Below are 64434 nucleotides of genomic sequence, written 5' to 3' on the forward strand. Positions count from 1 at the left end.
CATTGTGGAGGCAAGTTTACACAATCGGAGCTAATGCCGTTACAACAAAATTTCCGTACTCACGTTTCTCGCAAGTCTCTCCTTGAAAGCCCGGTGGACAGATGCACGCCCCTGTGATGTCATGGCACACTCCGCCATTTTGGCAAACTGGGCAGGAGATGTTGCAACTTGGGCCATATATGCCGTGAGGACAGGCTGAAACACAAGAACGCTACATGCTTTGCTTGTTTTTTTATATATTCAGAGTAGCTAAAGCTCTTGTTAACAAAATATACGTGCGTGGTCCGGAGTAGTTAGACACGAAATAAAAGTATTTTGCTACATTTTTCTCCGGGGTACAGAGAAACTATATAGTAGGGCTTTTAAGGTCGAGAACTGGGCCAGTTGGTATACATTCATTCTGAGGGAGCAGCGCAAACTAGACAGGACAAAGGGTAGGACAAAGCGCTCGTGTTGTGTCCTACCCTTTGTCCTGTCTAGTTTGCGCTGCTCCCTCAGAATGAGTAGGGCTTTTGTCTTAGTTGAACTATTAAACTGTCCTGCTTCAGGTCAAGGGGAAGCGGAAGATGGGGGGTCATGACGATGAATAATCTTTTTTGGTTGGATTTGTGGAGGAAATACGGAAAAAGCAACAAAAATTGCGCCCACCTCCCCGCGAGGGGAACCCTGTGTAGATGCGACGCATCGTGGGATTCACTTGGTGTTTCCGTTGGATTGATTCTGAAATCGCGTGAAATGTGTCGTGAACGCGAGTGATTATTATGTTTAATGATTATTTTAGATGCGACTGCATCTCATTCACTCGCCTTGTCCATGCAGCGTCGGCGTTGTCGTCGTCCACCCATCCTCCATTGTCTTCGACGCGCGAGCTGCGCTCTCCGCCGCTCACCCCCTCTCCTCTCCTATTCCCCTCTCTCGTCCACACCCCTCCCCCTACACTGTAAAAAATTAATAGTTAGCGGCGCCCGGTTTCGATCCCACGACCCTGTGGGCAGAACGCGAGGTACATGGTGCTCTTCCCACTGCGCCACAAAAGCGAGACTGAATCAAATGCAACGAACGCGCCTTATATCCTTGACTCATTCAAGCTACGTCAAGAAGCTACTGATACAACGCATGATGGGGCAATGATTAACACTTGCAATAAAAGAAAAGAAACTCCCACTTACAGCAACAATAATGGAGTAAAGGTCGTTGCGACAGCGAAGCCCCAAGCATACCACTTAGAGAGATTGACCAAGATTGGCCATTAAAACATAATAATAATCATAAAACATAGTAATCATACGCGTTCCCGACACGTTTCACTCGATTTCAGAATCAATCCAACGGAAACACCCAGTGAACCCCATGATGCGTAGCACCTACAAAGGGTTCCCCTCGCGGGGAGGTGGGTGCAATTTTATGTTTTAATGGCCAATCTTGGTAAATCTCTCTAACAAGTATGCTTGGGGCTTCACTGTCGCAACGACCCTTACTCCATCATTGTTGCTGTAAGTGAGAGCTGTTTTCTTTTATTGCAAGTGATAATCATTGCCCCATCATGCGTTGTATCAGTAGGGTCAAGGATATCAGGCGCGTTCGTAGCATTTGATTCTGTCTCGGTTTTGTGGCGCAGTGGAAAGAGCACCATGTACCTCGCGTTCCGTCCAAAGGGTCGTGGGATCGAAAACGAGCGCCGCTAACTATTATTTTTTTTATAGTGTAGGGGGAGGGGTGTGGACGGACAACGCCGTGTGAAGGAACAAGGCGAGTGAATGAGATGCAGTCGCATCTAATATCAGTGCCATTCCTCTTTGTGAAGGTTGGTTACCAGCAGCACTGTTTGTGGGTTACCGGGAAAGCATTAGCCGGGGCTTCAGCAACCCGAAGTCTTCCGTTTCCGCCTCGCGGTGTCCGAAGACCTGGCTTGTACGGCACTTACGCTGGTGTTACGGTGCCCGATCGTCGTCGGTAGTTTCATTCTGCCGCCCCTGTTTCCATTGCCGCTAGGCTCACGCAGACGTTCTTGAAGCACGCTGTGTTTCCTCGTTGCGTGCAACACGCGTCCTACCCATATCTCTGCCGTAAAGCAACTGCAATAACGTCGCTGGCGATCTATGACGCTAAAGTAAAAAGACAGACGCATTGGTTTCGTACACAATGACATTTATTTTCTACATCTCTACGCACTGTCCCACAAAGGCACACAATGTGCCTTTGTTTAGTTTGCTAGTTTGTACACTGTATCAAGCCCCAAGTCCAGGTTGCAACACGCAAGCGTTCCGCAAGCCCACATGAAACGCTTCGCTGACTGGTACCGTATTCGGAAAATTTGAGGCCAATTGAAGGCGGGAGAAGAGTCGGCGAAGTTAACATGGGCACAAAGGAAATAAAATCAACAGAAACGTTTTACATACAACGTAAAACTTCGGTGTAGGAAGCACTGGGTGAACACACAGCAGTCAGAAGCACGACCACACATCTGCGAAGGTTTTTGCGTCTAAGAAATGCAATTGCTAGACGTGAGATATTATGGAAATTTGGGGGACGCTTCCTGCAAGAGCGCTACACAACAAATAGTCACCTAAGCGGTTCGAAATGCTAAAATACTAAAAGTGCAAACTGGTTATTCGTTATATACCTCATATTTCCTTCGCCGGCAGCGGTGGTCCGTGGCCAAGTGCTCTGGAGCGCTATTTTTGTTATTTTGCAAGTTGCAAGTTCGAACCGTCTAGAATACACTCTTTTTTATACGTTGCTTTTTTCGTTTTCGGGAAATGTTTTCTATACTGAGTTCACCATTTTCGGGCAGTAACGTTCACTGCTCCACGAACGAGGAAGCAGAACACGCGCAGACTGACACTGACGTGCTAGCGAGTTCTCGTTAGCGTGCTGTTGTCATAAGCACCGACTGCTTTTGGGCAGTGGATGCAGGCCAGAATCGGTGGACCCTTGGCCTGGTGTGAACACGCTTTTTACGATACAGGCATGAGTGAGGCAAGCTCCAAATATGGTGGTAAAGTGCATGACATTTGAGCGTCAGCGGTGACGCAGAGGGCGTTCATCCACTGCGTAGGCCTTGTCTAGTGATTGCTACTATTCCAAGCCGTCCTGGGAGGCTTATCTGAGGCGTATTACAACCCCCAACACTACAGAAGCGCGGTATGGCGATTATTGAGATATCGAGGATGCCCATTCAAAGATAACTTCGGATGCAAGTACGGTGTTTCACACAACCGCAACCAAAACGTTTTTGAATGCTATTCTTCGACATCGTCCATTCACGAAGCACCTTTCCTTGACGTCACTATGGTTAGTTGGTGAGGCCGCCGCAAACCGCGCATGGTAGTTTTTCTTCTTTCAGGTCTTATAAAATAAATACACCTTATCACCTGTAAAAACGATGAAAAGTGTGTTTATTTGAGCCAGTCTGCGCAATGCAAGCAGAAACGGGAGCATGACAAATTCTTTTCACTGTCCGTTTAATTTTGATGTGTATGTCCTCGGTCGGTGTGTGTGAGCTGAAGCCGTACATGGTACTTGGAAAATTATCATAATCTTCAAGTCATGGTGGGAGGCAATTTTGTATAATATTTTCAGATACTTTTTCCACACAGGGCGTTATGGAAATACATCTTAGGTTCGCTGCTGCAAATGGCTTCTTGCAGGCTTTGGAATGAGTGTTATATCGGCATGCTTGCACTGAGAGGGTATTTTTCTCTTCATCCAATGATTATTAATGTAATTTATTAGAGCTTTTGAAGCTTCACTTTCTAGATTTGGGACGAGCTTATTTGTGATTTTGTCTTTTCCCGGTGTTGTGTTCCGTGTGAGGTTTCAGACTGCGGCTTCAATTTCGGCTTCGATGAAGGGCGCGTCCAATTCGGGGCTGGCGTCACCCGTATACGATCGTAAAGGCTGCACAATTTGGGTACAATTTTTTTTTATGGTTTCTGAAGATCGTACAGAAATTTCGCCTCTGTTCCAGGATAGTTATGAATAAGTTGCCCTAACTGTTGGGCTGTGGCGGATTTTGACTCTGTGGCTGATTTGGAAAAAAAACGTTCCTGCGTTTTTGAAGCCGCCCCTTTCCATAGGGGCGATTTCCGGTGGAAGCCGGGTGAACTTCCCGAGCGTTGTAGTCCCGCTCAAGGGTCGAGCGCCAGGAAGGGGAGTCGCTTGTACCTCTTTTACCAGTAGGTGCCTGGCGCCACCAACGCACACGAATGCACATGGTGCCTTCCACAGCCACGGTAGACCTTCAACTCACAACCACCTGTGGCAGGACATGCCGCCAGACTCTTTCATCCCCGGCAATGGCGCGGCGTGGCATGAGGTCCGGGGTCCCCATCATATGGACAAGGGTCAGCGGCCCCTCGAAAGGGTAAAGGCAGCTTTCCAGGCGTGGATTCTCCTTTCAAAGTTCCGCATTCTACCAGGGACGCCTGTACCCGTTAAAGAAACCGGTGGGCGCCCGGCGGTTGCAGGATTCGAACCCAGTACGTCCCGCATACGAGGCGAGTGCTCTACCTCTGAGCCATTGCTGCGGTTATTGTGTACAAAACTGGGCCCAGTTTTGATGTCTTAGAGTTCTAGCATAATCGGCGGCTTCCTGCTTCAATTTGGCTATTCTGAAACGAAATGTTTGGTTTGATTTACGTTTTTTTTTTCGTTTGGTAAACCCTCTTTGGGCCTCCCACATGTGCAAAAGATCCCAATCTACAGCAGGGCAATATTTCATGAGAAGCAATTGGTGTGTTTGTTGCAGAACAATTTCTACCATTCTTTGTGTGCCATCTTCATTTGATTGAATGGAACTCGTTGGGAGAATTCACGGAATTTCTGCCAATCTTTTGTGATTGGGTGTGATGACGCGTAATTTGTAACTGAATGACGTAAAGGTGACTGGGCAACGTTTCTGAGAGGCATTCTCATAGAGTGTCTTTCATGCCATGCGTTAAAGTGATATCCGGGGTTGTATCTCAAGAAACACTATTCACTAGCCTGATCGGAGTGTCCGGAGCATTGCACAAATGTACGCTATTACTTCATATTGCATCGTAAAGTTTCTGTCCTTTTTGTTGTCCTTTTGATAGCCCCAAGTTGTATGTTGAGCATTGCAGTCTTCAATTATGATCCAAGCGTGCCCTCATGTGCGCTGTTTGACGGTTTTAAAAAGGCGGGTATCTCACCTAGGAAAGCCATCGGAGGGCCATATATATTTACTAGGAACATGCTATTGGGATTTTGCTTCGGCGGGGGTAGCTCAAAAAAGGTGAGGGGATGATTGCGGGCAGAGTGTGCACTTGCGGAGCTTTACTTGCCTGGACAAGTGTCGCTGTCCTTTATTATTAATTTGTGGTGTATGTTGGCTAGCCTTGGAGGCGATCTTTGTCCATCTCTGTTTCTTGTAACGAAATACGATGAACGAATGTTGGGACGCGTAGAAAGACAGCAATGCGTGCTTCCGGCGATATCAACGACAGTTCCATTTCTAAATCTTCTTTCCCCTTTCTTTGTTCTCCTTTCTTCGTTGAGCTACTAGGGGGCACGGGCGCAGCACCAACGGCGACGCACTCAACCATGTTTTTTTCAACATGTAAGCATTGCTTGCATTTGTCGTTTCATGGCTGCCATTGGTATCCTCATGTTCTGCCTGCTCGTGCTCACTACCGGGAAATGGGATTGGAAACAACCACTACGCTTGCATGCAGTTCCTGGATATCGTGACAACACACGTTTCGTCGACCCCGGAACGCGGATGCAACTCGACCACCGGTTTTCTGCCCAAATTTTAACGACACAATTTTCTCCGGCTACATAAACGAGGCGCATCCATCGGCAGGCTTTAGTGGGAACGGCAGCAGGGCCAGGGGCGGCACACTCTAAGTTTTTCTTCAACATCCAGGTTTGTAACAAGTATTCATTAAACGCCAGAAAAAATGATAACCTTTTTTTGCTGCTGTTCACTTGCCCACGGGTGTTTTGTAAGACGGTTGCTGAGTGTTTTTGATGGCGCCTTTGTTGCGCTCTTCAGGCGACATAGAAAGAAATCCCGGGCCTACTACTCGGTCTGACGCACAGTTAGAGATTGGGTCATCGCGCCATAACTGTGATCAACAGATAAAAAATGTGTTTCAACAGCTCAAAGACATTCATGTACGGAGAACGCAAAGCTCCAAAAATCAAGCTGAATTAGTTAAACAAGTAAAAATATTAAAACTGGCAAAATTAGAACCGGCCAAACAGGGAGATGGGGAGATAGAGGGGGAACACTTTCTACCAGACTTCTGAATGGCGACCACCTTCGCGATTATTTATCTAGTTGGGAGAGTAGAAGTGTCAAGTGATTGTTGAAAAACGTTATATAATATGGTGGAACTTAGTTCTATGGTATTTCTTAAATATTTGGTATTGATAGAATCGCAACAACGTGAGGAATGATTGCTTAGTTTGTTAATAAGAGAAGCGATACCAGGGACATCAACTACTGTTGGTGGCATAGGGAGGTAATTGTAGGAAAGGGTAGTCGGTAGCGGAATGTCTGATGTTTTAGAAAAAACTGGTGGAAAATGTATGGTTAGGGACGGTCGTACATTGATTTATGGGAACTGCGTCACCGAACGAGTCCTTCCGTAAGATGGAATTTTCTTTCCGGGAATTCGTGAACGCCAAAACTTTTTACATTTGTTTTTAAGCAGGATGGAAAGTTCGGCAAGTTGGTAACATTGTTTTTAATATGGATGGCAGTACGTTAGAAATTAAGTTAGCTTTGATGTGGTCGAGTTCTCTTACTTAATCACTAGATGCGGGTTTTTTAAGTGGTACTTCGTGCGTTTGTTGGTGAAAATTTAGCTGAACGAAAAAGGCGTTTTTTCTTCTTAGACATGCGTTTGATAGCGACGTTATACCATGGTAATTGTGCATTACTAGCAATGGTTTGGGTTGGAACGGGCTTTAAGGTGACGCGATTAACTTGACCACCAAACATATCCCATTTATACGGAACGTAGCAGTTGTTAAAATCGGTCGGAAGACGTCAAGAAATTCGTACAAGTCACTTTTGATCGCGTCGAACTTGGCTTTTCTGTAGTCGAAAATCGTTTTAAAGCAAAGCTTTTTACTTGTACCCACGAAGTGATCTTTCGCGACCGTTGGTGTCAACAGAAAACTCCCGCGAACAAATAAAAGAATTTTCTGAAACCGCGTGGAATAGAACTTGGAAATAATTGATTAATAAAGCCAGAGCCCGCTGTCTTACCGATTTAGCAACGAGCCCACGCGGAAACGGGGACGACAACTGGTGCACTCATAAAATCACATCCTCGGGTATAACCTCTGCATTCTTGTTCAATGCAACGCGATAGCGCTTAGCAGAAGCTCATACCAAGCGATGCCAACTTACTTCTAGTACGCCAACGTGCTTAAAGCCTGTGACCTCCAGTGTTCACGTAAAATATTTCAGCTCCTTGTCGTCCGCCTTCACCCGAAACGACACCTCAAAGAACACATGAAAATACTCCTTGATGGCCAGGCCATCACAACAAGCACCAGAATCAAGATCCTGGGCCTACATCTTCAGGCCAACGCCAAGATTGACGTATCCTTGCAGCGCTTTAACACAGTCAAATCAATAGAACCATAAACATGATCAGGTGAGTTGCGACCAAGAAGCGATGCCTCAAGGGATCCGATACCTTTCGATTAGCTCAAACTTTACCCTCTCGAGAATCACTTACGTCAACCTCCTGTCTTCTTCTCGGCAAGGAGGACATAAAGATGTTTCATATAATGATTGGAAAGGCTGTTGAACAAGCCATTGTTCTTCCCATGGGTGCGTCCACAGAGAGGCTGTTCAGCACGGGGGTCTACAACACGGTTGAAGAGCTCATAGAGGGCCATATTTATATCCAGAAGCTCCGCATCAGCAGAACTGTGGCGGGCGGCCACATCCTTCAGCAGATTCGCTGGCCTGCACAGATTGTCACTCCGCTTGATGTACTCCTGGACTTTTGGCGACAAGAGCTAAAGATGCTCTCTTTCCTTAGAAATATGAACCCCTCACACAAACAGGGTCGCCGAAACGCACGGGCTCAAGCGCTCAACACGAGCCTCGGTAGGGATCATGCAGTTATCTACACAGACGCCTCCCAACATTGAGGGCAGCAGTACGCCATCATCGTGGCTACCTCCAGAACCAACCTCCTTGCTCGTGCCTCACTCAAGACCGAAGACATGACGGCAGCAGAAGGTACAGCATCGCCTTGGGTCTCACTCAACCAGGATTTCGTAAGGTAGTCACCGATTCCCAACAAGCCTACCGGAATTACAATTCGGATTTGGTGTCCCGACCTGCCCTGCGTGGGCTGAACAAAAAATCCCCAAATGATTCCATTCAGCTCATTTGGACACCCGCTCACGCTTCCATGGAGGGCAACGAGTACACCCACCTAGCCTGCGCTTTTGCCCCTCGTGCAATGGAGCTGCACGAGGGGAGTCACCCGCTGGTCTCATTCAGGGACATAACCCAGTATTATCCCCTTCTGAGACAGACCCTACCTTCACCTTACCCTGAGCTTTCCATACAACAACAAACGAACCTAGGGCTCATACAATCCTCCTCCTTCCCACACCCGGCGCGTCTTCACTTAATGCACCCGAATCGCTACTACGCTGAATGTAAATTTTGCTCAGAAGTAGGAACACCCTGCCACATAATCGGGGTGTGCGGCTTTAGCCCTCAGCACCCTCCTCTCCTTCCATCAACTACCGAGCAAGAGCAAAGGGAGATGCTGCTGTCCAGCCCCTCTCTGCCTACCCAGCTTCAGCTCGTGGACACAGCACAGGTGGCGCGGACTGAATATGGGCTACAGTGAAGAAAGAAGCACTCCAGTGGGCCGCATACTGGGCCGTTCTGAAATCTGAATAGAGGTATTTCCTCCGACTCCTGGCCTCCTGCTCCTCCTCTCTGCCACCGATTTCTTCGCTTCCCTCCGTGACGGCCGAGACGGTGAAGTGAGATCGTCAAACACCGGTTTTCAGCTTTAGTTAATTTTATAAAAAAAGAGTATACACTCATGTGCTACACCAATACAACTCAACCAATCACCGTTAGTGCATCATGCATTAATTTAACCTTACTAAGAACATCGCTTTGAAATTATAGAGAGTGTGGTTGAGTGCATTTCACATCTCTCTGGTTTCACTATTTGTAGAGCGACGTGTGTGAATTTAAGCTACGTCGCATGGGTAATCCTAGTGGGTGCCGTTACATCTTTGCTTTCCAACCACATTCACAGGGCGGATTGGAGCTAATTTTTTTCTTGATGTAGTGCGTTTTGGAAGGGGGGAGGTGAGGCGTTTATGTCAAAGAAGAGCAGTAAGTGGTTACCAAGACCTGCTAACCAAGTAATGGTTGAAGCATAGTCTGGGTGGGTAGTTAAAATCTGATCAAGCGTGTTTGTAGTGTTAGATAACACTTGAAATCACCAAGATAGAGCAATGGATATGGTGGAAATCAACTAATAACTATATTGACAGCGTCAGTCAATTCATTTACGAATGTAGAGGATGAAGATGGCGAGCGGTAGCACACACCTATGATTGTGCGCTTTGTTTTACAGAAGAAATGCGGGAGGTGTGCAGGAAAAAATTCAGCTCGGGCCACTTGTGCGTAATCCGGCACTTCAACATCGACTTGCTGACAAGCGAGCGGTCAGCTGTTGAAAAATACTTGCATGCCCTTTCCTAATTCGGTATTGAGCCTCTTATCTGGGAACCCACAATGGAGGAGTTCCTAAAAGATAATCTCACCCGTTCATGATTGATCATGCCAACTTGCGAGAATCCGATTTTTCTTGTGCGGTAGGGGCTGTAATTTGCAGAAATTAGCTGATCACTACTTCTTTGTAGATCAGTTAACCACATACAACTCTTTACAATCACATCATACGCATACTGTCACCATCTTAGACAAAAAAAATTTGACAAACGAATCGCTAGGTTTGACTGGAATTTTTGTATTCTAGATAATAACAATGCCACTGCATATGATAATTTTGTTCGCCCGTTAGGTCAGATGAATGAGGCGTATAAAAAACGGTAGTAATAAAAAAACGAAGGGCTGGGCATCAATGGAATATCCCTGGTGTTTAGGCACTGATAAAAGAAAAAAATGCTTTGGCGAGATGTCGCCAAGCCCCTGACAATAAAGCGCTGCGCGACGAGTTCCGTACGGTGAGAAATAGAGTGACTCCGCAGATTCGTTTGTGAAAGAGGCCATTCTGTACCAAACACTTCAAAGCGTCTAGTCGCAATATGACTAAAACGTTGTCCTTAGTAAATGAATTGCGAGGTAACCAACGCCTGTCTACAAAAAGCACAATAGAACACAACTTTGGTTCCGCTACTTCCGACCTGGCCAACAAATTCAATAAATCGTTTTCATTGGAACAAAACGGTCCAGTCCAGTGTGCAAGTAACGATATACTCCCAAATCTTGTGTCATCGTTCGCATTTATCCCGTTTTTGACAGAGCCTGATCTCCTTTGCATAGTGACTAGTTTAAGCCGCAACAAATAATTAGGGCCTGATAACATAGGCATAGGTAATCTCTGCGGAAATATTGGGTAATTAAAAGGAGTTATTTTTTTTATACGGAACAACATAATTGAACATTGCTCTTGACCAGACAGTCTAAAGAGCGCACGCGTGGTTCCCCGCTATAAGCGGCAAAAAAGGACCCCCTTCAAACTACCGCTCTATTTCACTTCTATCTTGTTTTTCGCAAATTTTCGAAAAGCACATGTTGGGTGTCATGACTTCCTATGTAACAAAACATGGGTTACTGAGTGCACATCAATACGGGTTCATCTGCGGCGCGGGCACGCAGGTGTTACTTGAAAAGTTGTCTGATACCCTTCACAACAGCATAGATCAGAATGAGGTTTCGTTTGGGTAATTTCTTGATGTTAAGAAAGCATTTAATACTGTGAACCATTGTATATTCTGTACTAAATTATACCGCTATGGCTTCCGTGGACCATTTCCATCTCTGCTCCAAAATTACCTTCGGGATCATTCTCAAGTGGTGTCACTTGATCGGTGCTGAGTTTTAGTATCAGGATTAAGAGAGATGCCCCGCAAGAGTCTGTCTTGTCACCTCCTCTTTTAAATGCAGAGCATTTCAGTAACTCACGATGTCACCCGCGTTGCGTCCGTAGTCCGCACCGTCGTTGTCCCTACTATATAAAAAAATTATAATCCGTCGCCAGGTTTCGATCCCTCGACCCTGCGGGCGGGACGCAATGTACGCAACGCTCTACCTACTGCGCCACAAAGCCGACACAGAATGGAACGCTACGGATACGCCTTACATCCTTGACTCATTCAAATTACTGCTGACGAGCGCTCTCTCGTCAGCAGTTGCCACAAGTGCAACAACATTCACGTGACGCAAACTACTTAACGTCGTGCGCCCCAGGAAATGCTCTGCATTTGATCGTAACCCTCGCGAGGGGGATGTTGACGCTACCTCTTGCAAAGACCGAGTAGAACCGCCGAGAACAAGGTCCCACGAGCGGCGCGCGCGCCATGGACTGGTGGCGCCATCTGTCAGATGCGACGCGAACTACTATCAAGGCAGTGCGAAAAACGAACGCGCGAAATACAAACTTTTTAATTTGTATGTAATGACTGAGCTGCTGTTGTTAAAACTTCGAACATTTATCAATACGCTGATGACATCCTGCTGGTATCTCGTAACTCTGTTTATTCTCTCGCTCTCGCAAATCTTCAAGACGATACCAGAAAGGTAGCGGATTGGTTCGAAGAAAATTTAACAACAATCAACTCTGTAAAAAGTCGGCTAGTTTGTTTCCGAAATCGACAGAAACCACTGCCGAACGAGTGCTTCATTACAATACACTCATCAAATTGTGCATCCTGTTCTCTTGCCCGTATTTTCTGTGTCGAGTGCGTTAAATGCCTAGGCGTACATTTTGATGGGGATCTTTCGTGGAACACACACATGACTCACATATGTAAAAAGCTTAGTAGTTCTGCCTGTAAGCTGTACAAGTTAAAAGTGTTTCTGCTTTTTTCTGTTAAAAAAATACTAGGTCAAACTTTGGCCTATAGTGTTCTTCGTTATGGCGTGTGCTGTTTTTTCAACTGCTCCGCTACCTGGAAAATAAGAGTTAACAGCATTTTAACAGTATTTTAAAAAACCTCGCCAAGAGCTTCTTTATAAGTAACACGTGCCGGATTTGGACAGTATATTTAAGGCAAGTGGTTTACGCCATTCGATACATTGTTTAAGCAAATCGTCGTGCTAAAATATTTCTGGTGTACGGATTACCGAGCTCCCACTGCTAAACCTATACCTCTGTACCACATACCTCGATATATGACGCCAAGGGTCCGTACCCAATACGGAATGGCTGCGCGTTCACATTATGTTCCTGCTATCCTGGACAAATTGCCTGACGAATTGTTTTCTTCAACAACGCGGAAACACTTGCGTGCTGCTATGGTAGCATTAGAAATATGATGAAGTAGGTATCTGTATGCAGTGATTGGTAGCTACTTCTTTGTTCTCTAACTGTTTTCTTCAGATGAGGAAAATGCCACCCATGTAGCTTAAACCCATGTTGATTTATTGGATCTGTTTGTCTGTTTGTCTTCGTGTCTTCCGTTTTTGGGTTGTTTGTTTTCCTTTTTTCTTTCCTCCCTTTATTTTTTGGTCTTCTCTCTTTTTATTTCACCATTTTTATTCTTATGTTTATCTCTTTTTCTGGTTTGCTTGTCTTTTTTTGTACCTTCCTATTCAGGTAGCACTGTCAACGAGTGTTTTTTACAGAAGTGAAGGCCTTTGCTGCCGGGCGACGCCACACAGGCCCACCTGCAGGCTTTGGCGGCCCCATTTTGCTTCTTTATGTACTCTGTGATAATCATCAAAGTGTCACTATTTTGATATCATCGAGCGTTCTTAGGTAAAAGACCACTTCTAACTCGCTCCGCACATAAATGATAGACGAATTAATATCTCTTGAAACAGCTAATAAAGCTTCGCCACTTCGGCGCTCCGCCCTTTCGCATCGATACACTGTAAAATGTGACGCGTACACAAAAATTTCAGAATCCCGTACACACGCAGGAAGCCAAGTTTCGGTTAGTGCTGTTATGTGTGCAGAACATGTGTCTATTGCACTGGATAATGAATTGGGTTATTTCAAAATGCTTTGTATATTAGTGAATAGTAAAGGAACACGAGGCGTTGTTGCTCGACCACGGCCCCTGGCGTTTAGCTAAGATGGCAAAATGTCATTAGTGTGACCAAAGCTTCGGCTATTTGCGGAAGTTGTTATGACGAGCCCGGTCTTCCAGTTCGTTTAGATGCAACTTTAATGCGTAATTTTGCGTGGTTCGTTTCCAGATCGTTGAACCAGAACTGGAAACTCACTGGATCCTTGATCCAGTGAGTTTCCAGATCGTTGAACTTCTGTTCAATATGATTCAACCGGCCTTGTGTATTTGTCACGGTTGTTTCAATTACTGTTTGGCCGGTTTTAGTACTTTTTACTTCCGTAATAAATTTAGCTTGACATATGGAACTTTGCGCTTACCATATATGAATGTCTTTGAGCAGTTAAAACACAATTTTCATCTGTTCGGCCAAGATATCGGACAATGAATTAATCCCTAACGGTGCTTCAGAACGAGTAGGAGGCCCGTGGTTGCTTTCTATATCGCCTGAACACCGCAACAAAGGCGCCATAAATACCCATTCACCAACCGTGTCACAAAACACCCATGGGCACGGGAACAGCAGGAATAAAGGGTTACCATTTTTTCTAGCGTGTAAGGAATAATTGTTACAAACCTGGATGTTGAAAAAAGTTAGCTCCAATCCGCCCTGTGAATGTGGTTGAAAAGCAAAGATATAACGGCACCCACTAGGATTACCCATGCGACGTAGCTTACATTCACACACGTCGTTCTACAAATACTGAAACCAGAGAGATGTGAAATGCAATTAACCACACTCTCTATAAATTCAAAGCGATATTCTTGGTAAGGTTAAATTAATGCATGATGCATTAACGGTGATTGGGTGAGCTGTATAGGTGTAGCACAAGTGAGTAAAATTTTTTTTATAAAATTAAAGCTGAAACCCGGTGTTATCCGATCGCACTTCCCCGTCTCTGCCGTCGCGGACTGAAGCGACGAGATGGGTGGAAGAGACAGAGGAGGAGCAGGAGGCCTGAAGGAGGAAGAAATACCTCTATTCAGATTTCAGAACGGCCCAGTATGCGGCCCACTGGAGTGCTTCTTTCTTCACTGTAGCCCATATTCAGTCCGCGCCACCTGTGCTGTGTCCACGAGCTGAACCTGGGTAGGCAGAGAGGGGCTGGACAGCAGCATCTCCCTTTGCTCTTGCTCGGTAGTTGATGGAAGGAGAGGAGGGTGCTGAGGGCTAAAGCCGCACACCCCGATTATGTGGCAGGGTGTTCCTACTTCTGAGCAAAATTTACATTCAGCGTAGTAGCGATTCGGGTGCATTAAGTGAAGACGCGTCAGGTGTGGGAAGGAGACGGATTGTACGAGCCGTAGGTTCGTTTGTTGTTGTATGGAAAGCTACGGGTAAGATGAAGATAGGGTCTGTCTCAGAAGGCGATAATGCTGGGTTATGTCGCTGAAAGAGACAAGCTGGTGACTGCCCTCGTTCAGCTACATAGCACGGAGGGGGATGGGGTAAAAGCGCAGGCTTGGTGGGCGTATTCGTTGCCATCAATGAAAGCGTGAGCGGGTGTCCACATGAGCTGAACGGAGCTATTTGGGGAGTGGTTTTTTAGTCCCCGCAGTGCAGGCCAGGACACCAAACCTGACTTTTGATTCTGGTAGGCTTGCTGGGCATCGGTCAGCACCTTATGAACCCCTATTTGAGTGAGACCCAAGGCGATGGCTGTTCCTTCTGTTGCTTTCATGTCTTCGGTCTCGAGTGAGGCACGAGCAAGGAGGTTGGTTCTGGAGGTAGCCGCGATGATGGCGTACTCCTGCCCTCGATGTTGGGAGGCGTCTGTGTAGATAACTGCATGATCTCCACCGAGGCTTGTGTTGAGCGCTTGAGCCCGTGCTTTTCAGTGACCATCGTCGTGTGAGGGTTTCGTATTTCTAAGCAAACGGAGCATCTTTAGTTCTTGTCTTCAAAAGTTCAGGAGTACATCATGCGGAGTGACATTGTGTTCTGCCCAGCCAATCTGCTGGAGGATGTGGCCGCCCGCCGCAGTTCCGCTCATTAGGAGCTTCTGGATAGAAAGATGGCCCTCTATCAGCTCTTCCACGGTTTTGTAGAGCCCCGTGCTGAACAGCCTCTCTGTGGACGAACCCATGGGAAGAAAAATGGCTTGGTCAACCGCCTTTCCAATCATTATATGAAACATCGTTATGTCCTCTTTGCCGAGAAGAAGATAGGGGTTGACGTAAGTGATTCTCCAGAGGACAAAAGCTTGAACTAATCGAAAGGTATCGGATCCCTTGAGGCCTCGCCTCTTGTAGGCAACTCACCTGATCACGTGCATGGTTTTATTTATTTGACTGTACTTAAGGCGCTGCAAAGATACGTCACTCTTGGCGTTGGCCTGAAGATGTAGGCCCAGGATGTTGAAGCTGGGGCTTGGCATGATGGCCTGGCCATCAAGGAATATTTGGATCTGTTCCTTGCGTTGTCGTTTGGGGTGAGGCGGGTGACGAGGAGCTGAGAGTTTTTACGTGAACACTGGAAGCCACAGGTTTTAGCACATTGGCGTACTAGAACTGAGATTGCATGGGTAGGTGTGAGCTTCTTTTAATCGCTATCGCGTTACATTCAATGAGAATGCAGGGGTTAAACCCGAGGATGTGATTGATGAGTGCCCCGATTGTCGTCCCCGCTTCCGCGTGGGCTCGTTGCTAAATCGGTAAGACAACGGGCTCTGGCTTTGTTACTCAATTAGTTCCAGGTTCAAATCCAGGTGGTTCTACTAAATTTTTTTATTTGTTCGCGGGACGTTTTTTGTTCACACCAACGTTCGCGGAAGAATCATCGTTGGGTAAAGGTAAAAAGCTTTGCTTTAAAGCAATTTTCGACTACAGAACAGCCAAATTCGATGCGATCAACAGTGAATTGTACAAATGTCTTGACGTATTCCTGACGGATTTTAATAACCGTTACGTTTAGTCTAACTGGGTTATGTTCGTTGTCGAAGTAAATCGCCTCACTGTGAAGCACATACCAACCTACACCATTGCTAGTAACGCACAATCACCATGGTATAACGTCACTATCAAGAGGATTTCTATTATGAAAAAAAACGGCTTTATCGCTCAGATAAGCTTTCACCAACCAACGCACGATGTGCCGCTTTTAAAACCGCATCTATTGATTAAGTAAGAGCACTCGAACACGCCAAAAATTACTTCATTTCTAACGTAGTGCCATCCATGTGAAAAACAATGTTACCAATTTCCCAACTTTACACCCGGCATAAAAACAAATGTAAAACGTTTTGGTGCGTTATTAATCCCCGGAAAGAAGATTCCATTTGATGGCAAGACTCGTTCGGTGACGCAGTTCTCATAAATCAATGTGCGACCGCCCTTAACCACACATTTGCCACCAGTTTTTCTAAAGCATTAGACATTCTGCTACCTACTACCCTTCCCTACAATTACGTCCCTATGCCACCAACAGTTGTTAACGTCCCTGGTATCGCTTCTCTTATTAACAAATAAGCAATCATTCCTCACCTTGTTACGATTATATCAATACCAAATATTTATTAAATACCGTAGGAATAAGTTCCATCATATTATATAACGTTTTCCAACAATCACTTGACACTTCTACTCTCCCAACTAAAGAAAAAATCGCGAAGGTGGTCGCCATTCATATATCTGGTAGAAAGTGTTCCCGCACTAACTATCGCCCCAACTCCCTAACCTGTACGTGCTTTAAACTACTATAACGCGTAATATTAACAAACGTTGTAAATTTGTTTGAAAGCAACTTATTCTTCGCAACAGCTCAGCACAGCTTTCGCAAGTGATACTCTTGTGAAACCCAACTTATTTGTTTTAGTGATAAATTACACGGTATTTTGAACAACTAATCACAAGCTGATAGCATTTTCTTAAATTTATCTAAAGCATTTCATAAGGTCTATCATAAACTATTAGTTCATAAGTTAGCCAACCTAATCTTGATCCTAACGTGCTCAAATGGATTGAATCATTTCTCACAAATCGCTCACAATTTGTTTATGCAAATGGGTTCAGTTTTAATTATACCGATGAACACTCTGGCGTTCCTCAGAGATGAGTAATTTCGGCCTTTCTTGTTTTTCATCTATAATAATGACCTTGCCTCTGCTATAAATTCTAGTATTCATCTATTTGCTGATGAATGCGTTACTTGTTGTGAGGTAGACAATATAAATGATTACTGTATTGTTCATTCATTCCTTAACACAGTTGCTAACTGGTGCCGCGTACGGATAATGGCACTTATCATTAACAAGTGTAATGCTACGCGCGAGTCCCGAAGTGTTTGCTGTCAGTTTACTTAGAATTTAAATGACACACCTCTTGCATCTACTACCTCCTACAAATACCAGGAGTTCACATTACATCAAATCTCACTTGGGCACTGCACATCTAACAGAAAATCAGCAACGCTAACCGCACGCCTCGGTACTTACGCAGTAACTTTTATAGAGCTCCATTCTCACTAAAATTATCCCTCTACAAAACATTAATTCAACATAAATTAGAATATGTTTCATTGGTATGGGATCCCTGTTACCGCAACTTGATTACATCGCTTGAACTTGTTAAGAATAATTCTACACGGTTGATATCTTCAAATTACAACCGCACTGCCAGCATGTCAGTAATGGAACCTAGTCTATCATTGCCTACTTTGTCGTCTCGAAGAAAAGTGTTCGCCTATAAACCTTTTGAAATTCTTCGTCTTGGTGGTTACCATTAGATCAGTGGGCTGTGCTAGCGGCCTTATAATTGGCGCAGTCGACAGGATGATGTAACTGCAAATGCGCAACACAGCCCAGAAGATGTCATGACCTTATTGAAGATTAACCAATGAAAAGGTTTATAAACTTTTCATAAATTGTACCACCATTTTATCTTGCACGACGAACTTATTCCACAGCCCCAGAATCTATCCCATCACTTCAATAACCCTGACAAAGTTACATTATCACCTACACTAATCCAGCTGCACCGTCATTCTTGCCTCGTTCTTCCGTGAATGGAATCAGCTTGCCCCTGAAATTGTGTCTATGAATGATAACCATCATTTTCGTAAAACACTAGCTAGAACTGTACACTCACGATCCGCTTAATTGATTTTTAATATTTGCACTGTGACATCTTGATTGTAATCGTGCTAACGCTGTATTCTGTTTTTTTCTCCGTTCAGCATGTACCATGCCTTTTCAATATAAACCACTCCCCTCTGTAATGCTTTTTGGTCTTAAGGGTATAATAAATAAATAAATAAATAAATAAATAAGTGAATGAATGAAATTTTATTGACACAAGGATGGCGACTCGGCCTATGTGGGGGCGGATGAGGAGGGTGGTGTCAATTCGGGAAAACTTTACATTCTCAGATGAACGCCAGCAGCGAGAGCGAAGTCCCACAAGAGACGTCGCACACAGCGAAGTCCCACAGCGAAGCTGCGGCTGATTTCACCGTGGCCATAGAAGGCCTAGGTGGGATGTGCTACGTGGTTTAGTCTTCAAGTGGCGATTGCTGCTGTGTGAACGGTCCGATGTAATTAAAACTGGGTCAATGAACCGGACGTAATTTTCAGAAGCAGATAATACCAGTTACTTCAAGAAAAATGCGGAGAAACAGCTTAAAGGCACAGGTCAAGGTGGGACACCATGCAGCGTTCGTGTTCTTCGCTGGGCTGCTTCTTCGTCGAGCAAGCGCCGAGAGCGCTGCATTTGACGTAATGAATACGCGAGAGTACACTTGGCAGCGTAGGGAGTTGGGTGACAATGGTAAAGCCGGCGCCGGTAAGTTAATTGTACACGTAACTACTCGCACATCTGCACTCGAATGCAGCGGTGTCGGGTCCTCGTGAAGAAAGTTTATGGCAAAACTAATCATTATGCGTAAAAGTGTGCTGTCGCGCCTTTCCATGCTCTACAACGCAAAGTAAGCACAGAGAGAAACTTACTGCGAACAATCACCCTGAAGACGCCCCGATGTTTTCCAGGTGCATCACCAGGACCTTGGGCAATGTACACTCCGCTGTGGTACATGTCGACTCTTGGTATGTTCCACTGAGAGGGATCCCTTGGGGTGCGGATCCTGAAAGTTACCCCCTCAGAGTCAACTCTGGCCCAGTATGACACATTGGGGGTCGCGCTTTCTCCGGGTGCAGCCTGAACCCGTAGAGTTACAGAGTCGTTCAAGCTGGCGGTGACAGTGTACTTCTGGGGCAGGAAACCAGGATTGACTGCGCAAAAACGAACAGAAATAATGGAACTGAGAGTTCTAAAGTCATTCGAAAAAAGTGAGAGTAGTTTTTTAACAGCGAAGCTGTTTAGCAATTTGTTGATTCCAGCGTTTCACAAAACTTAGCATACAATTTAAAGAAAACAAATCGCCGGCAGGATTGAAACCGGAGTCAGGTAGACCAACGGTCTTAGAGCCACTCGTCTTACCCACTCGGTTACGACCGGATTTCTTCGTTTTTCTTTATTACATGGGAGACTATGCTGAGGCGCGACAGTACGAGGACTACATAGAAAAGGAAAAAAAGAATACCCTTAAGTTAGGAGGAGCACAAACTCATCAAAATTCAGGCAAACACACACAAGCATTTGAAACAAAGAATCAGTCAGGAGGTTGGTAATGCGAATTATACACACCATGTACAAATGCCAATGTTTAACGGATATCTGACTTTGTTGATCTTGGTGGCTCAGCATGCCTATCGCATAAGCGACACCGCCACAGACTGTATAAACCAATCAACACAAACATGTCATAGTGTGGGTTACCATGATAGGCAAACGGCAAACATCGGATTAAGAAAGACGTAATACCGAGGTGTTTCCTGAGCGTTCGCTGCAAAATGTATCAGTAAAAGACAGCATCTCTGCAATCTACAAAGCCGTGATCAATTGTCTCTTCTCGAGAACGGAGCCTATAGTCTGCCCATCAAGTGGATTTCATTTTAAACAATAACTTCATTTACATATAAATATAAACTTTGTGCGCAGGCTAAACATGATTCAGGTGTAGCAATGACAGCACCTGTGCCAGTTACATTTTTTGATCAGTGAGAAGACAGTGAACGTAAATCCAGAAAAAAAGGCTAAACTAACAACAAGAACTACGAAAATATCAACACAGTTCGTTCAGTTTCAGTTTCACTTTATTACACAAACAGGTGAAATAACATAGCATTAGTATACAGGCAGGGGTCCCATAGTGAAGAACACTGCAGGTGGGACCCCTGATGGTTGGTAACAAAGTGAAGAGTAGGTGCAGTCGCTGAACGACAAATTGTGCATAAGGATTATACAATTGCAAAACAAAGTATTAAGCCACGAACTCTCAGAATAGTGTTGACAGGTCGGATAAAAGCAGGAGTAAAAAAATGCTTAGAGTCGGCGAGAAACTAATCTACATACAGATGCATGTACACATGTGGTTACACGGACATATACAGATAATACAGATATCTACAGTTTAGGGTGTAATGTATTTTCACCAGTAATATATATTTTTTTCAAATACGTTGCCGCATACACATGTAATGAAAATGAATGAATGAATGAATGAATGAATGAATGAATGAATGAATGAATTCTTTATTTCTACTTATGTACATCTATATCTAAGGATATTTTCGTATAAAGTGGCGGGGCCAAGGAAGAAAGCTGTACTAGACAGCTTGACTAGCCCTTGGCCCCGCAGGGTACAAAGCAAAGGCAAAGTGATCAGCACTTCAGACAACAAGTAAACGAGAAAAAAAATCAACAAAAGAAAAAAAGGGGGCCGTGTTACTGCACAAACAAAAAAATTAGTGATTGTGTAGTCCACGTTATATTTACTCAACCGGTTTAGCAATGAGGGTACAACAAAAGACAACATCTGTGAGCCGTAATTTTCTCTGGGGCATGTTACAATCCATTTGTCAGGTTGTCGTGTAGGATAAGGTAGTTTTCACTCGGTGAGGTTTGCTAATTAAAGAAAACTGTTTTGCTGGTGGGACAAGGAAGCTTTTCTATAGGCCATGAATAAACGTATGTCGTATAAGGTTAGAATTCTGAATTTATTTAGGGTATTCAAGGCCGGTTCTATGGATTAATCTAATTGAATATTGAAAATTGCTCGCAACGCTCCTTTTTGCAAAATAAATATTTTCGTTTATTTGTCTGGGTTGTCAATCCCCAGACAAGTTGACAATAGTTTGATGGGGCAGAAAAAGAGGTTTAGTATATGGTTTAAGATAGCCGTAAGGTTTAGGATATGGTAAGGTGCACCAAATATGACGAGGTATGATGGGTCAATTGAAGAACGAAGTAAGCGCTTAAATGACTTGAGAGATCAGGAGGTTTTGTTAATGTAGGCCAAGTTATTCCACTGCTTATTTGCGGCAAATTCAAAACTGTGCTTTCCGTAGTTCGTCCTTATTTTTTGGAGTATAAAACTATTTTCTTCCGAAAATCGGGTGTTATGGTTAGCCAGATCCCGTCTACCTATTACATACAAAAGATTTTGGTTGTTGAACAGGCGGAATGCCGTAATACTTACACTAAACGCTATAAGCCTATCTAGACGGAAAATTCCAAGTTCTCGATACAGGGGATTGACATGAACATTGTAAGGGCTACGAGTGATAATGCGAAGTGCTTGATTTGGGATATATCGCACTGGTTCTAAATGAACTTGGTATGTCAGCCCCCAGGCTTCGATGCAATACCTCAGATGGCTGTGAATGAAAGCATTGTAGAATGTAAGCAGTGTCTGCGGGCGAAATTAATAGCGGACTTTGATGAGTACTCTTATGCAATATGCCATCTTTTTTCTCAGTGCAGTGGTATGGCCATTGAATTTCAAGAGATTGTCAAGCTGAACTCCAAAGAATGTGCATTGATTGCAAGGAAAGTTAGGGTACATATCAATCTATAACGATTGCAGGTTGCCGGTTTGATTTCGAGAACTGAAGACTACGTACATTGTTTTCGGCGGAGTGATTACTAATTTGTTTTTATGACACCGGCTGTTTACATGAGAGAGATCTCGGGATAATCTGTTCGTAACTGTTTCTATTGATTTATGCGAAGTATAAATAGTCGTATCGTCAGCATACATGAGACATTCTGTTGAGGCAGAAAGACAGGTAGGAAGGTCGTTTATGTAGGCTAAAAATAGTAGAGGCCTTAATATTGACCCTTGCGGGACACTAATGTTAATTATTTTTTTATCTGAAAGTGCCCCACAAACACTAACTATAATACTCTGTTTAACAGATAATTGCGAAAATGCTGCAAAGGTGGTCCTACTATGCCATAAGCAGCAAGTTTTCTGAAAAGGATGTGGTAATCGATGGAATCAAAAACGCTTTCGTAAGGTCCCGAAAAACCGATCCAACAAGCTTACCCTCGTCTATTTCACGTTTGAATTTGTCAGTAAGGGCTTTGAGCGCTAGGGTTGTCGAAAAACCAAGGCGAAATCCGAATTGTCTTGGTGTAAGAATACAATGTTTCTAGAAATAGCTAAAAACCCTCTGTTGAATTATTTTTCAACCACCTTACAAAAGAAGGGGAGTATAGATATGGGTCTATAGTTTGTTATTAGCGTCTTGTCACTTTTTTTATGTATTGGAACTACTTTACCTTGCTTTAGTTGGTCCGGAAAAACACCAGTTTTGATAATCAAATTTACATTATGAGCGAAAGGTTCTGCAATATAGTCAACGACATGTTTGATGTGATGGGCGTTAATACCGTCAAGACCACAACTAGTACTTTTCATATTAAGAATAGCACTCTTAACCTCTAAATGCGTACAAGGAAACACAAAAAATGATCGTGGGACACGTGGAAGGCTATCGGCCTTGTTTATGGAAGAGTGGTTATCTATGAGATTAGCGGTGTTGGTGCTTGGTGAATTCGAAAAGGCCGTACTAAAAGCGTTCGCGATATCTCTCTGGTCTTGGAATATGTTGTTGTCCTGATGCATTTTGGTTATTTCACTTTTATCTGCTGTTTTTTTTTCAGAAAAGTATTCAGTATACGCCATTGCTTAGCCATGTTGTTACCGGCATCAGAGATCTGTTTTTCAAGATATGTTCTTTTGGTAGGTTTGAGTAGTGACGTCAAGGTGTTCGAGTATATTTTGTAAAGTTGTTTTAAAACATCATTGAATGGTTGCCTTTTCATTTTTCTATACAGATTTTCTTTTTTACGCATACTCTTTAGTAAACTGTGAGATATCCACGCGTTTTACGGCAACAAGTAATTCTTGCTACATGATCTGACCGAAGTGGAAGAGTCTATTGTGGATTTAAGAGTTGAATAAAAACGCAGGCCATACAGCAACACTGCCCGAACAGCAGCAACACAGGTTATACCGTAACCAAGGCTGAAAGAATTCTGTGGGTCTCATAAGCCGTTGCTAATCTCTCATTCTCGGCTGTGATGGTGGGGAGAGGAATCCAACCACCTGCTCGACACAGAACACGTGAAAGGGTACACGTTGTGCCTGGGGTCACCTAGTTTAAGTGTGCGCGTTCCATTCGTTCGTTCGTTCTGCTCCTTCGATTTGCTTCTTCTTCGCTGCTACAGCCACAAAAGAGAGTAAAGGTCTTTGAGGCAGCGAGGAAAAAGCAAATCGGCTGCAATTCAAGTCCTACGTTCAAGTCTCACGTGTTAGTGTGAGCTTCCTTTATTTTTTTGTTAACATTCACACGATAATTATACATAGAGTAAGGTTTGGTACAATGAAATATCTGTGATTTAAGCTGGAGGAATCCGATCAAAAGTATCGCACCTTTTTGTCGTGTACTGAGTAGACAACACGGTGACAGTTATTGACGTCGGCAGGGGGATGCAAAAAAGGATTTGCCATCTCCAAGCAACCAAGGAACACATTGCCATGCGCAATTGCCCTCTCTCTCTTTCTAGTCAATACAATGGGTTTGCCCCCTCAACACAAAATCCTGCCTACGCCCATGGCGGCAGTCACAGGAGTTGGACCCATGCCTAAGCGACTTTAGACACGAAAGCTGTGGTGATGATTTTAGATTTAAGACCGTCGCCAAACAATAAGCTGATAACTCTGACACCCCTGATAAAACGAACTGATGGAAGGTAATTGTGCTGGACGTTATGAAGTGCGAGACAATGTTGCTGTTCAGCTTTCGCATCATTCACTGAGCTATTCTCTGCGCCAACCATTCCTTTTTCTTCGCCCTACACACACAGAGTGCCCGCCAACGTGTAACAAGCATTCTGATTACGGCAATGGCAGACTAGTTGGGCCTTTTGGGTTTCTTAACTGAGCATTTATCTCTATTTTACGCACAAACACCGCAGGTTCTTTCCGGTATTACATATTGTTTGCGCTCACCAGCACTCGTGACTAGCTGTGGGATTCAGTCGTATTGCTCCGTATATTCTTCTCACCGTGCGCCTCACCGGCCTTTACTCGGTTAGGGAGAGCGTCGGTGCTGCAGCTATTCGATCGATCAAGTTACGATCGGCACACCGACTAGGCTTGAACTTCAAGCAGCTCATTCCGTTCGTTAAGGAGATTCCGTCAGTTCTTGTTACGATCTATGCACCTTTGTGAGGAGGGGTAGGACATTACGTCACGTTTAAAAACCAGGGTGAAATTGCTCAAACTCAGCCAGAGCAGGTCGGTAAAAGTTTACGCGCGAAAAAAAGGGAAATATAGCCAGAGAGGAAGAGAGAAGTAAAATTTTTGCGTGGGCTGAAAATGAAGTAAGGAAGGAGATGGGTAGTAACCTTCATTATTCTTTTCCCCTAAGTGGCGGTGAGGGGCCCTTGAGCCCTGGCGGCATCATCAAGAATTCGGACAGCGTTCAATTGAGTGTCCAGGTCACAGCTGAGCATAACGCTCTCCAATTGCCCTGAAGTAAGAATAGCAATCGATTGCAGAATATTTCTTTTTTCCAAGGGACATATCCTCACCAGAAATGTTGGACGCTAGCCCCTGCGGAACACAATTTACAATTGTCTTCACAGAGCTCAAGGTAGTAAACGACAGTAACTTTGAAAACCGTAGTGCTTTATTCTCCTCTTTTGAGGCTGCACACGTTGCAGAGAAAAAATGGTTGCAGTTAAAGAAAAGCTCCCCAGATGGGGTTGCTTACCTTCTGGTCCGTAATACATAGCAGGTGAACCGACATTGGAAAGGGTAGATCTTTCTACCAGGCACCAGTACATATTCGTTCCTGTCAGTGGCCACTCTTTCGTTGATAAAGCTAGGAAGTAAGTCCCTGGAATTTTGGAGAATACACGGTAAACAAGTTTTGCAATTCACACAGAGTACAGCATAATAATACGATTGATCTCTGTAATTCCCTGAAAATTTAAGATACGTTTCTACTGCTGTATACCTGTGTTGAACCGCATGCGATATATTTAAGCAGTTGGTTATGAAATATGCAAATGCCTATTGATTACTGGTGTACAACAGCTTCTGTGCTGTCGCATGCGCGAGCTCGCACACACATATATTCAGGTAGGCGTATGTTTTTGTCACTGAATTGTTATTGGAGCATTTCTTCAACTTGTTCACATGGCCTCTATATTCAGCGCATCCTACCAACTGGTCTTGCAATGGCAGTTGAATCGTGGCTTTGATCAAGTTCCGTGTCTTTCTATTGGCCTGAAGACAGGGAGTTTGACAGCTCTGACCTCAGTGAGCAATTTTCGGTAGCTGAAAAGACGAATACAGCGGGTCACACCAAAGGATTCTTGAACTACAGATACCGTCCACTAGCCAGCTTTATTGTACTGCTCAACAATTTTTTCCTCGTCCTATGGTAGTCCCGAACGATGCCCGCTTACTGGTCAACGTATGCACCCGGAGGTGGCAAGCAAGATGAAATAAAAGTTTTTGTAGTGTAAAGCTGGCACCACGAAAACTTTCCCTGAATCCTCACTTTTCTTCAACCGGTGGAATTTGCTCAACATCTCCGAGCACTCCAGCTTTTCCGGGGATAATAACAGATTTCTTCCTGTTTAGGATTGCATAGAAAGCGTCAAATGTTTCTCGATATAATTACCGTTTATGAGTTTTGAGTGTTGGTCGATGTTTCTGAAATCGAGTAGCCAATTTTTTATCGAGTAGCCAAAAGAGATATTGCGATCACTTGGGCCATGATATTCCAGTTTCGATGCGATGTTGTCATTATAGATGAAATCTCGGTGCAATGCCGTGATGTCGAGCACTTCCTCTGCAAGTAAAAAAGAACCTGATCTCAAAGTTATGCACGTATTTTTAACAAGTTTTCAGGTTTGTTATACCAAAATGTATCATTACAACCTTGTTCCCTGGTTGTTTTAGGCTTAGTAATTAATAACACTACAGTGGAGACCGATGCAGTGCACAAAGTGTTAAAAAGGACAAGTGCCATTTTTGAAACGTGGATATATCATTCATTACTCCGTTTCACAACCTTTTGGGTGCGGACATTTTGCTGAACTAGTGGTAGGAGAAATGAATCAATGACCGCACGATTGATGATCAATGACGCCAATGACAGAAATCAATCAATGAACCTAGGGGTAGCAAAACTGTATGGCAGCAGAAAACGACAAATCTGCTTCGTGTACGTTAGAGGAGCCAATATATCTTAGGGCGGAAAACTTGTTGTATCTAACCGGATATAGGCAGACACGCTTGATGTATACACTTTATTATCACGGTATTACTCTTTTCCTGTATTTTTACTGTCTTGTTCTAAATATCAGCTTTAAATAACCACCGAAAAAACCGAAGTGTGCAGAGTTTTCTAGTACGCCACCTGCTCATTATTTGAGGGCAACACACAGCTGATCCATGACGCAACAGCCTTCAGTGGCCTAATACAATGTGGTTAACAAAAAATTCACTGGATGTATTTTTCCTTGATCAGAAAAATGCTTCAACTGTTCATAATTTCAGAACTGCGGCATGACTTCTTTACTTAATGCATGGTTGTGACTGCTTCCGTGGTCAGACAATTTCACCCCACGCTTTAAAATTTAAAACACTTATTATTATATTTCACCTATCCTCACGCTTACATCTACAACCAGTATACTGTAAAGACAGCTAGGTTTTCGAAGGCCGTGCCATTACATATATTGAACCCATAGTTGTGTTTGCAGGCACACTCCGGGGATGTGCTGTTCAGCGCACATTAAAATGTTACGTCCTCGACATAGTAAATGTAAGTTCTTAAAAGTAGGCTATCTCATTTTGAATGCTTGCACCAGCATTGGTGCCTTTAGGACTGTTTTCTTATAAGTGGCTCTATTCTGCCCCAAAACGGCAGACGTGAACCATAAAATGCGCAGATTCCCCAGGCGGCCGCCTCTTATTTACCTGGGTGGTTTCTATGCAGAGCTGAACGCCTACAACCAAAGAAAAAATCTCGGACTTGGCGGAGAATGTGGAAACGATTTACGACGTATAGTGTGTTTTCGCCCTACCTCGATGCTCTTTTGTCTACCTGACAATAAAGATGTCCTTACCACGATAAACTAGTTGCTTGTAAAACAGAGAAACACCGACACACAAAGGGAACCGTGATAGCCCGTGGGAGAGGTGCATACCTGTTATCCGCGGCGACGTGAATTGGAAATATCCTCCGAAGCCTAATACGCTAAAAGAATAAAAAGGGAAGAAAATGAAAGTTTGTCACATACATGTCAGCATCATCATCACCATCACAATGTTAACTATCGCGGTTGTTGTCGCGACCACTAGCACCATTGCCTATCGATTTCAACCGCACAACGAGGGCCGATCCGCTACACTTGCACCCACTCTCATCCGGTGTAGTCCGAATCCTCTTTTTTCTTATAAAAATATTACTTGCAGCCCGCCCGCCCGCCTTAGCGCGTTGTAAATAATTTTGCGCAAACCTTTCTTCAATTTACTCTCGATTCATTAATTTCTTCCAATGTTACAAATAATTGCTTGTTTCCGCTGTGCTATAACTCTATTAGCCCCTTATCTACTGTCTTCGCTCCAATTGCATTCTGCCACTTGTAATCAAATAAATCAAATATTCATTTTTCTTTGGTTTTAAATAAACCTCGGCCACGCAACTCGCGCTCCTCTGTGCCCACCCAAACAATGACGGTCTTCCGTCCCCTCTTGCCACTTACGTGATGAATGCAATACATGTTTGCTGGATTCAATTGAATGTTGCCGCGTTTGGACGGCTTGTGAGCCATTTGATAAAGCAGAATATCTCGCATCTCTTCGATACCGTGCTTCTCAGTTTACCGTCGTAGGAACTAATCAAGCGTCTATTTTTATTTGAAAAGATACTGGTGCTTTAAATTCTGTACTTGTGTTTTGCCTTAGTTATGCCCTTGATTTTCTTTGCCCTGATGAATGTGAACTTGCGGAAGCCATGGCAGCAGTTAATTTCCAGGGACGGAGATCCACAGTCATTATAGTGACTAGCCGTCAAGTATTTGAAGCACGAGACGGATAGGAGGACCGACTAAATATTTCGTGCAAGGTAACCAAAGCAAAGCTACTGTTCGTGAAGGGGCCATAAAACAAGATACATCTTTGTTCAGTTTTAAATAACTTTCCTTTGGTAACTCCCCGACCTCCACTGAGCGACAAAAGAGGTTTCACAATGAAAAAAATGTTGAAAACCGCTGAAATTTTACGTCATACTGGCGTTAAATGTGCAGGAATGACGTAACGAGCGCAAGCAATAAATGTATAGTTATAATTGTGTTTACTGCATATTATCATTCAATTTATACGATGAAACGAAACTAGAGGCGCCGGTACAACCACACAGTCGTATTTTTTTGCGGTGGCATAGGTAGGACGCCGCGAATTGCAGCAACAAGGTTACGTGACGTCATAGAGAAGCTGCCGGGAAGTTGCCGGGGAGTCGCCACTGCAGCGGCTGCTTCCTTTACAATCTCTATTATTTATTGGATCTAAAAATTAAAACTGCTTTCATCGTTATCGAGACAAGACAGTGTTTCTATGTACCAAACTTGTGTTTTTTCTTCATGCCTCTTTAAAGTGCCCGATCAGGCTGACGTATCGCTGCTTCAGCAGCTCGCCTATTCCCAAAGCGCGTTAGATACGCCGGTGGATGTGCATTTGCAATTAACGCCATCGATGTGGCCTGCATTCAGGAAGTGTGGTCGTAGCTGCATCAAATAAATCTGTTGAAAGGTTTGCTAGGGCTATCGCAGCTGCTATAGGCGCATGCATGGTCGGGTTACTTCGGTTTCTGAAGACACAGACAAATGATGCTCCTATACGGTTTGGCGACAGATCTTGTGTTTTATTTCTGATAGCACATGCTCGTTTAAGTTGGTCGGAAGATAAGTGCCTGACAACACATCACAAAAGCTCTTGGTGAAGGATATCACTTACTCATCTGACGTCACACCGTAGCGCATCGAACCCCTGAAATCTGAACGCCTTTGATCATACAGCATTAAAGAAACATTCCACGCCGATGGGTTCCATGAAGATATCCGTAAGTCGTGAAGAGCACTCTTGCAGATGGATGATCCCTAATGCAAACAAGGAATAAAAAAGGAAATAATTTGCAAGTGACTGAACAAATACAGTTTTCAGTCATGGAGAAATATGCATACCTCTCTAGAAGACTTAAAATTGCACCGGGAGCTTTCTTACGCGTCCCTTTGGTTGCATACCAGTGAGCAGTGACAGCAAAGTGGCCAGTTCATCGCTGTTTTCTTCTGCATTTTGGAGGTTGTTGGTTTTTGCCTCTCTTAACGCCTATCTCTAAACTTGTCTAAATTTGCTGCCACTGCCTCCCAGATTTGTCCACTTTTGGCCGTGTGGTTTTGTGCACTTGAAACAAAAATTTATCAATGTCGCCCACCATGCAACAAGTTATCAGTGGGCGTAGGAGGGAACTACTCCAGGAGATAAATAATGCCGGGGCTTGCTTGCGAAAATCAGAGAACTTTTAAGACGGAATGGGAACCCCAGAAGCATTGAGAATTTTCACAATGTCTTTTAGGAGAAGTCCTTAAGCCTTTGAGCTCTACAAGGCTTTTAAGGCATATAACGAAACCCTCACAGAACAAAACACGGCTTCGCGCGCGGATTTTGATGCCTTGACGAAACTACTGGCTGATACCGAGTCCCGCCTGCTTCACTCCGAGCAATGCTCCCGTAACAAAAACATCGAGATTAAAGGAACGGATGAGAAGCCTAACGAAAACGTCGTTGAGTTCCTGCAAACACTTGGAACACTTGCTGGAGTTCCAGTGACTCCACACGATATTAAGGCCTGTCATTGGGTTCCTTCTCAGGCGAAACCTATCTGCTTTGTTGTGAAGTTGGCTCGACACCAAAAGAGGGTTACACTCATTGATAAGGGTCGATAATTTCGGCTGAACAGCAAAGACTTTGTAAACATTCCTAACTCGACTGTCTACGTGAATGATCACTTATGCCCTCTCCCAAACCGTCTTCTTGCCATGGCTATCTCGAAAAAAAAACTGGTGGTAGGAAGTACGTCTGGTCACGAGGTGACAAAATATATGCTAATCAAACGGATGACCCTGATACAGTGGACATTCGCCATGACCGCGACCACGGAAAAATCGCGTAAAAGTTGCTCGCGCCTGTTTCCGAGACTTGATCCTTCCTTCTCTTCGCCCGCATGCAGCTAGTTTGTCAGGCTGCTTACGGGTCATCCGTTAAGCGAACGCTTTGACTTTCATTGACAGTATATTTTTCAGCCTCAATTTTTTCTCTTCTGCTCATGCAATGCAACCATTCACATCGAAATACAAATTTATGGACAGAAAGCGATTGGCCTTGACGCACAAGCTTTTTTCTAACTCTTCCAATCCTGATACCCTTGATAGGTAGTTCTGTTAATAGACTCGCCACCCGTCAGTCTCTCGCTGTGCTTCACTTTGTAGTTTTTACACTGCCCCATACCTTGCCACTTCTTTAAAACTTGCTTATGTTTGAGGAAAATCCTGTTTATTTAACGGAGTTAAAGCTTTTTCTAATTGAAAGATTTTCTATCTACAATCGGGTAGAAACAAGAATAATGCAGTTGAATGTCTCGGTAACGATACGAATACGCTTTTCAGTTTGATTATATTCCCCAAAACGTGGTTTGATTGCGAAAAAGATGTAGGAAACTATACCACAATACTTATCGTACTAGAGTGTAGCAAGGTTGTAATGAAATCGGCGGGAATACGAAATACCTTCCCTACAAGCGCTTCTTTGCTATATCAGGACTTTAAAACAGGGCAAGCATCGAGTAGAACGAGCAGGAAATTTTATTCAAACTTCCTCAAAAAGTGGTGGAGGGTACACGGCATGCGATTCGTGAGTGCACGTATCTAAACTGCGGCCTCAATAATATCCAAGTATGAACCGACACCCGCTTCTGGACTCCGGTACATACGCAACGTCTCAACCGCAACAACAGCAGTTCCGGAGGTCACTGAGTGAAGTGCGTCACCAGCGTTACCTTCGGGGTCCAATGCCACGCTATCCGCGATATTTTTCCTTTTCAGAAACACCACCAGCGAGTTCTTCGAACGGGAGTTCCTCAGTTGCCACTACGTCTTCGTCCGCGACGGCGAAATCCATGCAGGTCAACCCACTTGGTACAAGATATGCAGCGCCAGCACACTCCCAAAGCTTGCCTAAGCTAATGGAAGCCGCTCCACCAACGGCTGCGTCACCGATATTACCTGCTGCTGCTTCGTCTCCGGCAGCACTACTACACTGCGAGATGCTTTGCGGAAGTAATTAAGTATCGTCTGCGACTTCACGTCACTATAGGCTCCGTTTGCAGAGCATGTTGCTTCACCAGCGGCACCTTGTATGTCGACGAGGACACGCTCGATAGCATGGCGGCTATAGTGGACTTTGAAGTTTGCTATCCCTCTCCTGTCCATCGACTATAGCTAAGAGGTTGTGTTTAAAGGAAAGAAAAGTAGCTCGGCAGCGCTTAAATGTTCGTTTACGCGGTATACACTGCAATTGTCGAGCAACCACAGAACTTTGCGCTTCTCCGCGTTCATTTTCTTGTTGAAGTCAACCAGCCACTTGGAGAATATGTCCCTCGTCATCCATGCTTCCCAGTTGTGCGTGTCCGCTTCTGGCACTGACAGGAGCTTCGCCAAGCAGCGAGATTTTACACTTGCATATGACTAAAAGGCTTGTCTGAGCCGTCCGTGTTGGCGCGTACCAACACCGTGATGAAATTCTTGCTATTTTTTTCTCTCACACACTTAACCGTCTTCGGCGCGAGAGTTTTCGCTGGCAGAAACCAAAATAAAAAATGGCTTCAATCCATGCTGTGACGAAGGTTGGAAAGCGAAGCTTTAAACGACACCCACAACAACTGCCCATGCGACGCCACGTGAATTAATGCACGTGGCTCTACAAAGAGCGAAACCAACGATTTTGCGAGCCATTACCTGGAATTAAAGCACTGCACGGGCCCGGGCCGGCCCGAAAGCCTGGGCCCAACCTGGCCCATGCACCGGCCGCGTATTCCCAAAGCATATCCCGTAGTGGCCCAGGCCGACCACACCCCCTTCAAACAGCGACGTCACAGCATGACGTCACTTTTTCTTCAAGCGCGGCTTCTTGCGACGTGGATTTTTTTTTGTCGTTTTGGGCGGCGGGCGATGGCTTCGCTCCGTGCGTGAACCTGGGGCTGTGGCGCTGGGGAGCTGACGCACATTTAGTAGAAGTTAGAGGCCCAACCACATGCAGCGTACTTTCGGCGTTTTCTCGCGTGGCAACGGGAGCTGACGCGCGAGCCACGCGGAATGTCTACGGTCGCCAGATACCGGCGTCGACGCAGTGCGAGAAACCAGCGGAAAGCGGGCCATCTGGCTCCCTCTGGCGTACACGAATGCAACTGGTGCAACGGGGCGTGTAGCAGCGGGAGTGCATCGAGCGCGTTCGAAAACTCGATTGCGATTCACTTCAATCGCGATTGATAGGACCCGTGTCTGCGCGTTGCCACCGAACGACGTTCGCACAACGCGTGATTTCGCGTCCATGCGGTTAGGACTTTACCCTTTTTGTACCTATACGTTCCGGAAAGCACTCTCATTAAAATAAAGACAAAAATTTGTTATGGTCTTTTGTGGTCGCGCTGCTTCGTGGCGGTCGATGGTTTCGCTCCGTGCGCGAGCATGACGTACGCGCTGGGAAAGCATGAAGCACGAAGTATACCTTTGCATACCGGTTCTCGCTTCTCACTCTCCGCACTCTCTTGTGAGCCTGCAGACGCTCGTCTTCCATCCTGTTGCTAGTTAAGCTAGCGCTGGGCGCGTTGCTCTAAGTACGCGCGCAGGCAGACGCTTTTTCACGTACTTGTGGTCATTGTTTACGTTCCTGAAAGCGAACTCTCTCGATCATTACAGTGAAGACGAAAATGTTTTTTTGATCTTAGGTGGTCTTTTGGATTCCGTACCGAAGCGCAGAACGTTTGCTCCCAATCGGCCGAAAGCACGCGCCTACGTCGGTCGCTCATCTGCTGTTATTCATCAGCGAGCGTGTTGATCCGTTTTTATACTTGCGTCATTACCGTCAAATCTGAACACATTAAGATAGGATGATGAACGAAGACGCACTTAGCACATCATTACTTGCTACTTGATTTAACCTTGATGTTATGTACCGCCTGCAGCTTCATGGGTATTCAAAGTGTGAGCAAAGCAAATTTTGTGACTGCCTTGATACTGAGGGCACCGTCGAACGACACAGTAGGTTAAACGGCAAGGCACTCTGGCCCCCTTTGTTTAGCTTGAAAAAGAAAAGAAAAGCCGATGAAACCCTCATTGCAAAACAGACGAGGTTTCGCCAAGATTCGAACCATGGACTTTCAAAACAAAACACCAGCACACAAGCGCGCAACCGCTCGACCACGCGAGGAGAAGGCGCGGGTGCCAAGAATTTGGTACCCTAATAGTGGCTGCCAATAAATATTGTCGAGTGATTTGCTTTTTTCATGTTTGAGGGATTTCAGCCGTGGTAACGCTTGTTTCTTACGCACCCATCTTGGATCCGGGGCAGTTATGCTATAACTACATTCGATGCAACCACAGCCCCCTTATTTGAGTCAAGATAAGCTATCGCAAAACCTCGGTCCTCCGTACGCAAGCCACGGTAGCAACGAATGGAATCGCATGCGCCGCTAGCATTCTGGCGTTGACAAGGCTTGGTCATCACGCACCAATACTGCAGCCAAGCCCCATCATGCTAATACTACAAGCGACGTAGCCAGAGCTCCCTTATTTAACTTAAAAAAAAAAGCTATCACAAATGCCCGATCTCCCCGATGAAAACCAAACAAGCCACAAAGGAATGAGCGCTTTCAAACAGAAATAGCTGGCAATTTGTCTCAAGGCAGCCAATAGCCGCAAGTTAAAAAGAAATGGATTCTCTTCTGCTGAAAGGAATGACCCCAAAGCACGAGAACGACGTAAAACCCGACCGCCGCTGCCAGCTTTCCGCTGCTTTCTCGCGCTGCGTCGACGGATATCTGGCGAGCGTAGACATCAGCGTTGCTAGCGCGTCAGCTCGCGTGGCCACGCGAGAAAACGCCGAAAGTGCGCTGCATGTGGTTGGGCATTTGACTTCTACTAAATGTGTGTCAGCTCCCCAGCGCCTCAGCATCAGCCTCGCGCACGGAGCGAAACCATCGGCCGCCGCCAAAACGAGAAAAAAAATCCACGCCGCATGAAGTCGCTCACGAAGAGAAAGTGACGTCACGCTGTCACGTCACCGTTTGAAAGGGGTGTGGTCGGCCTGGGCCCCTACGGGCTAAGGTTTGGGAATGCGCGGCCCCGGCCGGGCAGCCTGAAGTCGACTATCGGCGGGCCCGGGCCGGGCTCGGGATCAATTCCGTGGGTCCGGGCCGAACTCGGGCTCGACGTCGTTGGCCCGGGCCAGGCTCGGCCTTAAATTCTCAGGCCCGGCCCCTAATAGTTCCGACACTAAGTGTAGAAAGAGCATTAAAATGAATTTTCTGAGTTCATTTTTACGCGCCTCTTGATGTTAGTTGTGCGAAATGTTTTAAAAACGTCTTTTGCTATGTTTGATAGTAACTATACTATATATTTAATGACATTTTAGGTACTGCATCAATATTTTATATTTCGGTGTATAGCATACCAAAGACACGATTACAAGGAAAGCCCTAGACGGGGAACGAATTAATTCAGACAACCCGGAGCTGTGTACCGATGTCTACGTACACGTGACTCTTATATGTCGCACCAATGAAAATGATGCTGCCGTGGCAGGGAATCAAACTCGCGTGCGTGAGAAACACCACTGCTTAGAAACCACTGCAGGTAAAATATTTCCACTCACGTACATACTCGTGGATTCAAATGCTGAGCAAATAATTTCAGCCATACCAACTTCTGGCTGAGACCACGTGAATTTGCCAAGAGTCTGGTCATCAAAGGTGATGGTGTCTCTCGTGTACGGTTGCGAGCTATCAAGCCGATGTGGCGTGAACTGCAGACACTGCAAGCTAAACTACGTGTACTTGTAAACCCTTACTTTTTGCCTTTCAGTTCATGACGTGGCTTTACAGAACAGATGCTCCGTCTGATTGCCCGGTACGAAGACACTGAAACGTATATAATAAACAAATTTTCTTCAGCGTCTAAAACAGGGCCGGGTCACACACACGGGGCCTTCCCTAGCCTCAAAAATAAATTACCGGGCCGGGCCGGGCCTGGGCTTGAGACGATGGGCCCAGGACGGGTCCGGGCCAGGCTCAATTATAAATGCCCGGCCCCGATCCGGGCCCGGGCTAGGTGCTACGGGCCCGGGTGGGGCTCGGGCTTCACAAAGCGGGCTCGGGCCTTGAAATCACGCCCGTGCAGTGCTCTACCTGGAATTCGCTGGGGCGGCGTCGCGAACGGAGCAGCAGCACCGGCAACGGCCAGGCTAGAGCGGCGGACGACGCTGCCGCTCTAGCCCAGCCGTGCGTCGGCAAAACATGGAGAGGAGCGTCTTTGGAAGGCTTAGACAGCAGAACTCAGCCATTGTGATGTGCTAGTTTGGGGCTATACCACCGCGCGGCACAAGCGCAGACACCAAAACAATTCGGCATGTGAGCTTAGCGATTCCCATTTATACCGATTTAAACTAGATGCTTTCGTAAGTTTGAGAATTGCGAAAAAGCTGAGGGGACTTTTACATTACAATCGCTATTTATCAGCTCCAGTTGTTCCTTTCGTCTTTTGTTATACTTGTTAAAACACCACCGAATTGGTATTCACCAATTTGGAAAACGGAGTCCCATTCATGGCAAGCAGTGCGCAAAAGGTAGCGTTTCTCTTGCGGCCAGATGTCTGCATGTGGTCTCTACATTTTGTTTTTCCGCCCTACAAACCAGTCCTTAACGTATCTTTGCCTTACGACCACTTAATTCCGTCGTGCGCGGGTTTCCCAGGAAGTGCTGTCCAGTAAGTTGTTCAAGCCGTGCGAAGGAAGCGGGCAATGGACGAGAAGCACGCTAGAACAGGCTAAAAAACAACCGTCTTCAAAGCAGACGACAAAGCCGTCGATCCAATGCGCCCGCCTGTGAGATCAGGCAGGTGCGCGCGGGGAGCGCTGGGTGATAGCGCCCTATCGCCACGCCATCTACACTGTGCTCCGAAAGTGGAAACCACCCTCCATCTCCCCATCCGTGTTTGGTCCGATGTTGATTGTATATTTCCGGTATATTTAATACCTTAATTTAGAGAAAAGGGCCTCATTTGGTCGTTCAGTGCTCTTCAGCAGTCACGATGAAACGAGAAGACAGTCCGAACAAGAAAAGGAGAACGATATCGCAGAGTGATGAATAGGAGCCAAGGAATTAGGTTCACCCAAAACACACCAACTTACGCTTCTCATCACCGGCACAGTACGAAACACGTTTTGTGGCTGTTTTAAAATATCCATCACGTGCCTTAGGAATCGCACTAAAGAATTCAAGCAACACCCTCAGTATGAAGTGTGATGTTTAGGCAATTCACGGGCGCGGATATTCCATGTGGGCGTGGGGTGGTGGTGGGTAAGTGTGTTTGAAGATTTATGGTAGGCACGCGAATGTAAGGAGGCGGTGAAGGGAGTGAAAAACAGTGTGCAGTGAACTCAAGCTCTATGATGATCGAATACTTTTCGAAAACATATTTTCGCTTTCTTAGCCGACAATGAGAACAGCTGTTGTTTTCCTGATCCGTAGCAAATGAATATTATTTTTTATCCAATTTCGCTCTTCCTCGAACTTTGTGCCTTTTTTTCTGCGAAGGCCATCGAAATAGTGTTGCCACATTTTCCCGCAAACAACCGGCTCTTGTGTGTGTGTAGGGGGGCGGGGTATTTGAAGGTTGAATTTGTGTTGAAATAAAGAGGCTATGTTTTCATGACATGAAATGCAATTAATGGCCGTGTTTTCCTACAGGAAAATCAACGTGACATTTCTACCTAAAGTGACTGAGCTTTTGCTTATTGCTTTGAGTGCTGCAGTAAAAAGTAAGTGCCCATACGTCGTCCATTAAAAGCTCTTTTTTGCATCTGATCCCAACAAAAAAAACTAAAAAGCACGCAATGCATAAGACATAATGTATTTCATATTCATACCCGCCGCGGTGGCTCAGTGGCTAAGGCGTTGCGCTGCTGAGCACGAGGTCGCGGGTTCGATTCCCGGGCGCGGCGGCCGCTTTTCTGATGGAGGCAAAAAGCAAAAACGCCCGTGTGTACGAGATTTCGGCGCACGATAAAGATCCCCAGGTGGTCAAAATTAATCCGGAGCCCTCCACTACGGCGCGCCTCATCGCCTGCGTTGCGTCGGCGCGTTAAACCCAACAATCAATCAATTATTTCATATTCATATGTATGTTCATGCGCAATTTTACGCAGTACTCGGAATATACTGTGTTACCTGGCAGTGGCGGCAGCATTTCATTGTGCTGTTCCTCCCCTGTGTCCCCCTCTAACACAGCAAGCACGCTCGCCCGCGTATTTTCCCTGCCCGAGTGTATTTGCGTAGCTTGTCAACACATAAAGAAATAAACGCGGCACGATGGCCAAAAAACCGGCTAATGACGGTTGGTTTTGAATACAGAGCGGAAACGGGCCCGGTGTCGCAAAAAACCGGCCGGACGGTGAAAACTGGGGCAGTTTGCAACCTTATATCGAAAAAAATTTCTGGCACTGTTTTTCTCAAAGTGGCGACTCTTCTAGCTACCTTTGAAACGTTGAGTTCAAGGTGGCGCCTTTCTTTGCTACTTTTGGTAATTTCCCGGCGACTTTTTGTTCCGAGTACCTGGGAACCCTGGTTCGGAGTTTCTTGTCCCGCACACCACGAAGGAATCGTTGGCTGACAGAGGTAGACAGCTCTGCTTTGAAACAGCACCTTTAAATCAGCCTTGTATACGTCCCTGACAGCGTAAGTCTCAAAGATGCGGCCGCTGTGCTTCTCCATCTAACGCTTGAGGCCGCCCTCGTCGACAGTCGCAGCTACACCGAATATGCTTTTGCATTGGATGCGTGCCGTTCTTTGTACCGCTGCAGCCATCCGTTGCCTGGCTTGAAGTTCTCCGGACCCAGAACAATCCCCGAACAACTGGCCTTTTCTAGCAGGACCGGCCCATTAGAGGGAATTCTTCGTGCGGGCATGTACAAACCGTTTGTAGAGCCCCACTTCCACGTCGTCCTAGGTCGCAGCGCGAGTTTGGTTCCGCTCACCGCTACCAACGTCACTATCCAAAACACCATCAATTTTTTGGAATATTTGCTGATTGTCGCCAAAGTCGTCTCCACAATGTCATACTTCCGCGCAATATCTGTATTTTGTTTTGTTTTGACCAACCTTATTCGAAATGGCGCGCTTCTATTTTACCAGAGCACCATTGCTTTCGCGGTAGACGTTCCGGGCCTCAGAGGACTCGACATTTACGCCTCGATACAGAGCGCACAGGGATGAAAAAGTCCAAGCATGCCAGAAAAGTACTATAGAAAATCAATCAAGAGTCCACCAGTCCTAGTGACGAAGATAACGAAGTATGACTTATGCGAAGAGCCAGAGCCCCTGACTCACTGAGCGAACATCATCAGTGTCGTCGGCGCGTGAAGGCAGCGTAAGCGGTTCGGAACAACATTACTAGAATAGTTACTCTAGTAACGATGGTTGGGAAGGCCGCTTGGTCAGCCATCGCTTGATTTGGCTGGTAGCGCCGCGCCGTTGGAAAAAAAGGAGCAATTTAGGAGTGCATCCATGCACCTCCATGTTTTGCTTTTTGTGCACGAAAAGGCGCTAGAAGTCTTTACAGGGGGCTGCAAAATATCTGTCAACAGGTGTTATTTTTTTATACCTCGGTTTTTTTACATCGTGTTTCAAAACAAACAAGGGGCAGTATACAGCGCAACGACAAACGTGAAGGAACAAGGCTTTGCGAGCCAAAACTGCCAACCAGCCGCACAGCCAGTGGTCGTCGATCTGCCTGCCATAAAAATATCCCGGGCCATCTCCACTAACGGGAAACCTCTGGAGGGGCGAAGCATGCAGTGTATAAGTGTATTCAAAAATTGTATGTCGCTCTCTTGCTACATGGCGCGTGCTGTTTGGGCGCCGGAGAAGCGCCGGCGGGATAATCAATCACGCTTTTGCTGAGGCGGTGGCGCCCTCTCTTGCGTTGAACCGGATTTAAGCAAATAAATACGTGGTCTCCGCGATTTGCTGCCGGCGGCGCGCCGTTGCTATGGCCTTCCCATTCGGCGCGGAAGCAAGGGCAGCGGTGATTTTTGCTAACTCCGACACATGCCGCGAGGCAGCGCCCATAGCCTAAGGTTGAAGCGAGGCTCGTCTGGCCGACGCTGCCTGCGCTTTGTGTTGTAATTCAGCCCTTCGTTGTCGCGTCTTCTGGATAGAAAACTATCAACATGTTGTCTATGTATTTTGACTCGATCGTACAAGTACAACATTGTTTCACGTACGTTGTTTAACACCCACGATTGCCTTTGCACGCAGCTTTAGTGGTCGTTTGCTTGAAAGGCGAATGCCATAGCCCAGGGTTCTGTCATCTCTGGCAGAGTGAATGCCAGCGTGCTGAATTCTTTTTTCGCTGTTACAGCATTTTCGCGCGATATCACTGCGCCAAAATATGCTTTTTTTGCCTTTTAAGTTGTTTCGAATGCTCTGGGTATCTGTGCTGTGTGTGTGTGTGTGTGTGTGTGGGTGTGTGTGTGTGGGTGTGTGTGTGTGTGTGTGTGTGTGTGTGCGTGTGCGAGTGCACGTGCGCGAAAACAGCGTAATACCGATAAGCTCTCGTGTATTGTTTTTAGGCAGGTGACTACGATAGTCAAATAATCTGTGAGGCTTCCACGGAACGAATCAATCATTTTTTTTGCGTTTTATTTATTATGCTTAGGGGTTTCAAGTACTTACTGCAATCTCGTTACCAAATTATTTGCCGTGAGTGAAAAAGTCATGCTATTCCGCGATGCCTTTCATATCGCTATCGACTCTACATATTGCCGCGAACCATACATTGGGTTTGTTTATTCGTGTTTTGCTTTTACCGCCCGGCTGCGCCGGTCTGTGTTATCTCTGCGCCAAGGGAAGCGCGTGTTCCATTCTTTCTCTCTGTGCCGCATGTGTTATCTGTTGTGATAGGGAGAGCATTCCGATTTAACGTGAACTGCCCAGAATAATCTTCTTGGATCTACTATGTTCTCGATGTGAATCGACGTTTCGAGAACCACGCGCCCCGAAAGATAAAAAGCATGCAGTGCGGATGCCGAAGCATTCGATTCGACGACACTCGCCTGTGCAAGTCACTTTCTTGACCGCTGCTTCGCCACCTCTGTATTCTTTTGAGTTGTTAGGGGAGCACAAGTTCGCTCCAATAAATGTGTTTCTCATTCAAGACAATTGCATCGTCCTTGCCTTCGTGACATCTGGTGGAAGTGCTGGGTACGCACCCTTCATGCCCACTACAACCTCTGGAAGCCGCCAAGCCAGTCCAACAAGAGCCAGCCTCCGCCTGAAAGATTTACCACCCGAGTTCGGTCTACTACCGGAGAAGACGAACAAGAAAGACGTCGCAACCAGCACCATGCTCAACCAAGCAAATCCTCCTGTCGCTCTGCAGCAGCTACGGGAACCGCCATCATTCCGAGGAGCCCCCGCAGAAGACCTAGAAGAATGGTTGGAGAAACTGGAGCGCGTCCGGAAATTCAACAGGTGGGACGACGCAGAAACGTTCCGGCACGCTTTCTTTTACTTGGAAGATTCGGCTCGCACTTGGTTCGAGAACCACGAGAGCTCCTTGAGAAACTGGGCTCAGTTCAAAAGCGAGTTCACTAAGACCTTCACTACCGTGGTCTGAAACGAACGCGCAGCGCTTTTACTTCAAACTCGAACGCAGCACCCCAACGAAGGGGTAGTGATCTTTGTTGAGGAGATGAAGAGGTTGTTTCGACGTGCGGGTCCGGAGATGACAGAAGAAAAGAAACTAAGGTTTCTCATGCGAGGGGTAAAGCAGGAGCTTTTTGCTTGCCTTGTCCGCAATCCTCCCAAGACGGTGGCCGAATTCGCGTCTGAGGCGGCCGCGATGGAGAAGACGCTGGAAGTTCGAACGAGGCTGTACGATCGCCCTGTCAACGTGCTGGTTTCCGAGACGATCGGTGCCGGGGCTACAAGCTCCGACACACTGCGTGAGACCATCCGAGCAGTGGTGAGGGAGGAGCTTCGGAAGCTTTTTCCGACGACGCCGCAACCTCAAGTAGCTTCCCTTACTGACGTCATCCGCGAAGAGGTTCAACGCGCTTTGCGCACTTCTATGCCAACCGAGGCACCCCGCGAGCCACAGGCGATGACCTACTCCGCGGCTGTTCGTCGACCCCGCCCTGCTCCAACCCGCCTACAAGAAGCTCCACCGTACCGCCGTCCACTCTCGCCACCGTCCCCACTGTCGCCGCCGTCGACCGTACCGCCGTACACAGCCCAAACCCAGATGCCGAGGAAGACTGACGTTTGGCGAACGCCAGATCATCGTCCGCTGTGCTACCATTGCGTTGAGGCCGATCACATCTATCGTCACTGCCCGTACAGGAGACTCGGACTGCGTGGTTTCTCCGTCGACGCCCTACGCCCCGACCCGGTCAGCGCCCTACTGAGATCGACGAATACCTGTCCAACACCGACGGAGGACCAGCCCGCTCACACCGATCGCCGTCGCCCTACCCATACCAGTCGCCTAACTGCTGTAGCGATGCTGATTTCGCACGCGGAATGTCCCCCAGCCCACGCGGGAGAAACTAAAAGCAGCCACTTCTGGAGGTGAAGTGGCTCTACGGCGAAAAACTGGAAACCCTCCAACGACGCAAGGACGCGCCGAAGACAGTGATTCACGACATGCCCTCATCGCGACGACCCGACCTAGCCCTGACGAGACTCCTGAACACGACGACAGCTACACAGCGCGACGCGTACCCGACCTGACCGTGACGTCCGTTGAGGAGACGACGACAACGACGATTCACAGTGCGCGACCATCAACACGAACAAGCAGAGATACGACGCCCCGACGAACCCGGAACTCGAGGACGACTGCATCTGACGTCAAGGTGTCCATCGACGGCTTTGACGTAGTCGCCCTCGTAGACACGGGAGCTGACTATTCGGTAATGAGCGATCCATTTGCGTCTAAACTGAAGAAAGTTATGACCAGATGGGACGGTCCGCACATACACACAGCAGGAGGCCACCTCGTGACGCCAAGTGGAACGTGAACATCGCGCGTAACCACAGACGGCACAACGTAGCCAACGGCGTTCGTAATTCTGCCTAACTGCTCCCGCGACGCAATTCTTGGAATGGACTTTTTGATGGACAACGGTGCAATAATCGATCTGCAGACCAAGTCAATAACTTTTTCCCCCAATCACTCCATGACGCCGGAACCTAACCCCGAACGACGTGCTTCTGTAAGGATTGCCGGTGATTATGTCACCCTGCCACCCCGCGCACGCTTGATGGTCGCAGGCTACTGTGAAGATGCTGCTCCTGACGTCGACGCTATCGTAGACACTGATCAAAGGGTGCTTCTCCACCGTGGTGTGTTGGTCGCAAGAGGCATTGCGCGCTTCAAGGAACACCAATCCCACATTTTGGTTACTAATTTCACCGAGGAGTACCAGCATTTAAACAAGGGCGCGAGAATTTCATTTCTCGAAGTAACGCAAGAAGCAAGTGACGTGATCGCGGTCGCCGACTTTGAACGCACACCCGTACAAACCTTCAAGCTCCCGCAGCCCTTCGACGTGAATCCGGCGCTACCGCGAGAACAACGGAACAAATTATTGGCTTTGCTGCGTCGCTATAGCCAATGTTTTTCGTCGTGCTCAAAACTACGTCAGACCCCTCTAGCGAAGCACCGAATAGTAACCGAAGATAGAGCCCGACTTACCCGACAGTCCCCGTACGGCGTCTCTTCACGCGAACGGGAAGCCATCCGGACTCAAGTCGACGACATGCTCAGCGACGACATTATACAGGCATCGAAAAGCCCCTGGGCTGCGCCCGTCGTACTCGTAAAGAAAAAAGACGGCAGATTAAGGTTTTATGTTGACTACCGGTGATTGAACAAGATCACCAAAAAGGACGTGTACCCCCTGCCACGAATCGACGACGCCCTCGGCCACCTCTGCCATGCGAGGTACTTCTCATCGATGGACCTGAAGACCGGCTACTGGCAAATTGAAGTGGACGAGAGAGATCGAGAGAAGACTGCATTCATAACCCCGGACGGCCTATACGAGTTCAAGGTAATGCCGTTTGGGCTGTGCACGGTACCAGCAACGTTCCAAAGAGTCATGGACACTGTGCTAGCTGGCCTGAAGTGGCACACCTGCCTCGTATACCTCGACCACATAGTGGTATTCGCCCGGACTTTCGACGAACACCTTGCAAGGTTGGAGTCTGTACTCGAGGCCATTCGTACGTCGGGGTTGACGCTGAAGCCTGAAAAGTGGCGTTTCGCATAAGGGGAACTCAAGTTCTTGGGCCACGTCGTCAACGCCGCGGGAGTCTTACCTGACCGGGCAAAAACTTCAGCCATTGCGAACTTCCCAAGGCCGAAAGACAAGAAGGGCGTGCGAAGATTTCTCGGGCTGTGCGCATACTACCAGCGCTTCGTCGCAAACTTCCCAGCCATTGCAGAGCCACTCACGCGCTTGACGAAAGATAGACCCCTTTCACCTGGGAAAACGACCAAGAAAATTCCCCCGCATTTCCCCGAGGGGGAGAATGTGAAAGTGCAAATGCACGGTTGTCGGCCCGCTTGCGGCGCTTGCGCTCGGCCCCCGCAGCCCACAGCCTTGCCGCCTTCTCTTCCATCTCTTCCATCGGGTTTGTAGTATCACGTGTACACCACGCAGTTATCAAGCCGCAATAACGCCGCTGAGTCGCCAACGCACGCCGCTGACGACGTAGTTTGAATGCGTTAAAGATATAAGGCGCGTCACTAACACTGATATCACCGTCGCGTCCGTGGCTTGGTGGGACTCTGCTTCCGGTAGCGCTAGCGAGCGGACGCAAGATGTCGAGCTCCCCAGTTGGAGCGGTCGTTGCGGCTTCGGGCCGCGGAAACAGGACAACGGAAAACGAAGCACAGGACTACCAGATAATTCTGCCTCAACTGCCATCAGGTCGGTTCGTTTTGAACACAGTATTCTTGCACGCTGACGTCAAAGCGAGGCCTTATCGAGTGGAAGATTTTCGAGACGGGCTCGCACGCTTGGAACTGCTCCCCGACGTGATAGCGTTGGGAGCGTTCCAAATGAATCACGTGCGGGCAGTAACATTCAAGGACGCCGAAAGTGCCAAAAAGTTGGTTGATTTTCGCGACGTAAAAGTAAAAGATCTTCGCTGCATGGTCATCGACCCGAACAACCAGGTGCTGCGAGTGAAAGTGCACTGGGTTCTTTATGGTGTGCCCGACGACATGGTGCGAGCCGCGTTTGCGCCGTACGGCGTAGTGACTGACGTCGCAAGAGACCGATGGCGTGTGTCTGGGTGCGGCGACAAGGGCTCGACAACGCGCCTTGTGTCGCTGAAACTCAAGGCAGGCGTCTCCCCCGACGACGTGCCCCACCAGCTCCGAATCGCCGGGGACAACGCACTCGTAGTCGTTCCGGGGCGTCTGCCGCTTTGTCTGCGGTGTCAGCGTTCTGGACACGTTCGACGGGAGTGTCGTGTTCCGCGCTGCACTCGTTGTCGTCGTTTTGGCCACGAGGCCTCACAGTGCGTGCAAACTTACGCCACTGTCGCCGGACCAGTGGGGTGTGACGACAAATCTGAGCACCTCATGGATGAAGCTGAAGCGGAAGAAGTCGCCGCTGGAGGAGGGGGAGACGAGCCAGCACCGATGCATGAGCTCAAGGACCTGCCGACGTGCAAGTCACCCGCCGTACAAGCTGGCATGGGCCAGGGAAAAGATAATGACCGGCCGGGCCTCAACACAGACGACTTATCACTGCCACCAGTGAACCAAGCTGCCCAAGGAGGAGCTATCCTGGAAACCGACCAAGCGGACGGTGGGAAGGAGTCTGACGATGACACCATCGATATGGACACGAGCAAGGAACTCGCTAGCAGCACCAGCGGAAAGCGTGGACGCGAGAGCAACGCCGACATGACAGAAAGCGACAACGCGGCTTCCGACGGTGCTGGTGCTGGGGCGGTGCTGGGGCGGCGTTCCACACAGAAGCCCAAGCGTAGCGTCCCCCCGGACAGGAGGGAGCCAGCGTCGACGCCGGCGACGACGCCGACGTAGTCGCGCGAGTGGTGTGCGCCGGTGGGCGAGTGAGCCAGCGTCGGTCATCCTTGTGTCTGAGACTCCAGGCCCGTAATTCAGTAGTGTATTCTGCGCTGCTTTTGAATCCACGCCCCGTACCCGTGGTGCTGTCTGTAGTGTATGGGGGGGGGGGCAGGACAACGTACGGATATTGTCGAGGTCGGAACAGGTGCCAAAATTGGTATGGGGCACATGACAGCTTCTATGTCATTTCGACGGTGCATTTGGCTGACTACAGCGATTCACTCCTCTTCCTGGCATAATGAAAGCACCATCCTGTCCACACGCTCATTAATGTAAATGGCAGCGAATCTCCTTTCAGCACTTAAGGTGGCAACAATCAACGTCAGGGGCCTGTCGTCAAAAAGGAGACAGTACCAGCTTAACCGCCTTTTTCTGGAAGACGATATCGACATAATCGCCGTTCAAGAGACGAAAATTGAAAGTCAGGAGCAAACGGACCGGATGGTGCAAACTTTCAGAGCACGATATAACGTTTGCGTGTCCCACTCGGTAGGCGCGTCAGCTGGATGTGCGCTTTTTCTGCGTAATACTGTGGGAATTTTTGAAGAAAGTGTCAGTGTTTGCGTACGCGGTCGCTTTATTGTGTGCGATTTTTTGTACTCGGAAATGGCATGGAGAGTGATTTGTGTATATGCGCCAAATAAGGAAGTGGATCGCCGCCTTTTTTTTTTAAGTTTGAAAGTGTATTTAAACTGCGTTAGGCACGTAATATTTCTTGGCGATTTCAACTGCGTCTGTTCGAGCGCTGATAGAGCAAAAAAACCGCCGACACATGATTTGAGTGCGATGGTTTTAAATAGCCTAGTGCATGAGTTTGGCCTGGAGGACGTCGCGTGTGTTCTGTCGAACATGAATGCACCACAGTACACACATTTTCAACGTGAAAGTCACGCAAGATTGGACAGAGTTTACGTATCACTGGGTCTTGTGCCTCTGTGCGAGGCCTACAACGTGAAACCGCTGTCCTTCAGCGCCCTAAAATAACATAAGTACTTCCCAAGGGAGCCATAATAGGCTCCTATTCAACCGCCTAAAAAGTCCATAAACATCACTTAAAAACGCCTTGAGGAAGTACAGAATACTCCATTTTGATCTCCTTAAATTCTCCCTAACATTTCTTAACACTCCCTAACTACCTCCTTTCTATCACCTAAAAACACCCTGTTTTGAGGAGGTAAACAAAACCTCCCTGTTCCATGTAGTAAAAAAACTCCTACAAGGAGGATCACTAGAGGACAGGCGAAAAAGAACCTCTAGGGAGTATATGGGTGGAAAAAAAGTTTAGAGTGTGCGCTGCGGTTTTACCCGACTGACACTTTCAACGGAAGCGTTATTAGCGACCCCACCAGCGACCGGCACCCAGCCGATAGTCAGCCGGTGTGTGTGCAATAGGATTACTGCAGACATGTTTTTCGCCTTTTTTATGTGGTTCATTGGACATGGCTTCCACAGGTTCTACAATGCGTTTATCTGTCTACAGCGGAGCGTGCGCTTGGGTCGCGACCGCTCGACGGAAAGGAGGTTTCCATTGAGTTGCCGTGCGTTAGTAATCGTCTGCTCGCAAAACTTTCCAATATAGCGTTGCATGTCTGTGCGCTTCATTTCTCGCCAGCGCGGTAGACGGTTTCTTTTGAGGCAGTGCGTGTCACACAATTCTTGCGAAAACTTTACTCGCAGGGTAGTATGTAATCAACAGTGTAAGTCTAGTATTGGAGGCGATATTTAAGCATTTCAACGAGTTTTGTCTAGCGTTATTGTCGTCTGCCATGAAGCGAGCATGCAAAGCTTGTGAAGGGAAGAGTTGAGACCGAAACAGCGTGACGCCAGAATCAGGGTGAAGACATAGAGTCCATGAAAGAAGCCAACGACTGTACAGAGCTTCGCCGAACAAGAGCTGTGAAGAGCACAGTGAAATAAACGAAACAAATTTGAAAAGCTGTGGTTGTTACTATTTCGTTCTTAGTAGCACGTGCCCAATTGGGTGACTTGCCCGGACTAACAAGCTGCATACAAGAACTACAGATCTGGCTGGGTCTCCCTTGCGGCACAAAAACACCTCGAGAAAGCTATGCCTCCTAAACAAAAAATCGAATTATTTTGGGTCCCGGCCAGTCGTCAATTTAGGGCAACGAATATGCTCATCAACAGGCCCGAGCGCTGAACTCCCTGGCCACCGGGGAGGAGGGAAGGGGGTGGCAACTGATTACCAGCTACACAGATATAGTCAAGTATTACAGGGATGGTAGGAAGACATTCCCACACCTCACCACTCCTCGACTAGAGCAGAACAAGCGATATACATTTAAATCCAGGCGGGCTCCTTTCCCCACCCCTGCCTCCATAATAAAATGTACAACAAATTGCCCTCAATGCAATGCACTAGGCACCCTCCAGCACGTCATAGGAGAGTCCAGTTTCTCCAAAGACCACCACCCTTCTACAGCCCTAAGTAATCCCTCTACTCTCCTCACCCCTGGCCAGCGATGGGAGATCTTTCTATCCAGCATCGCCCTGGAAGACCAACTTCAACTGATCCATAGGGGCCAGGCGGCCCTCGAACCATATGGAATCCGTGAAGAGGGAGCCACCCCAGTGAGCGCTTATCGCACTCCATTTGACAATAAAAGTTGTTTCCTCCTCCCGCTATTGGTAGCTTTGAGGAGCAAACGGGCTCGGTTTTTGAAAATTCACAAAACTGTGAATTTGAAAAGTAAAATCTGTAGAATAGTGCGTGCTGCGGGACACGTGAACGTGATGGCACACAAGAAGGACAGCTGCACACCAGTCACGCAAAACCCCGAATATAGGGAGGCTGTGTGTGTGCCAGTGTTCTTACTGACGAGTTCACTACGAAATAAGGCTCACTACGACAAGAAATCTACGCAATCACGGTATAGCAGAAAATAAGCCGGTCGAACTAATTTCAAAACTCATGCCGAAAGCCGAAGAAAAAACAGCGAGGAAATATACGTAAGTGCAATATATCATTCAAGAATTACCCCAAGAACAATTATGCGTTGTAATAAGTACCGCAAGTACAATGTATCAGTTTTTATTAAGCATCGCCAAGCTTTCACCCTCAAATCACTTAAGCAGACCTAAGTGCCCATAGTTAATTTCGTATCTGAAAGCGGACAGAGTGTTTGGATAACGCCGAGCAGCAATTACTTTGAATGCGGCGCATTTCCATCACCCGCTTTCTTTTTTTACCAGTCGGCCTTAGTCACGTGATTGCATTGGCTGCAGCAGGAATGGGCAGAAACTGCTTCTTGGGACGGCCAATTTCAAACAAACACCTCATAAGAACGTCAAGAATAACAAAATTAATGAACTTTTAAGTCAAATAAATACTAAAATAGAGGCACAATAAAGTAATGTAGTAGGATTTGCTTGCCCCCAGTAGCCACCAGTGCATCAGTGGAGCGAGAGAACGCAGTGAAAAAGCGTCCCGCCCTAGTCTCGCCTCCTTGGAACGCGCTGCCCTGGACCGGTTATGTCACCTTAATAGGGACCGGAAACTAGAGTTTGCTGTGCTACACTAGCGCCATTTTTTTGCCGTAGTGGCGGAAAACGGTAGTTGTGGACGAAAAAAAAAAGAACGTGCCACTGCTGTGGGCGAGATGACCACAGCAGTGGCATTTTGACTTTTGTTTTTTTGCGCGCGAGCGCTGTCTCTGCATCCCGCCAGTTTTTCCCGAGGCAGTAGGGCCCGAACGTTAATTACCTAATTTAGGTTAATTAGTTAGTTATTGATTGTCAGATTGGATTCAAAGTCAAAGTGATGTCACTACGGCTTGTGAGGTATCAAATTAAAGGTCTCGATGAGGGGAATCACGTGGGAGAAATTAAAAATTGCTTCCTGGTTATAGCGATGAGATAATCACGTGAGTCATAGATTGGGTTAGCAGTGAAAGTGATGCCAGCAGGGCTTGTGAGCTATAAAGGTCTCCATGAGGGTAATCATGGGTGACAAATTAAAAATTTGCCTTCTGGTTATAATCATGAGATAGTGACGTGAGTCATAGATAGGGTAAAACTAAAGGTAATGCCACTAGGACTTGTGAGGTATCAAATTAAAGGTCTCGATGAGGGGAATCACGTGGGAGAAATTAAAAATTGCTTCCTGGTGATGGTCTTGAGGAGATAACCTCGTGAGTCATAGATTGGGTTAGCAGTGAAAGTGATGCCAGTAGGGCTTGTGAGCTATCAAATTAAAGGTCTTGATGAGGGGAATCATAGGGGACAAAATAAAAATCGCTTCGTGGTTATAATCATGAGAAAGTCATGTGAGTCATAGCTTGGGTTAAAAGTCAAAGTGATGCCACTAGAGCTTGTGAGGTATCAAATTAAAGGTCTCGATCAGGGGAATCACGTGGGAAAAATTAAAAATTGCTTCCTGATAATAGTCACGAGATAACCATGTGTGTCATAGATTGGGTAGCAGTGAAACTGATGCCAGTAGGGCTTGTGAGGTATTCAAATTAAAGGTCTCGATGAGGGGAATCATGGGGGACAAATTAAAAATCGCTTCCTGGTTATAATCATGAGATATTCACGTGAGTTACAGATTGGGTTAAACGTCAAAGTGACGTCACTAGGGTTGTGAGGTATCAAATTAATGGTCTCGATGAGGGGAATCATGAGGGAAACATTAAAAATTGCTTCCTGGTTATAATCATGACATATTCACGTGATTCATAGATTGGGTAAAATTCAAAGTTATGTCACTAGGGCTTGTGAGGTATCAAATTAAAGGACTTGATGAGGGGAATCACGTAGGAGGAATTAAAAATTGCTTCCTGGTTATAGTCATGACAGAGTCACGGAGTCATAGATTGGGTTAAAAGTCAAACTGATGCGTATAGGGCTTGTGAGGTATCAAACTAAAGGAGTCGATTCGGGGAATCACGCAGATCAAATTAAATATTGCCTCGTGGCTATAGGCATGAGATAGTCACGTGAGTCATAGATTGGGTTAAAAGTCAAATTGATGCCACTCGGTTTGTGAGGTATCAAATTAAAGGTCTTGACGAGGACAATCACAGGGGACAAAATTAGAAACTGCATCTTGGTTATAGTCACGAGCTAGTCACGTGAGTCATGGATTCGGTAAAAATCAAAGTGATGCCGCTACGGCTTGTGTGGTATCAGATTAAATGACTCGATGAGGGGAATTACGTGAGACAAAAATAAATATTTCTTTCTGCTTATATTCATGAGATAGTTACGTGAGTCATAGATTGGGTTAAAGTCAAAGTGATGCCCTAGAGCTTGTTATCGCCCTCCCAAATGTAAAAAGAAAGTTGCACTTGCGAGAAAGGGCAGATTGTGCTAGGAATGTGTGTTCGCACTGGTAGTGAAAGCGACAATCCCATATTCGCACAATATCCCTGTATCACAAAATCCAAAGTCGGCCATGAGTCGTTCAGGGGAAACTCCTTTTTTAAGCTCGCCGCGAACAGAGTTTTTCAGTTTGTGCTTCGTTCAAGCTCCCGTATTCTAAGTAAATATTTTGTGCATCTTCAATTTTCCTTGGGACTTTCTGACTCGTTTCTGAATGGTAACAGGATGAGCTCTGCAGGCTGAGTTGTCGACGCAGCTCCGGGGCTTCTGAATAGGACGTTATCTACCGGGGCCTGATCGCGAAAGGCAGCCAGTGCTCTGACCGCACAATGGGCAGGGTCGTTTGCTTTCGCGAACAAAGGCTGTTTGGGTGTATTTTCACAAGAAATGAACACCTGTTCTTGATTCAGCATCAAGAAAACTATAAAGGAAGTCCGGCAACAAATGTTTTGAAAAGCTCATCAGCAGCCTTCGAAAAGCACGTCGAGTTTTTAATTGTTTGTTATCTTGTTTTTTATATTTTCGATATTTTTCTAAAAAAAACATAAAAAAAATTTTTTCACGCCCTTCACTATTTTATGGAAAATTACAACTCTACTCTGGTGGCATCTCCTTCCCATTCGAAATAACGGTTTTGTCTTAGATAAATGAACATATTCATTTGTTTTGCTTCTTCGTTACTTGTGGCTGATATGCGAATTGGAGCAACGTACGTAGCAGCACCAACACAATATTGTACCAGGATGGTAGATACATCTATGGTGCTTTACGTTTTTATGGTAGTAAACAAATATACACATGGCGAACCAGCGCACTTCGGAAGCCGTTTTACATCCCCTGTCAGTCTTACAGCAGTAACTGAAAATACTACCCGCTGCAGTGGCTCAGTTATGCTGCTGAGCCCGAGGACGCGGGTTTGACCCTGTTCGTGATCTCTGCTTTTCATATGGAGGAGAAAAAACGGCGATCGTATGTCGAGATTTCGCCGCGCGTAAACATGCCCAGGTATTAAAAAGTAATCCAGAGCCCTCGTGGGCCAGGTGCACAGCCGCGTCGCGTTAAACTCCCATAATTTGAATTTTGAACTCAAATAATAAAGAGGCCCTATATCTCGGTCCTTTCCTGCAAATGTCATCGAAAGACAGTAGTCTTCTGCCATCCGTGCCTGTAAAATCCAGCCAAGAAGACGGAGACACAAGTAAAGAAACAGACAGGACTATGCTGGACTAACAACTGAATTTTATGAAGAAAACAAGAACCTACCCCAAACACAAGCTGCGCATGGGCAGAACTCAACAAGTGATACTTATCGCTTCGTACATGACTAAAGATAAAGTTCGCGACGATGCATAAAATCGAACAACACGCAAACAAGAAAGTATCACAGATTACCCGCCAAGAAAATAAAATTCCTTGTCAGAAAGGCTCAAAGATGCAACGCTCATGCAGGCCTAGCTGGCCCAGTTTTCCGCGTTGCTTCATCACGTTTCCCCTACACTGGGCATCTTTCTTCGTGTACAACCTCCCTGCAAGCAACTTTTGACTTGTGTGAGTGTCATCGCTTTGACTCAGTGCCGTGTACGGTTTCTCGGCTTTTGCTTAAAGTTGAACTGCCCGCCACAGGAGGTGGTCGCCTTGTTTGGTTTGGTGGCACCTTCCCCTGGCCACTGGATACGGGTGTGCCGAATTTTGAAGTCAGAATATGGGCGCCAGGTTAGACTTCTTTACGAGTAGTTACGGTTGCTTTGTGGCAACGATGTGAATGTTTGGTCTGCTTCCCAGCGGTTTCGTGAGCATAGCCGCCTAGCTGGTACGTTAACGGAGTGCTACTGGTGTCAACGCCAAAGGAGTCTTCGCAACAAACGAAAAAACTTTTCGGCAAGGGGCTCTGTGACGTACCTACATGATGTTTCTGTCACGAAGCCCATTGACGACCTGCTAAAGAAAGGCCCAAAATTTAGTCTGGAACCTCATGTCAAAAACACGAGTTGCTGGCCACTATCCGAAATGTTGCGGAAAAAGTTCCTGCTGAAGAGAGAGGATGGTGTGTGTCCGAAGGTGTCGATGTCCTCAAGAGTGCTTAACGCCCACATCCTGACCGCAACGTGACGGACCTTCCTCCAGTTGTGACCTACTTCCGAGATCACAACTTGAGTCTGCTGAAGTCCGACAAAGAAGGTGGCTTGGTCGTTTTACCGAAGGGGACATTCAGCGAGAAGGCCAGAGACGCTATGAACAAGGACTTCAAGCCCACTTCTCTGAAACCAAGGAAAGTAAAAACGGCTGCCATGAAGCTACTAAAGGAGGTGAAACTTAAGGCCCTAGAAAAGTCCGTAAAGGCAAGAAAAGAGGATCAGCTGCGTGTGTTTTTCGGCAAAAATCCATAAGGTTAATTGCCCCCTGCGTTCCATCGTCACAGAAAACGGGAGCTTGCAGAAACTGTTGGGAAAATTTCTACCGTTCATGAACTCATAGAGGAGTCTGGCACCGTTGGCTTCCAGAACCAATGCGGCTTGAACAGTGATGCTTTCCTTGAATTGCTGTCATTTTATCTCTCCGCCACGTTTGTGAAATTCGATGACGAATTGTATGTCCAGATGAAGGGGGTGTGCATCGGCTCCTCAGCGCTCCTGTTTTGTGTCACATAATCTTAGCCAAGTTTCACCGTTTGCTGAAGCAATGTCCTAATGACGACAGGGTAGTAAAAAAATTTAGATACGTAGATGACTTTCTAGTTCTTTTAAACCTTTCACATAATTCAATTGAATTCAATTCAGTTCAGTTTATTTCAACATCAAGGATGTTTGGAGGCACAGACAAAAATCCATACAAAGGCTTGACAAAGGTCCGTGCCCCCTATATGGCATGGCACACAGTGGAGAGTAACAGGAGGCCGTGTACATATATTGGCAACAAAGCAATTACATGTTTTTCGCGTAGAGAAGCAAAGCGCCACTTTAGTAAAACAAAAAAAAAACGATAACAAAGAACAGAGACCGTAGTGTAGTTACTAGATCACAGTAAGGATTTTTGTTTGCACCAGGAGGTCAGTAAAGCATTCCATAATGTGTGACGCTAAGAATAATAGTTAATCCGGCATTACAGCAACATATAAATCTCATTGATAACAAAGGAGAAACAGATTACAATGAAAAAAAAAACAAAATATACAGGAGGTCTATGAGACCACTACAAAAACGCATTACGCAGATCTTTAAAAGAGAGTGTAACTATATCAGTTCCATGTTCACAATGAAATCGGTTGAGCTTTGAAGGGAGGCAAAATTTCAGCATTTGCTTTCCATAATTTGTGCGGCTCGTGTCAACTTGCCAGTGCTCAGGACTGCGGGTTGGATAAGAAATGACGTTTCTTCGTAGTTTCGCAATGTTCGGCCATTGTGCCAATGTTTCGGGTTGTTTCTGATGTAAAGTTCCGAGATAACAGTAATTGGGATACGAATTTTACATTGATAATTTTAAGGTCATGAAACACACTACTTGTATGGGATAGCGGAGGTACTTTATTTACAATTCGGATTACTCGTGTCTGCATAAGGAGTAGTTTTTCTATGTTTTGAAGAGTGGTAGTGCCCCACACTATTACGCCATAATTCAATAGAGATGAAAAGAGACCATTGTACAAAATGATATTAACAGATATCGGAAAATAAAAGTACTGTTTCCGCATACAGCCAGTCACAACAAATAATTTCCTGCTTAGGTAACTAATATGTTTATCCCAGGACATATGCTCTGAAAAGTATACACCTAAAGTTTTGAAATGCGCTACTATTTTGATTTCAGTACTATCTTTATGGATGGGAAGCAATGTGAAATTTTTATGTCGAGGGCGATATCGAATTGCCTTTGTTTTGTCTGTGTTGATCCTGAGATCATTCCTAAAGGGTCAATTATTAATGAGGAACAGGGTTTTGTTAGCATGCTCACTTAGGGTAATTCCGGATTTACCAGTGAAGAACAAACTCGTGTCGTCGGCATATATGATATATTTAACAGACTCATCAATGTTTGCTATTTCATTTATATACAAAATAAAAAGAAAAGCGCCAAGGATGCTCCCCTGTGGAACACCCGAAATTGCCTGTTTTGTTAGGGAGTGATTGCGGTAAATATCTACGACCTGGGAACGGTGCTGTAAATAGGAAGACATTTGGGAGAGGACATTACCATGGAAGCCATAGTGTTCGAGTTTAAGAATAAGAATACGGTGGTTTATCAGATCGAAAGCTTTGCTAAAATCGAGAAAAATACCCGGGGCCATGTTTTTGTTCTCAAAATTTTCGAGTATGTACTCTTTTTGCGCGAGGAGTGCTGATTCTGTCGACATATTTTTCCTAAAACCATAATGTGCCGGAGTTAAGATCGAGTAGCGATCTGAAAAAGAGAATAAACGCTTAAGAAGTATTTTTTCTTAGCCTTTTGAAAAGACAGGTAGAATATATATAGGGCGATAGTTCTAGAATTCGTTACGGTTGCCTTTTTTGAATGTTACAGTAACCCTAGCACGTTGCATGTTGTGCGGAAATATGAGGGTTAAGAAGCAGCCGTAATATATGTGTGCTAAACAGTTAGAAATCTTATCGATTACATGTTTGACTGGCTTTATTTGTAAACCGAAAGCATCTTCCGATTCGGTATTGCTTAATTCTGTAAAAACTCTTATAATTTCTTTTTCAACGCTTGGCTCCAAAAACATTGTGTGTTCATTGTAGGGTTTCATTAAAGATAAACGGCTGTCAGTCTTAGTGGATGTAAGGGCTACTGAGAGAAAGTGATCATTGAAAGCATTAGCCAAATCTACTCCAGATAATTCACTGCCATCCTTGGTAATTTTGTTGATAGGTTCTGGTGCGCGGATTAGTAAAGTATTCAGGTCTCTTCAAATGTCATCTGAACGCCCTGTTGATGAGCTGAAACGTTTTGTGTAGTATCAGTTTTTAGCAGTACGAAGTTCACTTGTAACATAATTTCTATATTTTTTGAATATCTCTAATGCATCAGGACACCTGTTTTTGATAAAATGTTTTAGAGTTTGTTCCTTTTCCTGATAAACTTAAGAATTTCATGAGTCACCCAGGGCTTTCGTGCTTCCTTGGATGGTGTATACGTTTTACGTGGGAAAGAAGCATAGTAAACGTCGGTAAATTTCGTCATAAAGATGTCATAAGCTACTTCAGGGTTTTGTTCGCGGAAAGCATCGTTCCAAGTTATATCTGCTACACGTTGTCGAAACAAAGATAAGGAATGAAGGTTGCTACGTCGGTATGTTGAATGGTACAAATTTTGATTTGCCTTAACAGTTTGTTGAATTGATATAAAAATCGGCAAGTGATCACTAATCGCGTATGCAATTACACCGCCTATCACACTACGGACATCAAAATTTGTAGTAAAAATATCGAGAAGTGTCTCGAAAATTTCAGTAATTCTAGTGAGCGAGGCTATTGCCTTATGGCAGAAATGAAGGTTTAGAATGGTCACAAGCTCATTCCGTAGATTATTCTCGCTTAGGAGGTTCATGTTGAGATCACCACCTAAAATTACGTGGAAATTGTGAGAGTTAACAAACTGAAGAAAAGAGTCTAAAAAGAAAATTAATTTAGAATCATCGCCACCTGGTGGACGGTAACAGGTAGAGAAAATATTCGAACCAGATTTTACAGTAACTATTTCATAATCAGGTGTAACAGAGGAATAGTCAGGCAACAGTTCACATTGAATTTCATTGGATATCATCATACACACACCACCTCCTCGTTTACCAACCCTGTTAATGTAGTAATATTTGTACTGAGGAATGTTGAAAACGTCACTGGTATATTCGAACGATGTTTCAGCGAACATTGCGACATCAAATATCATATCTACCTCATGAAAAAAGCTTTCAATAATATTGCATTTATTTCTACCAGACTGTAAGTTAACGTGGACGCAGCTCAGATGCGGCATAGGCTGATTCGTGATGTAACGCTTCAAATCTAGTATATCTTTTGGTTCTTGATGACAGGGGAACATCAGGAACAAGAAATAAAAAACATGTAACGAGGCATGTTCATACTATGCGCGCATATGGGCATGTGACCAGTTATTTTCAGTGGCGGTAGGCACATTTTCATGCTTATAAATGTTATCAGGCGTGCATCTTCAGCCGCGACAGTTCCAGAACTCGTTAATATAAAAACAAAAAGGCTTTTACCATGCCAGTCACTATTTGTGATGGGGGACAATTTTGAATCACGAGGCAGATTATCATTTCCCACGGACAAAGGGGCAGGTTCTATTCGAAAAATACCGCAAAGAAACGCAAAACCAGAGTACTGTGTTAAACGAAACCAACCACGTATTTTTTGTGCTGTGACGTAAGGTTGCGATGTAGTAGCAAAGTCATTACAAGCGTTCGCCGGTTACTAAAGTGTTTTTTCAAGGTCATGCTCATGATCTATAGTTAGTATAGCAGAGTTGTCCGATTTCTTTGCATGTATTTTTCCACCGCGGGTCCAGACATATTCCCAGCCAGTTGCCTTCTTCTCAGCTAGAGTCATTCCGAGAAGTTGTTTGAGGATGGGACAAAGGTGATCATTTATGAATACTGGTAAGCTTGAAGATTTCCCAAAGTCTTTATTGCTTAATCGTATTTTTCGTGACTTCTCGATGAGGTCATCCCTCTTTGGACGTCTTGCAAACTGTACCCCAATAGTATTGGGTTTCACTTTGGAGGGAACCCGATGACAGGATTCAATATCCTCTGGCGTCACGGGCACGTCAACGAGTGCTCCCAATTTGCAAACAATGTCTGTCACATTCTCATTTTCATTCTCCTCGATTTCTTTTTTTGGATGTTTTTGCTGCGGGAGTACTTCTCAGAGAGCAGCAGGAGGGACTCGGCTAACATTATCAGTGTAACGAGCGGTGGCACTTTTAAACAACACGGAAACACGCGTGCTCCACATTCACACGCGAGGGCATGTCCAGACCATTTTTGCAATTTTCTTCCTCGGGTGGCGCTGTTGAACGGCGCCAGCAGCGCCACCTGTCCCACGTTCGGGTCCCTATGATCAGCAAATAGCGTGAATTGCATTTTTAAAGTGCTTGAACTCCGCCTCGAAATATTATCATCAAGTTACGTGGGCGTCGCTACAGCTCGTGTTTCCCGAATTCTGCTCAATCACGGGCCTTCTCGAATAGCACCCGAGAAAGGACGTTAGGAACGCGTGGCAAATGATGAGCAGATGAATTGCTGTTTTGTGTAGTACAGTCACTTGAAAAAACTTGCGAGTTACTGGCGTTGCTAAAACGGGAAATCTCGCCCTTATTATCGTTTAGAAGGTGCCTTTGTGAAACATTTTTTGTAGACAAAGACATAAATACCTCTCACTCGCATAAATTAGACTGTGTTTAAGGGCAATTTACAAGAACTGGCAATCCGGCCGTCCACAAATATTTGCTCATGGTTCTAGGCATTCCGCTTGGGGTGCTGCTGTTTTGTTAGGAACAAACATGCAGACACATGTCGCATTAACAAGGCAAAATTAAACAACGTGTAAGTAGATGCATATTTACAATGAAGTAATCCACGGTTCCATAGACACGAGCGCGAGAGTCCGTCAAGCACGCAGACTTGCAATGCACACTGGAAAAAACAAAAAAGCACACGCAACAATAAAACCTCGACAGCAACCGTGACGTGCGTGACATGCATTCATCAGCTAAAATATTTTTACAGCCTTCGAAAAGAATACGTGCCGTCAAAGCATAGCAACGTTTTGTGGTGCGCTTTTAGGTGTTGTGAAGGTGATTCGTATAATTATTGGGTTGGTAACATTGACATTTCACGTGGAAAATGATATTAAAAATTTAGCGGTATGAGCACAAAAAAAAAGGTTTACTAACGTTTCGACTGGTCCGCCAGTTGAAACGTTAGTCATTTCTGTTTTTTGAGACGTGCACCGGACTATACTTTTTGATATTTTTTCTGGTATTCTCTGGTATTGATATTTTGATACCTTCCTTCTTCGACCCCTCCTCCCCCCCCACACACACACGCGCGCGCGCACACACACACATAATGACCATAGTTGGACATGTTTGTAGTATTCTGGAAGCCTCCGTTCTGTAAAATGCCTTTTAATTGGTGCATATTTTAAACTGAAACTGGGGGGGGGGTGATGCGGGACCGAGGACATTCAAATAGCATGGCCCAGACAATAAGTTGTGCTCTTTGTTAATGCCAATACTGTTTTCTCTTTTTTTATTTACAGTGACAGCGGTAGCCCCACGGAAACCTCACAGCTGTTCAAAACCATTAAAGCTGGCGTTTGTAAAGACTACTGCTTTTCCGCTGCATACGTAAGTGATAAACCAACCAAGGTCAGAACACGGTGGAGATTGCCATCTCGTACCTGAACCCCCCCGGCATATTTTATCGCCTACAAAGGCAGACAGGCGTACTGCTACCAACAGTGGGGCAATACAGGGGTCATAGATGCACTGTTCGCACATTAGCGAACGATTTATCAATCGGAATAAATGAGTTTTTGCAAATTTATTCTGTTCAATGCATCTGTCACGTCACACGTTCTAGGAAAGCATATGATCGGGCCAAAACTACCAGTCGCCTCGTGTTTATAATAGTGTGGTATAAAAGACATATTCCAGCTAGCGTGGTAAGTTAAAACATAGATACTCATTGACAATAAGTCTTATCTCATGTATCTTATTCCGTTTGCTCGGATCTCTGGATCGTATTCCACTTCTTACCTTCCTCAAACGTCGAATAGCCTGCTTGCACAAACATTATACCTTGCGATCCTCTCAGTTTACTTCGTACAGTTTATAAATGCAGCGTCTGTGCCACTGCGTACTTAAAACAAGACTAAACTGAGTTTCAAACGTTGCTTGATTGCGCACCAGATAAATTCGATGAAGGGAGAGGGGCCACCAGCTCTGCTGCTTCTCCAGCCTTGCACCCCGAGTGCAGGCTGCGGCAATTTTTTTTTCTACGGCTGGCCACAGAAGTGATGAATGTGTCATACTTACTGACACTCCTTTTTGAATTCACAACGGCCGCTCCTAATCAGCGTTCTACCCGTTTCCTGGCAATCGATGCTCGTACATCTTGTGCCTGTACAAGAGAGGGTACAGTGAAATTTCTGCAACAAAAGCACACAGAGCGGCTTGCACGAGACCTCTACACATCCTGCAGTCACACATCTATACACAGTTGCAGGAGAACACTTGGCTAGACGGTTGACTATAGGCTTCTGATCCCACAACATGTGCGGAGAGGCATTAGTGGAGAGAAAAAACGGTGCACCATTTTTCGCACTCAAACGCTCGATGAGTTGGCCCACAATAGCAGCGCAATAAATTGCTCTGTTTATGTTTCCCGTCTCCTAAAGCAGTCTCGAAAACAAAACCGAGATTTGGTTCATTCGAGAAATTGTTTTGCTAGAACAATCATACTCATACCGCTTTTAACAAAAAATCCACCCAGATAAGGTATATAATAAGGAACACAGTGTATAGGCATACGACCCGCAAGCTACTTTACGACACTACAGTTACAACTCATTGCAGCCCGCTTGTGCCACATACACACTAAACATTTTTACACCTTTTTTTCCGAAAAGGGTCATGGCTTACCCCCTAAAAGGTGTTTTGACAAATAAAGGGTGTATGCATGAAAAAGGGGTGCTGATCTTAACACCCTTAAAGGGTGTTGTGGATGAAGTTAAGGGTTTGACGGAAACCCGTCTGGTCGGGAAACATGTTGGAGTAGAAACGGAGACACCGACCAAATGCACAATGTACCGATGTACCAAATGCACCGATGCACAACACCCTTAAAAACGTGTGTTGAGCATCACATTTTTTTAAGGTGAAGGCATATGCAGTGGCCATGTGAATCGGTGATGCGCGCAGCGTTAAACGCAAACAGTCAATACGCACAAGTTACAGTTGGAACACAAACGAATTGAGCAAGAAAACCAACGGGATGCAAGCTGTACAGGGAGTGCCTACTTACTTAGTACTAGATATGCTGTTCTTGCTTTTATATCGAGCAGAAAAAAGCCCCGATTGAGTGAGTGGGCTTGTCGCAGAAAACGCATTTTTAGCGCTAATTTTGCAAGAATGGATTTTACTATGAGAATGTACAGATAAACAAACGGATTTGCAAAAACTTTTTAATCATGAGGTAGTTTTGTGTTCCATAACTTGTAGAATTTTATTCAATACCAAAAAAATCTTCCCTGCCACCTCAACACCCTCAAAAAGTGTGTTAATTATGTGAACACTCTTTTTCACAGAAGGCTCTAAAGCTACTAATTCGGGTGTTCGAAACTAAGAAAAAGGGTGTATGAAAAAGGGTGTAAGAAAAGACTGCCAACTAAGAAAAAGGTGAAGAGACGTCCAACTTTGGAGGCCTTTTGTACCTGTTACATGGGTGGACTGAACATTTTCTACAAGCGGGGGGTGTTTTGTACCTCACGATTGTCAAAGCACTATGAATTGGCCTAATTTATTACCAGTGAAGCTCTTTAGGCTCCCACCAGTTTTGGTGGCGTTAGCAAAAAAATACAAAGAAAAAGAACGCGGCTCCTGCAAAGGGTGCACCACCGAATATATGGTATTATAACAGTGAAGTCAGCTTTCAAACTTGTTAGAGGGTGAGCACAAGGGGCGTATCCGTATGCCCACCTCTCACTATACCATTTCAAGGGTACTAACCTTTTTTGGGTTCTACAAAGCATAAAAATTGGTGGAGCATGCAATAGTGGTGCAAGGCTGGAGAAACAGCATAGCTGGGGGCGGACCTAGCTTGTTTCCCCCTCGGATTCCCTGGCAGTGGGCGGACACACTGGAACAGGCTTGTAAAATCCGGTTAAACTTGGCCTCACCCCTCAGTGGTCATCGTAGCCTAGCAAGAACATTGCAGAGCTTAGCAAGCATAACAAAACTTAGCAACACCAGAAGAAACTAGGTCAACCCCCAGCTCTGCTGTTCTTTGTTTTGGAACTGAACATCTATTTCACACCATTTCAACAACCTACAGATAGCCAAGCGTGTTACAGTCACTGAACACCCTTTTCTCCACACAAAAATTATTTTTTTAATTTTGAAGGTTCAAATTGGTGTTTCACGTGTCATAGCTAAACTTGGGGAATGAGGTGCACCGCATAGGAAAACGAGCGATCATTGCATACGAGCAATTATTTTTTTGCGTTTGAAATTTTCTTGCGAGTAGAGGGGTATATGAGGGGATGTCTTCTTCCTTACAATGCTACTATGCATCCAAGCATGGCCTTATATAATGAACAGCTGAACACCTTTTCTACACCCTTTCACCACCCGAAGAAAAACCAAGGGCGTTGAAGCTGATCAACACCCTTTTTTTCACACAAAAAGTGTGTAGAGCTAAGAAAAGGGTGTTTAGATCCAAGAAAAAAGGTGTAAAGTCCTCCCAACACCCTTTTTCCACTTATGCTGCACCCTTATTGGCTAAAAGGGTGTAAAAAAGTTTAGTGTGTACCAAGGTCATTAGAATCAAACACCAATAACGGAGTTTTTAAGCTTGCAAAAGAAGCTGTAGGCGTGTGAAATTCAGGGTATCTCTTTGATAGCAGTAAGAATGATTGGAAAACAGTTTGACCTCTGAAGGATCCAGTAAACGTTTCGACTGCGCATACGAAACTACCACTGGAAACGCTGTAGATCAGTGTCATAGTGCAGACAGTTTTCCGATGTGAAGGCTGGTGAGTAGCACAAGGAACACTGCCTCAACGGGCCTCTTCTTTGACAAGTTTTGCACAGTTTTACGAAACGATTAATATTAACCACAATAAAAAAATTTGCATACCTACGAAGTGAATCACGACGAATGGGCGAAGCACTGGGGATCGTTCTTACCGTAAATCACCCGTGGCATTGCCTACTCACGCATGTAAATGAGTGACAACGTGTGTGTACAGTGTATACTATTCCGATCCAAACCGATAAAATTCAATTTATTTCAATTCAATCCAAGTGATTTCAATCCAATCTAATCCAATCCAACTCTTCTCGCACACACGCAACACTGTGTACACGGATGCCAAGCCCCGAAAAAAGCGAGGTCCTCAGCTGCTTCGCCCCTAATAATGCGCGCCAAGGTCGCATTTCTTCTCTTTTTTTGGCTTTTAAAGTACGCCTGTGTCGGTCCGCATCCTGCGGGTTTCTCGGGAGGTCATTCCTGAAACGCTTCGAAAGTTGCGGGCTGTCCTGAGATTGAAATGTGGGAGTAGACGCTTTCGCAATATAGCTATACGCTAAATATCCTCTGGGACGCAGGGGAAACCTGAAAAAGAAAAAAGAACACTTAGCAAAATAAATTGCATACCTGGCATTTTTTAACAGCGGAGCGGTTGTAGCTGGCCGTAATGTGTAGCGTGTAACGTGTGTGGCGCGTAACGCGTTTAACATTGCCAATCAATTACCAATAAATTGCCAATGAATAATTAAATTACCAATAATTTGTCCAGTGCTGGTGATTGCGTGCCTCGCGGTGACCGCCGAGCGTCCCCAGCACATGAAAAGGCTTTATAAAAAAAAACAGAAAACTGCGAAAACCCCAAAGAATGAGAAAATGCCGAGCGCTCGTGAGCGCGAGCCTCGCGGCGACCTCTGAGCGTCCTTTGCTCGCGCCGTGGGCAAAAAAACAGGGTGCACACTACCGCTTAGAAAATTCCGCTCGAAAATTTTGATCTTGGGAAAGTAGGCTACGCTAGAACAGCAGGCGAAGAGCGGTAAATGACGGATCCACGGAATTACTACGTACGTTACTTGCGCTAGTCATGGCGCTACGTGAAGGTTGCAACTCTCGCGGATCCCTAATTTCCTGTAACGTTTGGCAAACGAAAGCATGCGTAGTACTTCCATAACAGC

At 45.8% G+C, this 64434-nt stretch overlaps 2 protein-coding genes across 4 annotated transcripts in view; one reads left to right on the forward strand and one right to left on the reverse strand.

Annotated features, from left to right (window-relative positions):
* LOC144162553 (receptor-type tyrosine-protein phosphatase kappa-like) overlaps positions 1-19358 on the reverse strand; it is a 616238-nt gene extending 596880 nt beyond the window's left edge. For all 3 annotated transcript variants that reach the window (XM_077693141.1, XM_077693140.1, XM_077693142.1), the window contains exons 1-2: positions 19230-19358; positions 64-195 (exon numbers count right to left, since the gene is read on the reverse strand). In XM_077693141.1, the coding sequence (XP_077549267.1) occupies positions 64-195; positions 19230-19314 (217 nt within the window). In that variant the 5' untranslated portion in view covers positions 19315-19358. The remainder of the gene's footprint in view (positions 1-63; positions 196-19229) is intronic.
* A 25491-nt stretch (positions 19359-44849) lies between these two features.
* Positions 44850-46104, forward strand: LOC144161547 (uncharacterized). The gene has a single exon (XM_077692201.1). It carries the CDS (start codon positions 44869-44871, stop codon positions 46102-46104), a length of 1236 nt encoding a protein of 411 aa, XP_077548327.1. The 5' UTR covers positions 44850-44868.
* Positions 46105-64434: the final 18330 nt, after the last annotated feature.

This window comes from Haemaphysalis longicornis, unplaced genomic scaffold (genome assembly GCF_048455015.1).
Source record: "Haemaphysalis longicornis isolate Haplotype H1 unplaced genomic scaffold, Haemaphysalis longicornis Haplotype H1 scaffold_12, whole genome shotgun sequence".
In the NCBI taxonomy this organism is placed as follows: domain Eukaryota; kingdom Metazoa; phylum Arthropoda; class Arachnida; order Ixodida; family Ixodidae; genus Haemaphysalis; species Haemaphysalis longicornis.

What these genes read in the sequence shown, in the direction of transcription:
- LOC144161547 (XM_077692201.1), top strand. Translation starts at nt 44,869, where the DNA reads ATGTCGAGCTCCCCAGTTGGAGCGGTCGTTGCGGCTTCGGGCCGCGGA.